Raw genomic sequence first — 72089 nt, forward strand, 5'->3', positions numbered from 1 at the left:
TTTCTATGAATTCATGAAAAATCGACTAAGTCCGAGATGCCTTTAAGTAGGGATGCTGAATTAAGATGGGAGATGAAGAAGATCAAGATTCATCTCCATGCAGCATCCCATTCATCTCGCAGCATCCTAATATATGAATTTCTTAGAATTTATGAAAAATCGACTAAGTCCGAGATGCCTTTAAGTAGGGATGCTGTATTGAGATGGAAGATGTAGGAGATCAAGATTCATCTCCATGCAGCATCCCATTCATCTCCCAGCATCCTAACATATGTTTTTCTTAGAATTTATGAAAAATCGACTAAGTCCGAGATGCCTTTAAGTAGGGATGCTGTATTAAGATGGGAGATGTAGGAGATCAAGATTCATCTCCATGCAGCATCCTATTCATCTCCCAGCATCCTAACATATGAATTTCTATGAATTTATGAAAAATCGACTAAGTCCGAGATGCCTTTAAGTAGGGATGCTGTATAAAGATGGGAGATGTAGGAGATCAAGATTCATCTCCATGCAGCATCTCATTCATCTCGCAGCATCCTAACATATGTTTTTCTTAGAATTTATGAAAAATCGACTAAGTCCGAGATGCCTTTAAGAAGGGATGCTGTATTAAGACGGGAGATGAAGAAGATCAAGATTCATCTCCATGCAGCATCCCATTCATCTCCCAGCATCCTAACATATGTTTTTCTTAGAATTTATGAAAAATCGACTAAGTCCGAGATGCCTTTAAGTAGGGATGCTGTATTAAGATGGGAGATGTAGGAGATCAAGATTCATCTCCATGCAGCATCCTATTCATCTCCCAGCATCCTAACATATGAATTTCTATGAATTTATGAAAAATCGACTAAGTCCGAGATGCCTTTAAGTAGGGATGCTGTATTAAGATGGGAGATGAAAAAGATCAAGATACATCTCCATGCAGCATCCCATTCATCTCGCAGCATCCTAACATATGAATTTCTTAGAATTTATGAAAAATCGACTAAGTCCGAGATGCCTTTAAGAAGGGATGCTGTATTAAGATGGGAGATGTAGAAGATCAAGATTCATCTCCATGCAGCATCCCATTCATCTCGCAGCATCCTAACATATGTTTTTCTTAGAATTTATGAAAAATCGACTAAGTCCGAGATGCCCTTAAGTAGGAATGCTGTATTAAGATGGGAGATGAAGAAGATCAAGATACATCTCCATGCAGCATCCCATTCATCTCGCAGCATCCTAACATATGAATTTCTATGAATTTATGAAAAATCGACTAAGTCCGAGATGCCTTTAAGTAGGGATGCTGTATTGAGATGGGAGATGTAGGAGATCAAGATTCATCTCCATGCAGCATCCCATTTATCTCCCAGCATCCTAACATATGAATTTCTTAGAATTTATGAAAAATCGACTAAGTCCGAGATGCCTTTAAGTAGGGATGCTGTATTAAGATGGGAGATGAAGAAGATCAAGATTCATCTCCATGCAGCATCCCATTCATCTCCCAGCATCCTAACATATGAATTTCTTAGAATTTATGAAAAATCGACTAAGTCCGAGATGGCTTTAAGTAGGGATGCTGTATTGAGATGAGAGATGTAGGAGATCAAGATTCATCTCCATGCAGCATCCCATTCATCTCGCAGCATCCTAACATATGAATTTCTATGCATTTATGAAAAATCGACTAAGTCCGAGATGCCTTTAAGTAGGGATGCTGTATTGAGACGGGAGATGTAGGAGATCAATATTCATCTGCATGCAGCATCCCATTCATCTCGCAGCATCCTAACATATGAATTTCTATGAATTTATGAAAAATCGACTAAGTCCGAGATGCCTTCAAGTAGGGATGCTGTATTGAGATGGGAGATGTAGGAGATCAAGATTCATCTCCATGCAGCATCCCATTCATCTCCCAGCATCCTAACATATGAATTTCTTAGAATTTATGAAAAATCGACTAAGTCCGAGATGGCTTTAAGTAGGGATGCTGTATTAAGATGGGAGATGTAGGAGATCAAGATTCATCTCTATGCAGCATCCCATTCATCTCCCAGCATCCTAACATATGAATTTCTTAGAATTTATGAAAAATCGACTAAGTCCGAGATGGCTTTAAGTAGGGATGCTGTATTAAGATGGGAGATGTAGGAGATCAAGATTCATCTCCATGCAGCATCCCATTCATCTCCCAGCATCCTAACATATGAATTCCTATGAATTTATGAAAAATTGACTTAGTCCGAGATGCATTTAAGTAGGGATGCTGTATTAAGATGGGAGATGAAGAAGATCAAGATTCATCTCCATGCAGCATCCCATTCATCTCGCAGCATCCTAACATATGTTTTTCTTAGAATTTATGAAAAATCGACTAAGTCCGAGATGCATTTAAGTAGGGATGCTGTATTAAGATGGGAGATGTAGTAGATCAAGATTCATCTCCATGCAGCATCCCATTCATCTCGCAGCATCCTAACATATGAATTTCGATGAATTTATGAAAAATCGACTTAGTCCGAGATGGCTTTAAGTAGGGATGCTGTATTGAGATGGGAGATGTAGGAGATCAAGATTCATCTCCATGCAGCATCCCATTTATCTCCCAGCATCCTTACATATGAATTTCTTAGAATTTATGAAAAATCGACTAAGTCCGAGATGCCTTTAAGTAGGGATGCTGTATTAAGATGGGAGATGAAGAAGATCAAGATTCATCTCCATGCAGCATCCCATTCATCTCGCAGCATCCTAACATATTAATTTCTTAGAATTTATGAAAAATCGACTAAGTCCGAGATGCCTTTAAGTAGGGATGCTGTATTAAGATGGGAGATGTAGGAGATCAAGATTCATCTCCATGCAGCATCCCATTCATCTCGCAGCATCCTAACATATGAATTTCGATGAATTTATGAAAAATCGACTTAGTCCGAGATGGCTTTAAGTAGGGATGCTGTATTGAGATGGGAGATGTAGGAGATCAAGATTCATCTCCATGCAGCATCCCATTCATCTCCCAGCATCCTAACATATGAATTTCTATGAATTTATGAAAAATCGACTAAGTCCGAGATGCCTTTAAGTAGGGATGCTGTATAGAGATGGGAGATGTAGGAGATCCAGATTCATCTCCAGGCAGCATCCCATTCATCTCCCAGCATCCTTACATATGAATTTCTTAGAATTTATGAAAAATCGACTAAGTCCGAGATGCCTTCAAGTAGGGATGCTGTATTAAGATGGGAGATGAAGAAGATCAAGATTCATCTCCATGCAGAATCCCATTCATCTCGCAGCATCCTAACATATGTTTTTCTTAAAAATTATGAAAAATCGACTAAGTCCGAGATGCCTTTAAGTAGGGATGCTGTATTAAGATGGGAGATGAAGAAGATCAAGATTCATCCCTATGCAGCATCCCATTCATCTCCCAGCATCCTAACATATGAATTTCTTAGAATTTATGAAAAATCGACTAAGTCCGAGATGGCTTTAAGTAGGGATGCTGTATTAAGATGGGAGATGTAGGAGATCAAGATTCATCTCCATGCAGCATCCCATTCATCTCCCAGCATCCTAACATATGAATTCCTATGAATTTATGAAAAATTGACTAAGTCCGAGATGCATTTAAGTAGGGATGCTGTATTAAGATGGGAGATGAAGAAGATCAAGATTCATCTCCATGCAGCATCCCATTCATCTCGCAGCATCCTAACATATGTTTTTCTTAGAATTTATGAAAAATCGACTAAGTCCGAGATGCATTTAAGTAGGGATGCTGTATTAAGATGGGAGATGAAGTAGATCAAGATTCATCTCCATGCAGCATCCCATTCATCTCGCAGCATCCTAACATATGAATTTCTATGAATTTATGAAAAATCGACTAAGTCCGAGATGGCTTTAAGTAGGGATGCTGTATTGAGATGAGAGATGTAGGAGATCAAGATTCATCTCCATGCAGCATCCCATTCATCTCGCAGCATCCTAACATATGAATTTCTATGAATTTATGAAAAATCGACTAAGTCCGAGATGCCTTTAAGAAGGGATGCTGTATTGAGATGGGAGATGTAGGAGATCAAGATTCATCTCCATGCAGCATCCCATTTATCTCCCAGCATCCTTACATATGAATTTCTTAGAATTTATGAAAAATCGACTAAGTCCGAGATGCCTTTAAGTAGGGATGCTGTATTAAGATGGGAGATGAAGAAGATCAAGATTCATCTCCATGCAGCATCCCATTCATCTCCCAGCATCCTAACATATGAATTTCTATGAATTTATGAAAAATCGACTAAGTCCGAGATGCCTTTAAGTAGGGATGCTGTATAGAGATGGGAGATGTAGGAGATCCAGATTCATCTCCAGGCAGCATCCCATTCATCTCCCAGCATCCTTACATATGAATTTCTTAGAATTTATGAAAAATCGACTAAGTCCGAGATGCCTTCAAGTAGGGATGCTGTATTAAGATGGGAGATGAAGAAGATCAAGATTCATCTCCATGCAGCATCCCATTCATCTCCCAGCATCCTAACATATGAATTTCTTAGAATTTATGAAAAATCGACTAAGTCCGAGATGCCTTCAAGTAGGGATGCTGTATTGAGATGGGAGATGTAGGAGATCAAGATTCATCTCCATGCAGCATCCCATTCATCTCCCAGCATCCTAACATATGAATTTCTTAGAATTTATGAAAAATCGACTAAGTCCGAGATGGCTTTAAGTAGGGATGCTGTATTAAGATGGGAGATGTAGGAGATCAAGATTCATCTCTATGCAGCATCCCATTCATCTCCCAGCATCCTAACATATGAATTTCTTAGAATTTATGAAAAATCGACTAAGTCCGAGATGGCATTAAGTAGGGATGCTGTATTAAGATGGGAGATGTAGGAGATCAAGATTCATCTCCATGCAGCATCCCATTCATCTCCCAGCATCCTAACATATGAATTCCTATGAATTTATGAAAAATTGACTTAGTCCGAGATGCATTTAAGTAGGGATGCTGTATTAAGATGGGAGATGAAGAAGATCAAGATTCATCTCCATGCAGCATCCCATTCATCTCGCAGCATCCTAACATATGTTTTTCTTAGAATTTATGAAAAATCGACTAAGTCCGAGATGCATTTAAGTAGGGATGCTGTATTAAGATGGGAGATGAAGTAGATCAAGATTCATCTCCATGCAGCATCCCATTCATCTCGCAGCATCCTAACATATGAATTTCTATGAATTTATGAAAAATCGACTAAGTCCGAGATGGCTTTAAGTAGGGATGCTGTATTGAGATGAGAGATGTAGGAGATCAAGATTCATCTCCATGCAGCATCCCATTCATCTCGCAGCATCCTAACATATGAATTTCTATGAATTTATGAAAAATCGACTAAGTCCGAGATGCCTTTAAGTAGGGATGCTGTATTGAGATGGGAGATGTAGGAGATCAAGATTCATCTCCATGCAGCATCCCATTTATCTCCCAGCATCCTTACATATGAATTTCTTAGAATTTATGAAAAATCGACTAAGTCCGAGATGCCTTTAAGTAGTGATGCTGTATTAAGATGGGAGATGAAGAAGATCAAGATTCATCTCCATGCAGCATCCCATTCATCTCCCAGCATCCTAACATATGAATTTCTATGAATTTATGAAAAATCGACTAAGTCCGAGATGCCTTTAAGTAGGGATGCTGTATAGAGATGGGAGATGTAGGAGATCCAGATTCATCTCCAGGCAGCATCCCATTCATCTCCCAGCATCCTTACATATGAATTTCTTAGAATTTATGAAAAATCGACTAAGTCCGAGATGCCTTCAAGTAGGGATGCTGTATTAAGATGGGAGATGAAGAAGATCAAGATTCATCTCCATGCAGCATCCCATTCATCTCCCGGCATCCTAACATATGAATTTCTTAGAATTTATGAAAAATCGACTAAGTCCGAGATGGCTTTAAGTAGGGATGCTGTATTAAGATGGGAGATGAAGAAGATCAAGATTCATCTCCATGCAGCATCCCATTCATCTCGCAGCATCCTAACATATGAATTTCTATGAATTTATGAAAAATCGACTAAGTCCGAGATGCCCTTAAGTAGGGATGCTGTATTAAGATGGGAGATGTAGGAGATCAAGATGCATCTCCATGCAGCATCCCATTCATCTCGCAGCATCCTAACATATGAATTTCTTAGAATTTATGAAAAAACGACTTAGTCCGAGATGCCTTCAAGTAGGGATGCTGTATTGAGATGGGAGATGAAGAAGATCAAGATTCATCTCCATGTAGCATCCCATTCATCTCGCAGCATCCTAACATATGTTTTTCTTAGAATTTATGAAAAATCGACTAAGTCCGAGATGCCTTTAAGTAGGGATGCTGTTTTAAGATGGGAGATGTAGAAGATCAAGATTCATCTCCATGCAGCATCCCATTCATCTCCCAGCATCCTAACATATGTTTTACTTAGAATTTATGAAAAATCGACTAAGTCCGAGATGCCTTTAAGAAGGGGTGCTGTATTAAGATGGGAGATGAAGAAGATCAAGATTCATCTCCATGCAGCATCCCATTTATCTCGCTGCATCCTAACATATGTTTTTCTTAGAATTTACGAAAAATCGACTAAGTCCGAGATGCCTTTAAGTAGGGATGCTGTATTAAGATGGGAGATGAAGAAGATCAAGATTCATCTCCATGCAGCATCCCATTCATCTCGCAGCATCCTAACATATGTTTTTCTTAGAATTTATGAAAAATCGACTAAGTCCCAGATGCCTTTAAGTAGGGATGCTGTATTAAGACGGGAGATGAAAAAGATCAAGATTCATCTCCATGCAGCATCCCATTCATCTCGCAGCATCCTAACATATGTTTTTCTAAGAATTTATTAAAAATCGACTAGGCCCGAGATGCCTTTAAGTAGGGATGCTGTATTAAGATGGGAGATGAAGAAGATCAAGATTCATTTCCATGCAGCATCCCATTTATCTCGCAGCATCCTAACATATGTTTTTCTTAGAATTTATGCAAAATCGACTAAGTCCGAGATGCATTTAAGTAGGGATGCTGTATTAAGATGGGAGATGAAGAAGATCAAGAGTCATCTCCATGCAGCATCCCATTCATCTCTAAGCATCCTAACATATGTTTTTCTTAGAATTTATGATAAATCGACTAAGTCCGAGATGCCTTTAAGAAGGGATGCTGTATTAAGATGGAAGATGTAGAAGATCAAGATATATCTCCATGCAGCATCCCATTCATCTCGCAGCATCCCAACATATGTTTTACTTAGAATTTATGAAAAATCGACTAAGTCCGAGATGCCTTTAAGTAGGGATGCTGTATTAAGATGGGAGATGAAGAAGATCAAGATTCATCTCCATGCAGCATCCCATTCATCTCGCAGCATCCTAACATATGTTTTTCTTAGAATTTATGAAAAATCGACTTAGTCCGAGATGCCTTTAAGTAAGGATGCTGTATTAAGACGGGAGATGAAGAAGATCAAGATTCATCTCCATGCAGCATCCCATTCATCTCGCAGCATCCTAACATATGTTTTTCTTAGAATTTATGAAAAATCGACTAAGTCCGAGATGCCATCAAGTAGGGATGCTGTATTAAGATGGGAGATGAAGAAGATCAAGATTCATCTCCATGCAGCATCCCATTCATCTCGCAGCATCCTAACATATGAATTTCTAAGAATTTATGAAAAATCGACTAAGTCCGAGATGCCTTTAAGTAGGGATGCTGTATTAAGATGGGAGATGAAGAAGATCAAGATTCATCTCCATGCAGCATCCCATTCATCTCGCAGCATCCTAACATATGTTTTTCTTAGAATTTATGAAAAATCGACTAAGTCCGAGATGCCTTTAAGTAGGGATGCTGTTTTAAGATGGGAGATGTAGAAGATCAAGATTCATCTCCATGCAGCATCCCATTCATCTCGCAGCATCCTAACATATGTTTTTCTTAGAATTTATGAAAAATCGACTAAGTCCGAGATGCCTTCAAGTAGGGATGCTGTATTAAGATGGGAGATGAAGAAGATCAAGATTCATCTCCATGCAGCATCCCATTCATCTCGCAGCATCCTAACATATGTTTTTCTTAGAATTTATTAAAAATCGACTAAGTCCGAGATGCCTTTAAGTAGGGATGCTGTATTAAGATGGGAGATGAAGAAGATCAAGATTCATCTCCATGCAGCATCCCATTCATCTCGCAGCATCCTAACGTATGTTTTTCTAAGAATTTATGAAAAATCGACTAAGTCCGAGATGCATTTAAGTAGGGATGCTGTATTAAGATGGGAGATGAAGTAGATCAAGATTCATCTCCATGCAGCATCCCATTCATCTCGCAGCATCCTAACATATGAATTTCTATGAATTTATGAAAAATCGACTAAGTCCGAGATGCCTTTAAGTAGGGATGCTGTATTGAGATGGGAGATGTAGGAGATTAAGATGCATCTCCATGCAGCATCCCATTCATCTCGCAGCATCCTAACATATGAATTTCTTAGAACTTATGAAAAATCGACTAAGTCCGAGATGCCTTTAAGTAGGGATGCTGTATTAAGATGGGAGATGTAGAAGATCAAGATTCATCTCCATGCAGCATCCCATTCATCTCGCACCATCCTAACATATGTTTTTCTTAGAATTTATGAAAAATCGACTAAGTCCGAGATGCCTTTAAGTAGGGATGCTGTATTAAGATGGGAGATGAAAAAGATCAAGATTCATCTCCATGCAGCATCCCATTCATCTCGCACCATCCTAACATATGTTTTTCTTAGAATTTATGAAAAATCGACTAAGTCCGAGATGCCTTTAAGTAGGGATGCTGTATTAAGATGGGAGATGAAAAAGATCAAGATTCATCTCCATGCAGCATCCCATTCATCTCGCAGCATCCTAACATATGTTTTTCTTAGAATTTATGAAAAATCGACTAAGTCCGAGATGCCTTTAAGTAGGGATGCTGTATTAAGATGGGAGATGAAGAAGATCAAGATTCATCTCCATGCAGCATCCCATTCATCTCGCAGCATCCTAACATATGTTTTTCTTAGAATTTATGAAAAATCGACTAAGTCCGAGATGCCTTTAAGTAGGGATGCTGTATTAAGATGGGAGATGAAGAAGATCAAGATTCATCTCCATGCAGCATCCCATTCATCTCGCAGCATCCTAACATATGTTTTTCTTAGAATTTATGAAAAATCGACTAAGTCCGAGATGCCTTTAAGTAGGGATGCTGTTTTAAGATGGGAGATGTAGAAGATCAAGATTCATCTCCATGCAGCATCCCATTCATCTCGCAGCATCCTAACATATGTTTTTCTTAGAATTTATGAAAAATCGACTAAGTCCGAGATGCCTTCAAGTAGGGATGCTGTATTAAGATGGGAGATGAAGAAGATCAAGATTCATCTCCATGCAGCATCCCATTCATCTCGCAGCATCCTAACATATGTTTTTCTTAGAATTTATTAAAAATCGACTAAGTCCGAGATGCCTTTAAGTAGGGATGCTGTATTAAGATGGGAGATGAAGAAGATCAAGATTCATCTCCATGCAGCATCCCATTCATCTCGCAGCATCATAACTTATGTTTTTCTTCGAATTTATGAATTATCGACTAAGTCTGAGATGCCTTTAAGTAGGGATGCTGTATTGAGATGGGAGATGTAGGAGATCCAGATTCATCTCCATGCAGCATCCCATTCATCTCGCAGCATCCTAACATATGAATTTCTTAGAACTTATGAAAAATCGACTAAGTCCGAGATGCCTTTAAGTAGGGATGCTGTATTAAGATGGGAGATGTAGGAGATTAAGATGCATCTCCATGCAGCATCCCATTCATCTCGCAGCATCCTAACATATGAATTTCTATGAATTTATGAAAAATCGACTAAGTCCGAGATGCCTTTAAGTAGGGATGCTGTATTAAGATGGGAGATGTAGAAGATCAAGATTCATCTCCATGCAGCATCCCATTCATCTCGCACCATCCTAACATATGTTTTTCTTAGAATTTATGAAAAATCGACTAAGTCCGAGATGGCTTTAAGTAGGGATGCTGTATTAAGATGGGAGATGTAGAAGATCAAGATTCATCTCCATGCAGCATCCCATTCATCTCGCACCATCCTAACATATGTTTTTCTTAGAATTTATGAAAAATCGACTAAGTCCGAGATGCCTTTAAGTAGGGATGCTGTATTAAGATGGGAGATGAAAAAGATCAAGATTCATCTCCATGCAGCATCCCATTCATCTCGCAGCATCCTAACATATGTTTTTCTTAGAATTTATGAAAAATCGACTAAGTCCGAGATGCCTTTAAGTAGGGATGCTGTATTAAGATGGGAGATGAAGAAGATCAAGATTCATCTCCATGCAGCATCCCATTCATCTCGCAGCATCCTAACATATGTTTTTCTTAGAATTTATGAAAAATCGACTAAGTCCGAGATGCCTTTAAGTAGGGATGCTGTATAAAGATGGGAGATGAAGAAGATCAAGATTCATCTCCATGCAGCATCTTATTCATCTCGCAGCATCCTAACATATGTTTTTCTTAGAATTTATGAAAAATCGACTAAGTCCGAGATGCCTTTAAGTAGGGATGCTGTATTAAGATGGGAGATGAAGAAGATCAAGATTCATCTCCATGCAGCATCCCAGTCATCTCCCAGCATCCTAACATATGAATTTCTTAGAATTTATGAAAAATCGACTAAGTCCGAGATGCCTTTAAGTAGGGATGCTGTATTAAGATGGGAGATGAAGAAGATCACGATTCATCTCCATGCAGCATCCCATTCATCTCGCTGCATCCTAACATATGTTTTTCTTCGAATTTATGAAAAAACGACTAAGTCCGAGATGCCTTTAAGTAGGGATGCTGTATTAAGATGGGAGATGAAGAAGATCAAGATTCATCTCCATGCAGCATCCCATTCATCTCGCAGCATCATAACTTATGTTTTTCTTCGAATTTATGAATTATCGACTAAGTCTGAGATGCCTTTAAGTAGGGATGCTGTATTGAGATGGGAGATGAAGAAGATCAAGATTCATCTCCATGCAGCATCCCATTCATCTCGCAGCTTCCTAACATATGTTTTTCTTAGAATTTATGAAAAATCGACTAAGTCCGAGATGCCTTTAAGTAGGGATGCTGTATTGAGATGGGAGATGAAGAAGATCAAGATTCATCTCCATGCAGCATCCCATTCATCTCGCAGCATCCTAACATATGTTTTTCTTAGAATTTATGAAAAATCGACTAAGTCCGAGATGCCTTTAAGTAGGGATGCTGTATTAAGATGGGAGATGAAGAAGATCAAGATTCATCTCCATGCAGCATCCCAGTCATCTCCCAGCATCCTAACATATGAATTTCTTAGAATTTATGAAAAATCGACTAAGTCCGAGATGCCTTTAAGTAGGGATGCTGTATTAAGATGGGAGATGAAGAAGATCACGATTCATCTCCATGCAGCATCCCATTCATCTCGCTGCATCCTAACATATGTTTTTCTTAGAATTTATGAAAAATCGACTAAGTCCGAGATGCCTTTAAGTAGGGATGCTGTATTAAGATGGGAGATGTAGGAGATCAAGATTCATCTCCATGCAGCATCCCAGTCATCTCGCAGCATCATAACTTATGTTTTTCTTAGAATTTATGAAAAATCGACTAAGTCCGAGATGCCTTTAAGTAGGGATGCTGTTTTAATATGGGAGATGTAGAAGATCAAGATTCATCTCCATGCAGCATCCCATTCATCTCGCAGCATCCTAACATATGTTTTTCATAGAATTTATGAAAAATCGACTAAGTACGAGATGCCTTTAAGTAGGGATGCTGTATTAAGATGGGAGATGAAGAAGATCAAGATTCATCTCCATGCAGCATCCCATTCATCTCGCAGCATCCTAACATATGTTTTTCTTAGAATTTATGAAAAATCGACTAAGTCCGAGATGCCTTTAAGTAGGGATGCTGTATTAAGATGGGAGATGAAGAAGATCAAGATTCATCTCCATGCAGCATCCCATTCATCTCGCAGCATCCTAACATATGTTTTTCTTAGAATTTATGAAAAATCTACTAAGTCCGAGATTCCTTAAAGTAGTCCGAGATTCCTTAACATCCTAACATATGTTTTCTAAGAATTTATGAAAAATCGACTAAGTCCGAGATGCCTTTAAGTAGGGATGCTGTATTGAGATGGGAGATGTAAGAGATCAAGATTCATCTCCATGCAGCATCCCATTCATCTCCCAGCATCCTAACATATGTTTTTCATAGAATTTATGAAAAATCGACTAAGTCCGAGATGCCTTTAAGTAGGGATGCTGTAATAAGATGGGAGATGAAGAAGATCAAGATTCATCTCCATGCAGCATCCCATTCATCTCGCAGCATCCTTACATATGTTTTTCTTAGAATTTATGAAAAATCGACTAAGTCCGAGATGCCTTTAAGTAGGGATGCTGTATTAAGATGGGAGATGTAGAAGATCAAGATTCATCTCCATGCAGCATCCCATTCATCTCGCACCATCCTAACATATGTTTTTCTTAGAATTTATGAAAAATCGACTAAGTCCGAGATGCCTTTAAGTAGGGATGCTGTATTAAGATGGGAGATGAAAAAATCAAGATTCATCTCCATGCAGCATCCCATTCATCTCGCAGCATCCTAACATATGTTTTTCCTAGAATTTATGAAAAATCGACTAAGTCCGAGATGCCTTTAAGTAGGGATGCTGTATTAAGATGGGAGATGAAGAAGATCAAGATTCATCTCCATGCAGCATCCCATTCATCTCGCAGCATCCTAACATATGTTTTTCTTAGAATTTATGAAAAATCGACTAAGTCCGAGATGCCTTTAAGTAGGGATGCTGTATAAAGATGGGAGATGAAGAAGATCAAGATTCATCTCCATGCAGCATCTTATTCATCTCGCAGCATCCTAACATATGTTTTTCTTAGAATTTATGAAAAATCGACTAAGTCCGAGATGCCTTTAAGTAGGGATGCTGTATTAAGATGGGAGATGAAGAAGATCAAGATTCATCTCCATGCAGCATCCCAGTCATCTCCCAGCATCCTAACATATGAATTTCTTAGAATTTATGAAAAATCGACTAAGTCCGAGATGCCTTTAAGTAGGGATGCTGTATTAAGATGGGAGATGAAGAAGATCAAGATTCATCTCCATGCAGCATCCCATTCATCTCGCAGCATCCTAACATATGTTTTTCTTAGAATTTATGAATTATCGACTAAGTCCGAGATGCCTTTAAGTAGGGATGCTGTATTAAGATGGGAGATGAAGAAGATCACGATTCATCTTCATGCAGCATCCCATTCATCTCGCTGCATCCTAACATATGTTTTTCTTCGAATTTATGAAAAAACGACTAAGTCCGAGATGCCTTTAAGTAGGGATGCTGTATTAAGATGGGAGATGAAGAAGATCAAGATTCATCTCCATGCAGCATCCCATTCATCTCGCAGCATCATAACTTATGTTTTTCTTCGAATTTATGAATTATCGACTAAGTCTGAGATGCCTTTAAGTAGGGATGCTGTATTGAGATGGGAGATGAAGAAGATCAAGATTCATCTCCATGCAGCATCCCATTCATCTCGCAGCTTCCTAACATATGTTTTTCTTAGAATTTATGAAAAATCGACTAAGTCCGAGATGCCTTTAAGTAGGGATGCTGTATTGAGATGGGAGATGAAGAAGATCAAGATTCATCTCCATGCAGCATCCCATTCATCTCGCAGCATCCTAACATATGTTTTTCTTAGAATTTATGAAAAATCGACTAAGTCCGAGATGCCTTTAAGTAGGGATGCTGTATTAAGATGGGAGATGAAGAAGATCAAGATTCATCTCCATGCAGCATCCCATACATCTCCCAGCATCCTTACATATGTTTTTCTATGAATTTATGAAAAATCGACCAAGTCCGAGATGCCTTTAAGTAGGGATGCTGTATTGAAATGGGAGATGTAGAAGATCAAGATTCATCTTCATGCAGCATCCCATTCATCTCCCAGCATCCTAACATATGTTTTTCTTAGAATTTATGAAAAATCTACTAAGTCCGAGATTCCTTAAAGTAGGGATGCTGTATTAAGATGGGAGATAAAGAAGATCAAGATACATCTCCATGCAGCATCCCATTCATCGCGCAGCATCCTAACATATGAATTTCTTAGAATTTATGAAAAATCGACTAAGTCCGAGATGCTTTTAAGTAGGGATGCTGTATTGAGTTGGGAGATAAAGAAGATCAAGATTTATCTCCATGCAGCATCCCATTCATCTCGCAGCATCCTAACATATGATTTTCTTAGAATTTATGAAAAATCGACTAAGTCCGAGATGCCTTTAAGTAGGGATGCTGCATTAAGATGGGAGATGAAGAAGATCAATATTCATCTCCATGCAGCATCCCATGCATCTCGCAGCATCCTAACATATGTTTTTCTTAGAATTTATGAAAAATCGACTAAGTCCGAGATGCCTTTAAGTAGGGATGCTGTATTAAGATGGGAGATGAAGAAGATCAAGATTCATTTCCATGCAGCATCCCATTTATCTCGCAGCATCCTAACATATGTTTTTCTTAGAATTTATGAAAAATCGACTAAGTCCGAGATGCCTTTAAGTAGGGATGCTGTATTGAGATTGGAGATGAAGAAGATCAAGATTCATCTCCATGCAGCATCCCATTCATCTCGCAGCATCCTAACATATGAAATTCTTAGAATATATGAAAAATCGACTAAGTCCGAGATGCCTTTAAGTAGGGATGCTGTATTAAGATGGGAGATAAAGAAGATCAAGATTCATCTCCATGCAGCATCCCATTCATCTCGAAGCATCCTAACATATGTTTTTCTTAGAATTTATGAAAAATCGACTAAGTCCGAGATGCCTTTAACTAGGGATGCTGTATTAAGATGGGAGATGAAGAAGATCAAGATTCATCTCCATGCAGCATCCCATTCATCTCCCAGCATCCTAACATATGTTTTTCTTAGAATTTATGAAAAATCGACTAAGTCCGAGATGCCTTTAACTAGGGATGCTGTATTAAGATGGGAGATGAAGAAGATCAAGATTCATCTCCATGCAGCATCCCATTCATCTCCCAGCATCCTAACATATGTTTTTCTTAGAATTTATGAAAAATCGACTAAGTCCCAGATGCCTATAAGTAGGGATGCTGTATTAAGATGGGAGATGAAGAAGATCAAGATTCATCTCCATGCAGCATCCCATTCATCTCCCAGCATCCAAACATATGTTTTTCTTAGAATTTATGAAAAATCGACTAAGTCCTAGATGCCTTTAAGTAGTAATTTTGTATCAAGATGGGAGATGAAGAAGATCAAGATTCATCTCAATGCAGCATCCCATTCATCTCCCAGCATCCAAACATATGTTTTTCTTAGAATTAATGAAAAATCGACTAAGTCCCAGATGCCTTCAAGTAGGGATGCTGTATTAAGATGGGAGATGAAGAAGATCAAGATTCATCTCCATGCAGCATCCCATTCATCTCCCAGCATCCAAACATATGTTTTTCTTAGAATTTATGAAAAATCGACTAAGTCACAGATGCCTTTAATTAGGGATGCTGTATTAAGATGGGAGATGAAGAAGATCAAGATTCATCTGCATGCAGCATCCCATTCATCTCCCAGCATCCAAACATATGTTTTTCTTAGAATTTATGAAAAATCGACTAAGTCCTAGATGCCTTTAAGTAGGGATGCTGTATTAAGATGGGAGATGTAGAAGATCAAGATTCATCTCCATGCATCATCCCATTCATCTCGCAGCATCCTAACATATGTTTTTCTTAGAATGTATGAAAAATCGACTAAGTCCGAGATGCCTTTAAGTAGGGCTGCTGTTTTAAGATGGAAGATGAAGAAGATCAAGATTCATCTCCATGCAGCATCCCATTCATCTCCCAGCATCCTAACATATGTTTTTCTTAGAATTTATGAAAAATCGACTAAGTCCGAGATGCCTTTAAGTAGGGCTGCTGTTTTAAGATGGAAGATGAAGAAGATCAAGATTCATCTCCATGCAGCATCCCATTCATCTCGCAGCATCCTAACATATGTTTTTCTTAGAATTTATGAAAAATCGACTAAGTCCGAGATGCCTTTAAGTAGGGCTGCTGTTTTAAGATGGAAGATGAAGAAGATCAAGATTCATCTCCATGCAGCATCCCATTAATCTCGCAGCATCCTAACATATGTTTTTCTTAGAATTTATGAAAAATCGACTAAGTCCGAGATGCCTTTAACTAGGGATGCTGTATTAAGATGGGAGATGAAGAAGATCAAGATTCATCTCCATGCAGCATCCCATTCATCTCCCAGCATCCTAACATATGTTTTTCTTAGAATTTATGAAAAATCGACTAAGTCCGAGATGCCTTTAAGTAGGGATGCTGTATTAAGATGGGAGATGAAGAAGATCAAGATTCATCTCCATGCAGCATCCCAGTCATCTCCCAGCATCCTAACATATGAATTTCTTAGAATTTATGAAAAATCGACTAAGTCCGAGATGCCTTTAAGTAGGGATGCTGTATTGAGATTGAAGATGTAGGAGATCAAGATTCATCTCCATGCAGCATCCCATTCATCTCCCAGCATCCTAACATATGAATTTCTTAGATTTTATGAAAAATCGACTAAGTCCGAGATGCCTTTAAGTAGGGATGCTGTATTGAGATGGGAGATGTAGGAGATCAAGATTCATCTCCATGCAGCATCCCATTCATCTCGCAGCATCCTTACATATGAATTTCTTAGAATTTATGAAAAATCGACTAAGCCCGAGATGCCTTTAAGTAGGGATGCTGTATTGAGATTGGAGATGTAGGAGATCAAGATTCATCTCCTTGCAGCATCCCATTCATCTCGCAGCATCCTAACATATGAATTTCTATGAATTTATGAAAAATCGACTAAGTCCGAGATGCCTTTAAGTAGGGATGCTGTATTGAGATGGGAGATGTAGGAGATCAAGATTCATCTCCATGCAGCATCCCATTCATCTCGCAGCATCCTTACATATGAATTTCAATGAATTTATGAAAAATCGACTAAGTCCGAGATGCCTTTAAAAAGGGATGCTGTATTAAGATGGGAGATGAAGAAGATCAAGATTCATCTCCAAGCAGCATCCCATTCATCTCGCAGCATCCTAACATATGTTTTTCTTAGAATTTAAGAAAAATCGACTAAGTCCGAGATTCCTTTAAGTGGGGATGCTGTATTAAGATGGGAGATGAAGAAGATCAAGATTCATCTCCATGCAGCATCCTATTCATCTCGCAGCATCCTAACATATGTTTTTCTTAGAATTTATGAAAAATCGACTAAGTCCGAGATGCCTTTAAGTAGGGATGCTGTATTAAGATGGGAGATGTAAAAAATCAAGATTCATCTCCATGCAGCATCCCATTCATCTCGCAGCATCCAAACATATGTTTTTCTTAGAATTTATGAAAAATCGACTAAGTCCGAGATGCTTTTAAGTAGGGATGCTGTATTAAGATGGGAGATGAAGTAGATCAAGATTCATCTCCATGCAGCATCCCATTCATCTCGCAGCATCCTAACATATGAATTTCTATGAATTTATGAAAAATCGACTAAGTCCGAGATGCCTTTAAGTAGGGATGCTGTATTGAGATGGGAGATGTAGGAGATCAAGATTCATATCCATGCAGCATCCCATTCATCTCGCAGCATCCTAACATATGAATTTCTATGAATTTATGAAAAATCGACTAAGTCCGAGATGGCTTTAAGTAGGGATGCTGTATTGAGATGGGAGATGAAGGAGATCAAGATTCATCTCCATGCAGCATCCCATTCATCTCGCAGCATCCTAACATATGAATTTCTATGAATTTATGAAAAATCGACTAAGTCCGAGATGCCTTTAAGTAGGGATGCTGTATTGAGATGGGAGATGTAGGAGATCAATACTCATCTCCATGCAGCATCCCATTCATCTCGCAGCATCCTAACATATGAATTTCTATGAATTTATGAAAAATCGACTTAGTCCGAGATGCCTTTAAGCAGAGATGCTGTATTGAGATGGGAGATGAAGAAGGTCAAGATTCATCTCCATGCAGCATCCCATTCATCTCGCAGCATCCTAACATATGAATTTCTTAGAATTTATGAAAAATCGACTAAGTCCGAGATGCCTTTAAGTAGGGATGCTGTATTGAGATGGGAGATGTAGGAGATCAAGATTCATCTCCATGCAGCATCCCATTCATCTCGCAGCATCCTAACATATGAATTTCTATGAATTTATGAAAAATCGACTAAGTCCGAGATGCCTTTAAGTAGGGATGCTGTATTGAGATGGGAGATGTAGGAGATCAAGATTCATATCCATGCAGCATCCCATTCATCTAGCAGCATCCTAACATATGAATTTCTATGAATTTATGAAAAATCGACTAAGTCCGAGATGGCTTTAAGTAGGGATGCTGTATTGAGATGGGAGATGTAGGAGATCAAGATTCATCTCCATGCAGCATCCCATTCATCTCGCAGCATCCTAACATATGAATTTCTATGAATTTATGAAAAATCGACTAAGTCCGAGATGGCTTTAAGTAGGGATGCTGTATTGAGATGGGAGATGTAGGAGATCAAGATTCATCTCCATGCAGCATCCCATTCATCTCGCAGCATCCTAACATATGAATTTCTATGAATTTATGAAAAATCGACTAAGTCCGAGATGGCTTTAAGTAGGGATGCTGTATTAAGATGGGAGATGTAGGAGATCAAGATTCATCTCCATGCAGCATCCCATTCATCTCCCAGCATCCTAACATATGAATTTCTATGAATTTATGAAAAATCGACTAAGTCCGAGATGCCTTTAAGTAGGGATGCTGTATTGAGACGGGAGATGTAGGAGATCAATATTCATCTGCATGCAGCATCCCATTCATCTCGCAGCATCCTAACATATGTTTTTCTTAGAATTTATGAAAAATCGACTAAGTCCGAGATGCATTTAAGTAGGGATGCTGTATTAAGATGGGAGATGAAGAAGATCAAGATTCATCTCCATGCAGCATCCCATTCATCTCGCAGCATCCTAACATATGTTTTTCTTAGAATTTATGAAAAATCGACTAAGTCCGAGATGCATTTAAGTAGGGATGCTGTATTAAGATGGGAGATGAAGTAGATCAAGATTCATCTCCATGCAGCATCCCATTCATCTCGCAGCATCCTAACATATGAATTTCTATGAATTTATGAAAAATCGACTAAGTCCGAGATGGCTTTAAGTAGGGATGCTGTATTGAGATGAGAGATGTAGGAGATCAAGATTCATCTCCAAGCAGCATCCCATTCATCTCGCAGCATCCTAACATATGAATTTCTATGAATTTATGAAAAATCGACTAAGTCCGAGATGCCTTTAAGTAGGGATGCTGTATTAAGATGGGAGATGAAGAAGATCAAGATTCATCTCCATGCAGCATCCCATTCATCTCCCAGCATCCTAACATATGTTTTTCTCAGAATTTATGAAAAATCGACTAAGTCCGAGATGCCTTTAAGTAGGGATGCTGTATTGAGACGGGAGATGGAGAAGATCAAGATTCATCTCCATGCAGCATCCCATTCATCTCCCAGCATCCTTACATATGTTTTTCTTAGAATTTACGAAAAATCGACTAAGTCCGAGGTGCCTTTAAGTAGGGATGCTGTATTGAGATGGGAGATGAAGAAGATCAAGATTCATCTCCATGCAGCATCCCATTCATCTCGCAGCATCCTAACATATGTTTTTCTTAGAATTTATGAAAAATCGACTAAGTCCGAGATGCCTTTAAGTAGGGATGCTGTATTGAGATGGGAGATGAAGAAGATCAAGATTCATCTCCATGCAGCATCCCATTTATCTCGCAGCATCCTAACATATGTTTTTCTTAGAATTAATGAAAAATCGACTAAGTCCGAGATGCCTTTAAGTAGGGATGCTGTATTAAGATGGGAGATGTAGGAGATCAAGATTCATCTCCATGCAGCATCCTATTCATCTCCCAGAATCCTAACATATGAATTTCTCAGAATTTATGAAAAATCGACTAAGTCCGAGATGCCTTTAAGTAGGGATGCTGTATTGAGATGGGAGATGTAGAAGATCAAGATACATCTCCATGTAGCATCCTATTCATCTCCTAGCATCCTAACATATAAATTTCTTAGAATTTTCGGAAAATCGACTAAGTCCGAGATGCCTTTAAGTAGGGATGCTGTATTGAGATGGGAGATGAAGAAGATCAAGATTCATCTCCATGCAGCATCCCATGCATCTCCCAGCATCCTAACATATGAATTTCTTAGAATTTATGAAAAATCGACTAAGTCCGAGATGGCTTTAAGTAGGGATGCTGTATTGAGATGGGAGATGTAGGAGATCAAGATTCATCTCCATGCAGCATCCCATTCATCTCCCAGAATCCTAACATATGAATTTCTTAGAATTTATGAAAAATCGACTAAGTCCGAGATGCCTTTAAGTAGGGATGCTGTATTGAGATGGGAGATGTAGGAGATCAAGATTCATCTCCATGCAGCATCCCATTCATCTCCCAAATCCTAACATATGAATTTCTCAGAATTTATGAAAAATCGACTAAGTCCGAGATGCCTTTAAGTAGGGATGCTGTATTGAGATGGGAGATGTAGAAGATCAAGATACATCTCCATGTAGAATCCTATTCATCTCCTAGCATCCTAACATATAAATTTCTTAGAATTTTCGGAAAATCGACTAAGTCCGAGATGCCTTTAAGTAGGGATGCTGTATTTAGATGGGAGATGAAGAAGATCAAGATTCATCTCCATGCAGCATCCAATTCATCTCGCAGCATTCGCCCACGTCGTAGCTCAGGCTGTATCAAACCAATCTCGCAAAACAAATAAGTTTTGGAAACGTTATGCGGAGTCCAACAACATCCCGTCGAGAGCGAGAAGATGCGATGGTTTTTTAGTAAAATCAGGTATGAGGGGAGACATCACTGATTTTGGCCCCGTTGAGCCGGTTTTCGGTACCGTAAAAAACACAAAATCAAGCGTAGCTCAGGCTTAATCAAACCAATCTCGCAAAACAAATAAGTTTTGGAAACGTTATGCGGAGTCCAACAACATCCCGTTGAGAGCGAGAAGATCCGATGGTTTTTTAGTAAAATCAGGTATGAGGGGAGACATCACTGATTTTGGCCCCGTTGAGCCGGTTTTCGGTACCGTAAAAAACACAAAATCAAGCGTAGCTCAGGCTGTATCAAACCAATCTCGCAAAACAAATAAGTTTTGGAAACGTTATGCGGAGTCCAACCACATCCCGTCGAGAGCGAGAAGATCCGATGGTTTTTTAGTCAAATCAGGTATGAGGGGAGACATCACTGATTTTGGCCCCGTTGAGCCGGTTTTCGGTACCGTAAAAAACACAAAACCTTGCGTAGCTCAGGCTTAATTAAACCAATCTCGCAAAACAAATAAGTTTTGGAAACGTTATGCGGAGTCCAACCACATCCCGTTGAGAGCGAGAAGATGCGATGGTTTTTTAGTAAAATCAGGTATGAGGGGAGACATCACTGATTTTGGCCCCGTTGAGCCGGTTTTCGGTACCGTAAAAAACACAAAATCAAGCGTAGCTCAGGCTTAATCAAACCAATCTCGCAAAACAAATAAGTTTTGGAAACGTTATGCGGAGTCCAACAACATCCCGTTGAGAGCGAGAAGATCCGATGGTTTTTTAGTAAAATCAGGTATGAGGGGAGACATCACTGATTTTGGCCCCGTTGAGCCGGTTTTCGGTACCGTAAAAAACACAAAATCAAGCGTAGCTCAGGCTGTATCAAACCAATCTCGCAAAACAAATAAGTTTTGGAAACGTTATGCGGAGTCCAACAACATCCCGTCGAGAGCGAGAAGATGCGATGGTTTTTTTGTAAAATCAGGTATGAGGGGAGACATCACTGATTTGGACCCCGTTGAGCCGGTTTTCAGTACCGTAAAAAACACAAAATCAAGCGTAGCTCAGGCTGTATCAAACCAATCTCGCAAAACAAATAAGTTTTGGAAACGTTATGCGGAGTCCAACAACATCCCGTCGAGAGCGAGAAGATGCGATGGTTTTTTAGTAAAATCAGGTATGAGGGGAGACATCACTGATTTTGGCCCCGTTGAGCCGGTTTTCGGTACCGTAAAAAACACAAAATCAAGCGTAGCTCAGGCTGTATCAAACCAATCTCGCCAAACAAATAAGTTTTGGAAACGTTATGCGGAGTCCAACAACATCCCGTCGAGAGCGAGAAGATGCGATGGTTTTTTTGTAAAATCAGGTATGAGGGGAGACATCACTGATTTGGACCCCGTTGAGCCGGTTTTCAGTACCGTAAAAAACACAAAATCAAGCGTAGCTCAGGCTTAATCAAACCAATCTCGCAAAACAAATAAGTTTTGGAAACGTTATGCGGAGTCCAACAACATCCCGTCGAGAGCGAGAAGATGCGATGGTTTTTTAGTAAAATCAGGTATGAGGGGAGACATCACTGATGTGGACCCCGTTGAGCCGGTTTTCGGTACCGTAAAAAACACAAAACCAAGCGTAGCTCAGGCTGTATCAAACCAATCTCGCAAAACAAATAAGTTTTGGAAACGTTATGCGGAGTCCAACAACATCCCGTCGAGAGCGAGAAGATGCGATGGTTTTTTAGTAAAATCAGGTATGAGGGGAGACATCACTGATTTTGGCCCCGTTGAGCCGGTTTTCGGTACCGTAAAAAACACAAAACCTTGCGTAGCTCAGGCTGTATCAAACCAATCTCGCAAAACAAATAAGTTTTGGAAACGTTATGCGGAGTCCAACAACATCCCGTCGAGAGCGAGAAGATGCGATGGTTTTTTAGTAAAATCAGGTATGAGGGGAGACATCACTGATTTTGGCCCCGTTGAGCCGGTTTTCGGTACCGTAAAAAACACAAAACCTTGCGTAGCTCAGGCTGTATCAAACCAATCTCGCAAAACAAATAAGTTTTGGAAACGTTATGCGGAGTCCAACCACATCCCGTCGAGAGCGAGAAGATCCGATGGTTTTTTAGTCAAATCAGGTATGAGGGGAGACATCACTGATTTTGGCCCCGTTGAGCCGGTTTTCGGTACCGTAAAAAACACAAAACCTTGCGTAGCTCAGGCTGTATCAAACCAATCTCGCAAAACAAATAAGTTTTGGAAACGTTATGCGGAGTCCAACAACATCCCGTCGAGAGCGAGAAGATGCGATGGTTTTTTAGTAAAATCAGGTATGAGGGGAGACATCACTGATTTGGACCCCGTTGAGCCGGTTTTCGGTACCGTAAAAAACACAAAACCAAGCGTAGCTCAGGCTGTATCAAACCAATCTCGCAAAACAAATAAGTTTTGGAAACGTTATGCGGAGTCCAACAACATCCCGTCGAGAGCGAGAAGATGCGATGGTTTTTTAGTAAAATCAGGTATGAGGGGAGACATCACTGATTTTGGCCCCGTTGAGCCGGTTTTCGGTACCGTAAAAAACACAAAACCTTGCGTAGCTCAGGCTGTATCAAACCAATCTCGCAAAACAAATAAGTTTTGGAAACGTTATGCGGAGTCCAACAACATCCCGTCGAGAGCGAGAAGATGCGATGGTTTTTTAGTAAAATCAGGTATGAGGGGAGACATCACTGATTTTGGCCCCGTTGAGCCGGTTTTCGGTACCGTAAAAAACACAAAACCTTGCGTAGCTCAGGCTGTATCAAACCAATCTCGCAAAACAAATAAGTTTTGGAAACGTTATGCGGAGTCCAACAACATCCCGTCGAGAGCGAGAAGATGCGATGGTTTTTTAGTAAAATCAGGTATGAGGGGAGACATCACTGATTTTGGCCCCGTTGAGCCGGTTTTCGGTACCGTAAAAAACACAAAACCTTGCGTAGCTCAGGCTGTATCAAACCAATCTCGCAAAACAAATAAGTTTTGGAAACGTTATGCGGAGTCCAACAACATCCCGTCGAGAGCGAGAAGATGCGATGGTTTTTTAGTAAAATCAGGTATGAGGGGAGATATCACTGATTTTGGCCCCGTTGAGCCGGTTTTCGGTACCGTAAAAAACACAAAACCTTGCGTAGCTCAGGCTGTATCAAACCAATCTCGCAAAACAAATAAGTTTTGGAAACGTTATGCGGAGTCCAACAACATCCCGTCGAGAGCGAGAAGATGCGATGGTTTTTTTAGTAAAATCAGGTATGAGGGGAGACATCACTGATTTTGGCCCCGTTGAGCCGGTTTTCGGTACCGTAAAAAACACAAAACCTTGCGTAGCTCAGGCTGTATCAAACCAATCTCGCAAAACAAATAAGTTTTGGAAACGTTATGCGGAGTCCAACAACATCCCGTCGAGAGCGAGAAGATGCGATGGTTTTTTAGTAAAATCAGGTATGAGGGGAGACATCACTGATTTTGGCCCCGTTGAGCCGGTTTTCAGTATCGTAAAAAACACAAAATCAAGCGTAGCTCAGGCTGTATCAAACCAATCTCGCAAAACAAATAAGTTTTGGAAACGTTATGCGGAGTCCAACAACATCCCGTCGAGAGCGAGAAGATGCGATGGTTTTTTAGTAAAATCAGGTATGAGGGGAGACATCACTGATTTTGGCCCCGTTGAGCCGGTTTTCGGTACCGTAAAAAACACAAAACCTTGCGTAGCTCAGGCTGTATCAAACCAATCTCGCAAAACAAATAAGTTTTGGAAACGTTATGCGGAGTCCAACAACATCCCGTCGAGAGCGAGAAGATGCGATGGTTTTTAAGTAAAATCAGGTATGAGGGGAGACATCACTGATTTTGGCCCCGTTGAGCCGGTTTTCGGTACCGTAAAAAACACAAAACCTTGCGTAGCTCAGGCTGTATCAAACCAATCTCGCAAAACAAATAAGTTTTGGAAACGTTATGCGGAGTCCAACAACATCCCGTCGAGAGCGAGAAGATGCGATGGTTTTTTAGTAAAATCAGGTATGAGGGGAGACATCACTGATTTTGGCCCCGTTGAGCCGGTTTTCGGTACCGTAAAAAACACAAAACCTTGCGTAGCTCAGGCTGTATCAAACCAATCTCGCAAAACAAATAAGTTTTGGAAACGTTATGCGGAGTCCAACAACATCCCGTCGAGAGCGAGAAGATGCGATGGTTTTTTAGTAAAATCAGGTATGAGGGGAGACATCACTGATTTTGGCCCCGTTGAGCCGGTTTTCAGTATCGTAAAAAACACAAAATCAAGCGTAGCTCAGGCTGTATCAAACCAATCTCGCAAAACAAATAAGTTTTGGAAACGTTATGCGGAGTCCAACAACATCCCGTCGAGAGCGAGAAGATGCGATGGTTTTTTAGTAAAATCAGGTATGAGGGGAGACATCACTGATTTTGGCCCCGTTGAGCCGTTTTACGGTACCGTAAAAAACACAAAACCTTGCGTAGCTCAGGCTGTATCAAACCAATCTCGCAAAACAAATAAGTTTTGGAAACGTTATGCGGAGTCCAACAACATCCCGTCGAGAGCGAGAAGATGCGATGGTTTTTTAGTAAAATCAGGTATGAGGGGAGACATCACTGATTTTGGCCCCGTTGAGCCGGTTTACGGTACCGTAAAAAACACAAAACCTTGCGTAGCTCAGGCTGTATCAAACCAATCTCGCAAAACAAATAAGTTTTGGAAACGTTATGCGGAGTCCAACAACATCCCGTCGAGAGCGAGAAGATGCGATGGTTTTTAAGTAAAATCAGGTATGAGGGGAGACATCACTGATTTTGGCCCCGTTGAGCCGGTTTTCGGTACCGTAAAAAACACAAAACCTTGCGTAGCTCAGGCTGTATCAAACCAATCTCGCAAAACAAATAAGTTTTGGAAACGTTATGCGGAGTCCAACAACATCCCGTCGAGAGCGAGAAGATGCGATGGTTTTTTAGTAAAATCAGGTATGAGGGGAGACATCACTGATTTTGGCCCCGTTGAGCCGGTTTTCGGTACCGTAAAAAACACAAAACCTTGCGTAGCTCAGGCTGTATCAAACCAATCTCGCAAAACAAATAAGTTTTGGAAACGTTATGCGGAGTCCAACAACATCCCGTCGAGAGCGAGAAGATGCGATGGTTTTTTAGTAAAATCAGGTATGAGGGGAGACATCACTGATTTTGGCCCCGTTGAGCCGGTTTACGGTACCGTAAAAAACACAAAACCTTGCGTAGCTCAGGCTGTATCAAACCAATCTCGCAAAACAAATAAGTTTTGGAAACGTTATGCGGAGTCCAACAACATCCCGTCGAGAGCGAGAAGATGCGATAGTTTTTAAGTAAAATCAGGTATGAGGGGAGACATCACTGATTTTGGCCCCGTTGAGCCGGTTTTCGGTACCGTAAAAAACACAAAACCTTGCGTAGCTCAGGCTGTATCAAACCAATCTCGCAAAACAAATAAGTTTTGGAAACGTTATGCGGAGTCCAACAACATCCCGTCGAGAGCGAGAAGATGCGATGGTTTTTTAGTAAAATCAGGTATGAGGGGAGACATCACTGATTTTGGCCCCGTTGAGCCGGTTTTCGGTACCGTAAAAAACACAAAACCTTGCGTAGCTCAGGCTGTATCAAACCAATCTCGCAAAACAAATAAGTTTTGGAAACGTTATGCGGAGTCCAACAACATCCCGTCGAGAGCGAGAAGATGCGATGGTTTTTTAGTAAAATCAGGTATGAGGGGAGACATCACTGATTTTGGCCCCGTTGAGCCGGTTTTCGGTACCGTAAAAAACACAAAACCTTGCGTAGCTCAGGCTGTATCAAACCAATCTCGCAAAACAAATAAGTTTTGGAAACGTTATGCGGAGTCCAACAACATCCCGTCGAGAGCGAGAAGATGCGATGGTTTTTTAGTAAAATCAGGTATGAGGGGAGACATCACTGATTTTGGCCCCGTTGAGCCGGTTTTCGGTACCGTAAAAAACACAAAACCAAGCGTAGCTCAGGCTGTATCAAACCAATCTCGCAAAACAAATAAGTTTTGGAAACGTTATGCGGAGTTCAACAACATCCCGTCGAGAGCGAGAAGATGCGATGGTTTTTTAGTAAAATCAGGTATGAGGGGAGACATCACTGATTTTGGCCCCGTTGAGCCGGTTTTCGGTACCGTAAAAAACACAAAACCTTGCGTAGCTCAGGCTGTATCAAACCAATCTCGCAAAACAAATAAGTTTTGGAAACGTTATGCGGAGTCCAACAACATCCCGTCGAGAGCGAGAAGATGCGATGGTTTTTTAGTAAAATCAGGTATGAGGGGAGACATCACTGATTTTGGCCCCGTTGAGCCGGTTTTCGGTACCGTAAAAAACACAAAACCTTGCGTAGCTCAGGCTGTATCAAACCAATCTCGCAAAACAAATAAGTTTTGGAAACGTTATGCGGAGTCCAACAACATCCCGTCGAGAGCGAGAAGATGCGATGGTTTTTTAGTAAAATCAGGTATGAGGGGAGACATCACTGATTTGGACCCCGTTGAGCCGGTTTTCGGTACCGTAAAAAACACAAAACCAAGCGTAGCTCAGGCTGTATCAAACCAATCTCGCAAAACAAATAAGTTTTGGAAACGTTATGCGGAGTCCAACAACATCCCGTCGAGAGCGAGAAGATCCGATGGTTTTTTAGTCAAATCAGGTATGAGGGGAGACATCACTGATTTTGGCCCCGTTGAGCCGGTTTTCGGTACCGTAAAAAACACAAAACCTTGCGTAGCTCAGGCTGTATCAAACCAATCTCGCAAAACAAATAAGTTTTGGAAACGTTATGCGGAGTCCAACAACATCCCGTCGAGAGCGAGAAGATCCGATGGTTTTTTAGTCAAATCAGGTATGAGGGGAGACATCACTGATTTTGGCCCCGTTGAGCCGGTTTTCGGTACCGTAAAAAACACAAAACCAAGCGAAGCTCAGGCTGTATCAAACCAATCTCGCAAAACAAATAAGTTTTGGAAACGTTATGCGGAGGCCAACAACATCTCGTCGAGAGCGAGAAGATCCGATGGTTTTTTAGTCAAATCAGGTATGAGGGGAGACATCACTGATTTGGACCCCGTTGAGCCGGTTTTCGGTACCGTAAAAAACACAAAACCTTGCGTAGCTCAGGCTGTATCAAACCAATCTCGCAAAACAAATAAGTTTTGGAAACGTTATGCGGAGTCCAACAACATCCCGTCGAGAGCGAGAAGATGCGATGGTTTTTTAGAAAAATCATGAGTTAGGGGAGACATCACTGATTTGGACCCCGTTGAGCCGGTTTTCGGTACCGTAAAAAACACAAAACCAAGCGTAGCTCAGGCTGTATCAAACTAATCTCGCAAAACAAATAAGTTTTGGAAACGTTATGCGGAGTCCAACAACATCCCATCGACAGAGAGAAAAAAGTGGACGGAATACGTGTTTATTAATAAACCATACAAAATAGCCTCTTCGTCGGTGTTCTACAGTACCGAAATAGTTTTCAAGGGCGATTTTTACCATCAATGTGAGTAACCGATGAAGTTAAAGAATGTGATTTGGCCGTGACCTAGACTAACAAACGGTTTATTTTTCTCCAAATCCGAGTAGTCACAGGTATGTGCCCAATACCGAACTTTTTTCATCTGGAAGGTCAATGCAACCAATGTGTTAACGGCGACGCGCGAGCCATACGAACGGTTGTTTTTCCTCAGAATTCCAGCAACAAAATGTGTGCACCGATTGAACCTGACTCTCAAACCATAATTGCATTTCAAGGGCAGTCATTTTTAAAGCTTAGGCTAACCGGAGCGTAGAACTAGCGGAATGCAGTTAAATAACCAGCGGAGTGGAGTTTTATTTTCATTAAAAATAATGAATCCTGGTTTTTCTGTTTTTGTTTTTAGTCCTTCCTTCCTTCCTAATGTGGTGCTCTTCGTCATTCGACTGGGAATAGGACGGGTTGATTGCAACCGATCTCGCATTATTATATATCGATGGAAAAGTAATTTGAAGGCAACAAAGATTAATTTTATTTCAATATCCGCAGATGGATATTAAAATAAAGTCTATTGAAACAGAAAAACATGTATTCCGTATGAAGTTTTCTTTTTGACAATATTCTTCAATGTCATCGTGTTTACAAGATGCGGGTTCAGTTCTTCAAAAAGCAGAAAGAAAACCAATGAACCAATTTTTTTATTATTCTAGTTTTAAAAAGAATTGTTCTCTCTAGTCGTTATTCAAAATTTAGTCATGTTTCTTTCACATAATCGAAATATTATTGGCACATTCACGCAGAAAGAAACAACGTGTTCTAAATATTGTTTGTGAACTATTGTCAAATAATTAATTCCTTTTTCGTTCAACTGACATTTTGGGAAGCAGGACAGAAGATGTCCATCTTGTCCGATGTACCTGCCGCAAAAAACGACGCCATTTTGCAGACTCATTTCTACGGTCAAAAAAAGCAGACGCAACAAGTTACTCTCCAGAAAAAATAAAAAGTTTGGTGAAGAAAATGGCTTCCAATCTGATGAACGCAAGTGAGGATCTGTTCGGATCGGCGGACTCCGAACAAGGAGCGAATTTCGGAAACGTAGCTGCCGAACAGTGGACGGAATCAGAGTACAATGATTTGGTCCACGGGCTTCGAGCAATTTTGCCAGCAGAGGACGTGCTAAATGCAGATGCCCGGCTGCAGGAAATAGACTGGGCTCGCGTCGCTGTCGGCAACCGTACGGCCGAAGAAGCAAAGAGCGCTACTAAAATGTTGTTGCAGAACATAAACATGCATCGGACGCTGGACGAAATGCTCTGCATCGTGCAGAAGAAAGGAGTCCGGGAGTGTTTGGGCGACACGCCGAAAACTACACAACAAGAAATGCAACAATATTCGTAAGTCTTAAATAATCAACCAATAGGTTCCTTTGTTTTCATTGACTGTATTGTTTGTTTTGTTTTGATTATTTCTAGCTACCAGAACCAAACCAAAACAACATACAACAAGAAAGCAAACCGCACCATAACACCTTACAATATTTTTACAAAACAACACACCACCTTAAATCTGACTTGCGCCGACCGGAAAAAGCTGTGGAAGCATGCTGATCCTGCCACGAAACTGCCTTATATCATCGAAGCATCGCGTTCGGAAAACCACCGGCTTACAAAGGAAGAAAAGCGGCAGTTTGACGAGGCAAACGGAAAGCCCCAATCCGTTCCGCTCACTACAATTGATTACTTCGTAGCAAAGTACGGCCAACAAAAACCACCATATACCGCAGCGAGGTGTCACCGGGCTGCAAGGAAGCGATTCCACCGACTGCCAACAGTCCGCAAAGCAGCATTCGAGAAAGAACACCAGGACGCCCTGATAAGATACATCACCCAACTTATGGCGTATATTGATACATCTTCATCTTTTCAGATGCAGGCGGAGTGGGACGAGCTGGATCGGTACATGCAGGCTGTGCTAACGAAAACTCAAGTGGTGGACGAAGACCAGGAAAGTTGCAGCACCGGTGATTTCGACGGCTTGCCGATTGCGGAGTCGACGGCGCTGGACGATGCAACCCTTTTTGGCTGTTTGGATCAACGCAACAGGGGTGCTAAACGAAGGAAACCGGACAATTCATCGTCGTCGTCAAGCGTCCACTCGCTCAATCTATTTTAATAGGAAAAATTAATTTAACTTTATTAGTGCATGCCTTTAATTAATTTAATGCATGCAATAAAATAAATGAATGCATGCAAATGTAGACATAGCTTATTTTTAATGCATGCAAATAAACAAACATCACATATTAAACATTCGTGTTCAAGTTATTTATGCAATGGCTTCATTTTCGCTGGATTCGTTACTCGCATTATTTATTTCGCTATCGCTGGCTCTCGATGTTTATGATGACTTTTATTACATGCACGATTTAACTCACATATTGGGTTTCGTTTGAGTATGATGTTAGCCCGAAACTTTTGCAGGAAAAATTTGATCATCATAGTCGTGAACATCACCCGGCAGTTAGCAAATCTGCCGTTGAGTAAAATTCGTGTAGATGTTCTATCAGCCATAATAAAAAAACGGCTGACATAGTCAAGCTGCAATAAACATACTTGTGTTTTGTTGAAAACTATCCTCGAACGAAAGAATTTACTAAAAACACAAAATGCGTTTCCTGAGCGAGTATCTATAAAGAGCAAGTATGTACGAAAATAAAACTCAATTAAAATTAATGCAAGGAAAGAAAAGACTTTCAACGATAAGACGCTCGTATTCAAGCAATTTGAGCTTTGGCTTCATTTTTCCTTGCTTCGATACTCGCACTCGTTGAATTCACTCTCGCTGGCTCTCGTAATTTATTTTGCTGTTTTATTTCACGTTTCACACGCGCTTCATGCACGATTTCACTCATTTTTCACGCCAAAAATGTTACAAAGTTCGCCCTCGTTTAATATTTTTAAACGGAATAGTTAACAGCTATGCGAGATATGTCTTACTTGATGGGCTGTGACCGTTAACGCTTAGATCTTGTTCACCATCGGTCCATTTTGTTACATGAGCTACAAGTTTTGCTTTAACTTGAAAGCGAACAGATGATGTCTCGGTTTGCTGTTCCAGCAGAAGTTTTATCATTTAAAACGCCTGTGAAACACGAGCTAGTATTGTACCCATCGTGTCAGCAAGTACAAAATGTTGCACACAGGTAGAGTTTTAGCGCACTTTTCATGGAAACAGGTAACGAAAGATTAATTTTTGATTGGAATATTGGCAGGCAGGTATATAGTTAAACGAAAAGTACAACTCATTTTTACTCCCGTCCCGAACGAAACAGTTTTGGAAACATATGATGTATGCAGCCGATCATCACGCGCGAGGTTGGTTTTTATTTGTACTCGCATAAAATGCGCCTTATGGCAACTCCAGAAAACATGATTATATTTTGTTTTTGTAATTTATGCCGTAAAAGATAATAACAACCTTTCTGAAACTGTGCCTAGCAAGGCGCTCGGTTGTATACAGCCATAACGATAATTCATCATTCAGGTACCTTATTCTGCCATGCCAAGAGTACACCGCGATCGGTCAACGACCCAAACGACCGATTAGCCGTCAAGGGAAAAAAAAAATTTGTTGCGAAAAATTCTGGTGCAAAAGCTCCAAATGAACCTTGGTAACTATAACCATTGTCATGACGGCGACGCCGTGAAAGAACAGGTGATGTAATAACCAAGTCATTCTAACGGTTTCTTTTTCTCCGAATTCAAGCAACGAAAGTAGGGCACGCACGGTCATTGACCCAGATTTAGCAAATACGATAGTTGAAGGACGGACTCCAGAGGCATTAAACGAGCGAAAGAGAGAGCATGCTACGGCATCGCGCCAGCACAACCGAGAAGGAGAGTGCAGCAGAGTAACGTTCGCTCTCACACTGTGTTGGGTTTTGCCACAAGAACTGGCGTGCGTGAGCGAGACAACGCATGAGCCAGACGAGCGTGCGAACAGAAACGTTGGAAACTCCGCACATTTGCAAACACAGTAGAACCGTATGAGGTTTATAGTTTGTGAGAAAACTTTGTATTCTTTTAAAAATAAATGTAATGTTCTATTTTAATTGGACTATGAAACAAATACATCCGTCTAGAATGTTACACATAATTTCTTGGCGTACGATCAAGTTTGTTCAGGGCAAGCTTTATACGTATTTAATTCCATTTCGGCGGATTTCCTCCAACTGCCTCATAGTGCATCTGTTACAGCATGTGCGAGCTTCGACTTCATAGCAGACACACTCTGGCGCACCTGGCTTTCTGCTCCGTGTGCCAGAAAGAGAACGTAAACGCAAAGTCGAAATCTGCGAGTAAACTATACGGGTTGCTGTATGGTTACCGGCTGCGGTGAACTCGGCGCAAACGTTTGACGGCTAATATTTTGAGAAAAAATAAACATTTTTTAACTTAGTCATCGCCATATTCGCCTCTTTCACTGCCTCATTTTCTTTCACTTATGGTATAGATAAAAAAGAATCCAATGTACCGGATTATTTCTGCTTATAAAAACAAATACAAGCTTTCTAAATCTTTGCCCAGCTAACCGCTCGGTTACATACTGCCCGTGCGATAATTCATGAAAAGTACCATGCACTGGATAGCCAAGTGTGCGCCACTGTTGAAGACATGCATGAGCCGTTAGCAAGAATTAAACAACAGCCCGATCGTTTTTCACTTCGCTTAGTTACACCTTTTAAAGAGACTGCCCTTGAAATATAAAGTTGGTTTCAGGGTCAGGGTCAATCGATGTACACCATTCGTTTCTGGAATTCGAAGGAAAAAGAACCGCTACTATGACTGGCGCGTCACCGTTATCTCATTGGTGGCATTGAAATTGCAGGAGAAACCAGTTCGGAACTGTTGCATACCGGTTGTGGCGCACTTGGCGCATACGTATGGCTACTCGTATTCGGGGGAAAATTACCCGTTGGTTAAACTTGGTCATGGTCATATTCCCCTCTGTTACTTTTTCCTTTTCCCACATTAATGATAAAGATCGCCCTTGAAAACCATTTCGTTACTGTAGAACACCGACGATAAGGCAATTATGCATGGTAAATTGATAAACACGTATCTCGTTCACTATTTTTGTCACTCATGTGCTTCGGCCATATCGCCCTTTTCGGTAGCTGAGATCAAAATTCTATACACGGACAAAATATACGCCTTGTGGCGAACAACATTTAAGCCAAACAATAATCCTCTAGCTCGTATGCAAAAGTTTGTGCTGTTTCATCAGACGTTTTTAAATTTGAGACGCCAGTGAAACACGAGCTAAAGTTGTACCTAATTTGTACATAAGGTTTAAGGGTACGTTTCATACAAACGGGTAGAGGCCTTCAATTAATTATCGGCATGTTGGTACGCAGGTAAATAATTAAATAGAAAGTACGATCGTTCTAGAGATTCAGGTACGATGCTGCTAGAGATTCAGGTAGATGCTTCTATTGATTCAGGTACGTTTAAGACACAACAGTTCGCGTGGCGCGTGATCGATAGCATTCTTAGCGCTATCTTGCCCGCCCTTTTTTTCAAAAAATCATAGATGAGGGCAGACACCACCGATTTTGGCTTCGTTGAGCCGGTTTTCGGTACCGTAAAAAACACAACACCAAGCGTAGCTCTGGCTGCATCAAACCAATCCCGCAAAACACAACAGTTTTGGTAAGACGCGTAGAATATGCGAGATAGCGCTTTGGTGTCTTCGGCAATAATGTAGAAATCGGGTTTTTAAACACATTTTACTTTTGGGTTTTTTTCGATCCGACGCATAGTTCGCGCGCAATCGAGAGAAAACGGAAAAACACGTTTACAAAATTCCGGACGAATTTTGTGATCGCCGTCCATACATTTTCGATCGATTTTTAAAATTTCGAGATAGCGCTTTGGTGTCTTCGGCAATAATGTAGAAATCGGGTTTTTAAACACATTTTACTTTTGGGTTTTTTTCGATCCGTCGCTTGGTTCGCCCGCAATCGCGAGAAAACGAAAAAACACGTTTACAAAATTCCGGACGAATTTTGTGAACGCCGTCCATACATTTTCGATCGATTTTTAAAATTTCGAGATAGCGCTTTGGTGTCTTCGGCAATAATGTAGAAATCGGGTTTTTAAACACATTTTACTTTTGGGTTTTTTTCGATCCGTCGCTTGGTTCGCCCGCAATCGCGAGAAAACGAAAAAACACGTTTACAAAATTCCGGACGAATTTTGTGAACGCCGTCCATACATTTTCGATCGATTTTTAAAATTTCGAGATAGCGCTTTGGTGTCTTCGGCAATAATGTAGAAATCGGGTTTTTAAACACATTTTACTTTTGGGTTTTTTTCGATCCGACGCTTAGTTCGCCCGCAATTGAGAGAAAACGGAAAAACACGTTTACAAAATTCGTCCGGAATTTTGTGAACGCTCTCCATACATTTTCACCTTTGGGTCGTGAATACCGGCTGACCGATAGGAGATAGCGACTTGTCGTAGAATATTTATATGTTGGACGTTGGAAGACGCAACTTTCATTATATAGGAGCAACCCGGTCAGGGTGCTCCAAGTCGGTCGTTTGGTCGGTTTACGGTTTGGGCCGACCATGTGCTGTACCAGGTTGAGGTACTTTTCATGAATTATAGCTCGGTCAGTTTGCCTCCGAGCGACAATCTACGGTGTGATTTTAAATGGTCCTGAGTGGGACTATCAAGGAAAAATACGCAAAGAAATTCAGCATGTTGGTGGGCGAAGCTATTAGCGAAACATGGAGCAACAAGGGTCCAAAAACGAATGAAATGGGACTTGGACCAAGAATAACGGCAAGTTGGAGACGAGTTAGCAAGTTGGCGTGGAACAATTATATTTGGTGCATGGTATGACCAACAAAAAAGTATATGAGGCCAAGGTGCTGGCTGGCCTCCAAAGTGGAGATATGGGCGATCCAAAGTTTGTACCCAAGTACGAACAAGTATGGAAAAAACAGGGTAAGGTACCAAGTACCATTAATAACTTCGGCTGTAGATGGCCGAACAAGACAAACGGCATACCGTTGGAAAGGTATTGGGGAGACCTATCTACCCTGCAAGTTTCATGAGGCTGAGTTGAAAGACCACGGAGATATTAGGTGATGATGGTCGTATTCGGGGACCAAGTCGCAGGAAATGGCACTTGACCAAAACCACCCTTGAAAGGTGAATACCGGCTGACCGGTAAGAGATAGCGACTTGGCGTAGAATATTCATACGTTGGGCGGGTATAGACGCAAATTTCATTATATGGGAGCAACCCGGTCAGGGTGCTCCAAGTCGGTCGTTTGGTCGGTTTATGGTTTGGGCCGTCAATGTTCTGTACCAGGTTGAGGTACTTTTCATGAATTATAACTCAGTCAGTTTGCCTCCGAGCGACAATCTACGTTGTGATTTGGAATGGTCCTGAGTGGAACTATCAAGGAAAAATACGAACAGAAAATCAGCATGTTGGTGGGCGAAGCTATTAGTGAAACATAGAGCAACAAGGGTCCAAAAACGAATGAAATGGGACTTAGACCAAGAATAACGGCAAGTTGGAGACGAGTTAGCAAGTTGGCTTAGAATATTTATAAACTGTGCATGGAATGACCAACAAAAAAGTATATTGGGCCAAGGCGCTGGCTGGCCTCCAAAGCGGTGATATGGGCGATACAAAGTGTGTACCAGAGTGCGAACAAGTATGGTGAAAACAGGGTAAGGTACCAAGTACCATGAATAACTTCGGCTGTAGATGACCCAGCGAAACAATTGGCATATCGTTGGAAAGGTCTTGGGGAGACCTATCTACCCTGAAAGTTTCATGAGGCTGAGTGGAAAGACCACAGAGATTTTAGGTGATGATGGTCCAATTCGGGGACCAAGTCGCAGGAAATGGCACTTGACCAAAATCACCCTTGAAAGATGAATACCGGCTGACCGGTAAGAGATAGCGACTTGTCGTAGAATATTTATATGTTGGACGTTGGAAGACGCAACTTTCATTATATGGGAGCAACCCGGTCTGGGTGCTCCAAGTCGGTCGTTTGGTCGGTTTATGATTTGGGCCGACCATGTGCTGTACCAGGTAGAGGTACCTTTCATGAATTATAACTCGGTCAGTTTGCCACCGAGCGACAAGTCACGGTATGATTTGGAATGGTCTTGAAAGGAACTATTACGGAAAAATACGAACAGAAAATCAGCATGTTGGTGGGCGAAGCTATTAGTGAAACATAGAGCAACAAGGGTTCAAAAACGAATGAAATGGGACTTGAACCAAGAATAACGGCAAGTTGGAGACGAGGTAGCAAGTTGGCGTAGAATATTTATAAACTGTGCATAATATGACCAACAAAAAAGTATCTGGGGACAAGGCGGTAGCTGGCCCCCAAAGTGGAGATATGGGTGATTCATGTTTTGCACCCAAGTACGAACAAGTATGGTGAAAACAGGGTAAGGTACCAAGTACCATGAATAACTTCGGCTGTCGATGGCCGAGCGAGGCAAAGCGCATATCGTTGGAAAGGTCTTGGGGAGACCTATCTACCCTGAAAGTTTCATGACGCTGAATTGAAAGACCACGGAGATATTAGGTGATGATGGTCCAATTCGGGGACCAAGTCGCAGGAAATGGCACTTGACCAAAACCACCCTTGAAAGGTGATTACCGGCTGACCGGTAAGAGATAGCGACTTGGCGTAGAATATTCATACGTTGGGCGGGTAGAGACGCAACTTTCATTATACAAAAGCAACCCGGTCAGGGTGCTCCAAGTCGGTCGTTTGGTCGGTTTATGATTTGGGCCGACCATGTGCTGTACCAGGTAGACGTACCTTTCATGAATTATAACTCGGTCAGTTTGCCACCGAGCGACAAGTTACGTTGTGTTTTGGAATGATCTTAAGTGGGACTATCAAGGAAAAATACCAATCGAAAATCAGCCTGTCAATGGCCGAAGCTATTAGTGAAACATATAGCAAAATGGGTCCGAAATCGAATGAAATGGGACTTGGACCAAGAATAACTGCAAGTTGGAGAAGAGATAGCAAGTTGGCGTAGAACAATTATATTTGGTGCATGGTATGACCAACAAAAAAGTATATGAGGCCAAGGTGCTGGCTGGCCTCCAAAGTGGAGATATGGGCGATCCAAAGTTTGTACCCAAGTACGAACAAGTATGGAAAAACAGGGTAAGGTACCAAGTACCATTAATAACTTCGGCTGTAGATGGCCGAGCAAGACAAACGGTATACCGTTGGAAAGGTCTTGGGGAGACCTATCTACGCTGAAAGTTTCATGGGGCTGAGTTGAAAGACCACGGAGATATTAGGTGATGATGGTCCAATTCGGGGACCAAGTCGCAGGAAATGGCACTTGACCAAAATCACCCTTGGAAGGTGAATACCGGCTTACCGGTGAGAGATAGCGACTTGGCGTAGAATATTCATACGTTGGGCGGGTAAAGTCGCAACTTTCATTATATGGGAGCAACCCGATCAGGGTGCACCAAGTCGGTCGTTTGGTCGGTTTATGGTTTGGGCCGATCACGTTATGCATCAGGTAGAGGTACCTTTCATGAATTATAACTCGGTCAGTTTGCCACCGAGCGACAAGTTACGCTGTGATTTGGAATGGTCTTGAGTGGAACTATTACGGAAAAATACAAAAAGAAAATCAGCATGTTGGTGGGCGAAGCTATTAGTGAAACATAGAGCAACAAGGGTCCAAAAACGAATGAAATGAGACTTGGACCAAGAATAACGGCAAGTTGGAGACGAGTTAGCAAGTTGGCGTTGAATATTTATAAACTGTGCATAATATGACCAACAAAAAAGTATACGAGGCCAAGGTGCTGGCTGGCCTCCAAAGTGGAGATATGGGCGATCCAAAGTTTGTACCCAAGTGCGAACAAGTATGGTGAAAACAGGGTAAGGTACCAAGTACCATGAATAACTTCGGCTGTAGATGGCCTAGCGAGACAATTGGCATATCGTTGGAAAGGTCTTGGGGAGACCTATCTACGCTGAAAGTTTCATGGGGCTGATTTGAAAGACCACGGAGATATTAGGTGATGATGATCCAATTCGGGGACCAAGTCGCAGGAAATGGCACTTGACCAAAACCACCCTTGAAAGGTGAATACCGGCTGACCGGTAAGAGATAGCGACTTGGCGTAGAATATTCATACGTTGGGCGGGTATAGACGCAAATTTCATTATATGGGAGCAACCCGATCAGGGTGCTCCAAGTCGGTCGTTTGGTCGGTTTATGATTTGGGCCGACCATGTGCTGTACCAGGTAGAGGTACCTTTCATGAATTATAACTCGGTCAGTTTGCCACCGAGCGACAAGCTGCGGTGTGTTTTGGAATGGTCTTGAGTGGGACTATCAAGGAAAAATACCAATCGAAAATCAGCCTGTCAATGGCCGAAGCTATTAGTGAAACATATAGCAAAATGGGTCCGAAATCGAATGAAATGGGACTTGGACCAAGAATAACTGCAAGTTGGAGAAGAGATAGCAAGTTGGCGTAGAACAATTATATTTGGTGCATGGTATGACCAACAAAAAAGTATATGAGGCCAAGGTGCTGGCTGGCCTCCAAAGTGGAGATATGGGCGATCCAAAGTTTGTACCCAAGTGCGAACAAGTATGGTGAAAACAGGGTAAGGTACCAAGTACCATGAATAACTTCGGCTGTAGATGGCCTATTGAGACAATTGGGATATCGTTGGAAAGGTCTTGGGGAGACCTATCTACCCTGAAAGTTTCATGAGGCTGAGTTGAAAGACCACGGAGATATTAGGTGATGATTTTCCCATTCGGGGACAAAGTCGCAGGAAATGGCACTTGACCAAAACCACCATTGAAAGGTGAATACCGGCTTACCGGTAAGAGAAAGCGACTTGGCGTAGAATATTCATACGTTTGGCAGGTATAGACGCATCTTTCATTATATGGGGGCAACCCGGTCAGGGTGCTTCAAGTCGGTCGTTTGGTCGGTTTATGTTTTGGGCCGACCACGTGGTGTACCAAATTGAGGTACCTTTCATGAATTATAACTCGGTCAGTTTGCCACCGAGCGACGAGTTGCGGGGTGTTTTGGAATGATTTTGAGTGGAACTATCAAGGAAAAATAAAAATAGAAAATCAGCTTGTCCATGGCCGAAGCTATTAGTGAATCATATAGCAAAATGGGTCCAAAAACGAACGAAATGGGACTTGTACCAAGAATAACGGCAAGTTGGAGAAGAGATAGCAAGTTGGCGTAGAAAAATTATAAACTGTGCATGGTATGACCAACAAAAAAGTATATGTGGCCCAGGCGGTAGCTGGCCTCCAAAGTGGAGATATGGGTGATTCATGGTTTGCACCCAAGTATGGCAAAAACTGGTAGAGGTACCTTTCATGAATTATAACTCAGGCTGTATGGCACTTAGCGGGACGCTAGACTCTGGTATGGAATAGTCCTGAGTGGGACTATCAAGGAAAAATACGAACAAAAAATAACCATGTCCACGGACGAAGGTATTAGCGAAACTTAGAGCGAAATTGCGACCAAGTCGCTGGAAATGGCCCTTGAACCAAGTATACCGTCAAGGCGGTACGAGATAGCGAGTTGACGTAGAACATTTATAAGTTTGCCTTTTCGAGACGAAAGTTTAGTTAAATGGGGCCAACCCGCCCAGGGTTGTCCAAGTCGGTCATATGGCTGATCGAAATTTTCGACCAAGTACTGAGAAAACAGGGTAAGGTACCGTGTACCTCGAATAACTTCGGCTGTAGATGTCCGAGCGAAGCAAACGGCATAGCGTTGGTAAGGTCTTGAAGTGCTCTAAACACCCTGAAAGTATGAGAACGCTATCTGGAAAACTCGTGGAGATATTAGCGAAACATAGGGCCCAAAAGATACCAAGTCGCAGGAAATGGGCCCTCCAAGAACACCCTAAAATCCCAATTACGGCTAAGTTGCAGGCCAGCTAGCGAAGTGAAATGTTCTAGACATAACTAGAACACGTTGATGCGCAACTTTTTGAATCAGAACTTTTTTCGATATCTGGCCCCCAAAGGGGGGATATGGGCGATCCAACGATTTTTCCAAGTTTCGGTACTTTTTACGGTATCGCTCATAGCTCCGGCTGTATGCAAGCAAATGGCAATCTAAGACATGATTTGGAAAGGTATTGAGTAGTACTAACTTACGTTAGAACACAGCGAAGCGCTATCGGTTCATGGCAAGGCCGATATAAGCAGTCAAAAATGAAAAATGTTGACAAAATGAACAAAAATTACCTTGGTACGCGAATAGTGGCCAGGGATGAAGAGGTACGAAGGTGGTGGGGAATAATTATAATTAGGAATTGGTACGATCTATAAGTTTGCCGAAGACCGCAAAGCGCTCAGACCCATAGAAAGTGGCCATTTGGGCCGAACAGTGCGTGCAAAGAGGTGAAAAAGCAAAAATTGCACTTTGTGGGGCGATTTGCGGGGGGAAGGAGGGGTCGGAGGGGTAAATGTCTCATGGCCAAAAAGTCTTATCTCATCAAGATCTAAAACATTGCCGAAGACCGCAAAGCGCTAGCTCGCAATCGGAAAATCGCGATTTTGAAAATTTTCTAAGTGTTGGGCCCCCTAAGGAAAGGTAACAAAAATCACCTTTGGCCCCAATTTTGAGCATGAAGGAGTCGTTTCCGAGGCATGGTGTCTTCGGCAAAAAGTTTCATCTACTCGAGTACTTACGACTAGTCAAATAAAAAATTGAGAAACACAAACGGTATGGCTATGCCGAAGCTCGATACACCCGAAAAAATCCCAAAAAAGTCGAAAATGTCGAAAAATGAGAAAACCCTATATTCGTACTCTACTCGAGCCCTAAATATTGAAAAGTGAAACCCGCGATCGATTTGGAACAAAAAATTGACCTAGGCAAAGTTGTATGACGGTCCGCACCTTTGAAAAATCTGGTAAGTGTATTTTAGACAGACTCGAAAAAAGTCGCCCCGAGTCCCCTTACGTTGAAAATCCGAAAAAGTCGAAATTGTTGAAAATGTTAAAAAGCCTCTTTTGGTGGTCCATGGCACCACTAGATATTGAAAAGTGAGGTCCGCGGCCAATCCGGAAGAAAAAGTTAGCTAGGCAAACTTGTTTGTCGGTCGATACAAAAAACGGCTCGGTGAGTGTATTTTCGACAGGCTTCAAAAAACAATCCTTTCTCCATACAATTTCAATCGATTTTTAAAATTTCGAGATAGCGCTTTGGTTTCTTCGGCAATAATGTAGAAATCGGGTTTTTAAACACATTTTACTTTTGGGTTTTTTTCGATCCGTCGCTTGGTTCGCCCGCAATCGCGAGAAAACGAAAAAACACGTTTACAAAATTCGTCCGGAATTTTGTGATCGCCGTCCATACATTTTCGATCGATTTTTAAAATTTCGAGATAGCGCTTTGGTGTCTTCGGCAATAATGTAGAAATCGGGTTTTTAAACACATTTTACTTTTGGGTTTTTTTCGATCCGTCGCTTGGTTCGCCCGCAATCGCGAGAAAACGAAAAAACACGTTTACAAAATTCGTCCGGAATTTTGTGATCGCCGTCCATACATTTTCGATCGATTTTTAAAATTTCGAGATAGCGCTTTGGTGTCTTCGGCAATAATGTAGAAATCGGGTTTTTAAACACATTTTACTTTTGGGTTTTTTTCGATCCGACGCTTAGTTCGCCCGCAATTGAGAGAAAACGGAAAAACACGTTTACAAAATTCCGGACGAATTTTGTGAACGCCGTCCATACATTTTCGATCGATTTTTAAAATTTCGAGATAGCGCTTTGGTGTCTTCGGCAATAATGTAGAAATCGGGTTTTTAAACACATTTTACTTTTGGGTCGACCATGTGCTGTACCAGGTTGATATACCTTCCATGAATTATAACTCGGTCAGTTTTTCACCGAGCGACAAGTTACGCTGTGATTTGGAATGGTCTTGAGTAAAACTATTACGGAAAAATACGAACAGAAAATCAGCATGTTGGTGGGCGAAGCTATTAGTGAAACATAGAGCAACAAAGGTCCAAAAACGAATGAAATGGGACTTGGACCAAGAATAGCGGCAAGTTGGAGACGAGGTAGCAAGTTGGCGTAGAATATTTATAAACTGTGCATGATATGACCAACAAAAAAGTATAAAGAGACAAGGCGGTAGCTGGCCCCCAAAGTGGAGATATGGGTGATTCATGTTTTGCACCCAAGTACGAACAAGTATGGTGAAAACAGGGTAAGGTACCAAGTACCATGAATAACTTCGGCTGTCGATGGCCGAGCGAGGCAAAGCGCATATCGTTGGAAAGGTCTTGGGGAGACCTATCTACCCTGAAAGTTTCATGAGGCTGAGTTGAAAGACCACGGAGATATTAGGTGATGATGGTCCAATTCGGGGACCAAGTCGCAGGAAATGGCACTTGACCAAAACCACCCTTGAAAGGTGATTACCGGCTGACCGGTAAGAGATAGCGACTTGGCGTAGAATATTCATACGTTGGGCGGGTCGATACGCAACTTTCCTTATATGGAAGCAACCCGGTCAGGGTGCTCCAAGTCGGTCGTTTGGTCGGTTTATGGTTTGGGCCGACCACGTGGTGTACCAGGTTGAGGTACCTTTCATGAATTATAACTCGGTCAGTTTACCACCGAGCGACAAGTTGCGGTGTGTTTTGGAATGGTCCTGAGTGGAACTATTAGGGAAAAATACGAACAGAAAATCAGCGTGTTGGTGGGCGAAGCTATTAGTGAAACATAGAGCAACAAGGGTCCAAAAACGAATGAAATGGGACTTGAACCAAGTATAACGGCAAGTTGGAGACGAGGTAGCAAGTTGGCGTAGAATATTTATAAACTGTGCATTATATGGCTAACAAAAAAGTATATGGGGACAAGGCGGTAGCTGGCCCCCAAAGTGGAGATATGGGTGATTCATGTTTTGCACCCAAGTACGAACAAGTATGGTGAAAACAGGGTAAGGTACCAAGTACCATGAATAACTTCGGCTGTCGATGGCCGAGCGAGGCAAAGCGCATATCGTTGGAAAGGTCTTGGGGAGACCTATCTACCCTGAAAGTTTCATGAGGCTGAGTTGAAAGACCACGGAGATATTAGGTGATGATGGTCCAATTCGGGGACCAAGTCGCAGGAAATGGCACTTGACCAAAACCACCCTTGAAAGGTGAATACCGGCTGACCGGTAAGAGATAGCGACTTGGCGTAGAATATTCATACGTTTGGCAGGTATAGACGCATCTTTCATTATATGGGGGCAACCCGGTCAGGGTGCTTCAAGTCGGTCGTTTGGTCGGTTTATGTTTTGGGCCGACCACGTGGTGTACCAAATTGAGGTACCTTTCATGAATTATAACTCGGTCAGTTTGCCACCGAGCGACAAGTTGCGGGGTGTTTTGGAATGATTTTGAGTGGAACTATCAAGGAAAAATAAAAATAGAAAATCAGCTTGTCCATGGCCGAAGCTATTAGTGAATCATATAGCAAAATGGGTCCAAAAACGAACGAAATGGGACTTGTACCAAGAATAACGGCAAGTTGGAGAAGAGATAGCAAGTTGGCGTAGAACAATTATAAACTGTGCATGGTATGACCAACAAAAAAGTATATGTGGCCCAGGCGGTAGCTGGCCTCCAAAGTGGAGATATGGGTGATTCATGGTTTGCACCCAAGTATGGCAAAAACTGGTAGAGGTACCTTTCATGAATTATAACTCAGGCTGTATGGCACTTAGCGGGACGCTTGACTCTGTTATGGAATAGTCCTGAGTGGGACTATCAAGGAAAAATACGAACAAAAAATAACCATGTCCACGGACGAAGGTATTAGCGAAACTTAGAGCGAAATTGCGACCAAGTCGCTGGAAATGGCCCTTGAACCAAGTATACCGTCAAGGCGGTACGAGATAGCGAGTTGACGTAGAACATTTATAAGTTTGCCTTTACGAGACAAAAGTTTAGTTATATGGGGTCAACCCGCCCAGGGTTGTCCAAGTCGGTCATATGGCTGATCGAAATTTTCGACCAAGTACTGAGAAAACAGGGTAAGGTACCAAGTACCTCGAATAACTTCGGCTGTAGATGTTCGAGCGAAGCAAACGGCATAGCGTTGGAAAGGTCTTGAAGTGCTCTAAACACCCTGAAAGTATGAGAACGCTATCTGGAAAACTCGTGGAGATATTAGAGAAACATAGGGCCCAAAAGATACCAAGTCGCAGGAAATGGGCCCTCCAAGAACACCCTAAAATCCCAATTACGGCTAAGTTGCAGGCCAGCTAGCGAAGTGAAATGTTCTAGACATAACTAGAACACGTTGATGCGCAACTTTTTGAATCAGATTTTTTTTCGATATCTGGCCCCCAAAGGGGGGATATGGGCGATCCAACGATTTTTCCAAGTTTCGGTACTTTTTACGGTATCGCTCATAGCTCCGGCTGTACGCAAGCAAATGGCAACCTAAGATATCATTTGGAAAGGTAAAGAGTAGTACTAACTTACGTTAGAACACAGCGAAGCGCTATCGGTTCATGGCAAGGCCGATATAAGCAGTCAAAAATGAAAAATGTTGACAAAATGAACAAAAATTACCTTGGTACGCGAATAGTGGCCAGGGATGAAGAGGTACGAAGGTGGTGGGGAATAATTATAATTAGGAATTGGTACGATCTATAAGTTTGCCGAAGACCGCAAAGCGCTCAGACCCATAGAAAGTGGCCATTTGGGCCGAACAGTGCGTGCAAAGAGGTGAAAAAGCAAAAATTGCACTTTGTGGGGCGATTTGCGGGGGGAAGGAGGGGTCGGAGGGGTAAATGTCTCATGGCCAAAAAGTCTTATCTCATCAAGATCTAAAACATTGCCGAAGACCGCAAAGCGCTAGCTCGCAATCGGAAAATCGCGATTTTGAAAATTTTCTAAGTGTTGGGCCCCCTAAGGAAAAGTAACAAAAATCACCTTTGGCCCCAATTTTGAGCATGAAGGAGTCGTTTCCGAGGCATGGTGTCTTCGGCAAAAAGTTTCATCTACTCGAGTACTTACGACTAGTCAAATAAAAAATTGAGAAACACAAACGGTATGGCTATGCCGAAGCTCGATACACCCGAAAAAATCCCAAAAAAGTCGAAAATGTCGAAAAATGAGAAAACCCTATATTCGTACTCTACTCGAGCCCTAAATATTGAAAAGTGAAACCCGCGATCGATTTGGAACAAAAAATTGACCTAGGCAAAGTTGTATGACGGTCCGCACCTTTGAAAAATCTGGTAAGTGTATTTTAGACAGACTCGGAAAAAGTCGCCCCGAGTCCCCTTACATTAAAAATCCGAAAAAGTCAAAATTGTTGAAAATGTTAAAAAGCCTCTTTTGGTGGTCTATGGCACCCCTAGATAATGAAAAGTGAGGTCCGCGGCCAATCCGGAAGAAAAAGTTAGCTAGGCAAACTTGTATGTCGGTCGATACAAAAAACGGCTCGGTGAGTGTATTTTCGACAGGCTTCAAAAAACAATCCTTTCTCCATACAATTTCAATCGATTTTTAAAATTTCGAGATAGCGCTTTGGTGTCTTCGGCAATAATGTAGAAATCGGGTTTTTAAACACATTTTACTTTTGGGTTTTTTTCGATCCGTCGCTTGGTTCGCCCGCAATCGCGAGAAAACGAAAAAACACGTTTACAAAATTCCGGACGAATTTTGTGATCGCCGTCCATACATTTTCGATCGATTTTTAAAATTTCGAGATAGCGCTTTGGTGTCTTCGGCAATAATGTAGAAATCGGGTTTTTAAACACATTTTACTTTTGGGTTTTTTTCGATCCGTCGCTTGGTTCGCCCGCAATCGCGAGAAAACGAAAAAACACGTTTACAAAATTCGTCCGGAATTTTGTGATCGCCGTCCATACATTTTCGATCGATTTTTAAAATTTCGAGATAGCGCTTTGGTGTCTTCGGCAATAATGTAGAAATCGGGTTTTTAAACACATTTTACTTTTGGGTTTTTTTCGATCCGTCGCTTGGTTCGCCCGCAATCGCGAGAAAACGGAAAAATACGTTTACAAAATTCCGGACGAATTTTGTGATCGCCGTCCATACATTTTCGATCGATTTTTAAAATTTCGAGATAGCGCTTTGGTGTCTTCGGCAATAATGTAGAAATCGGGTTTTTAAACACATTTTACTTTTGGGTTTTTTTCGATCCGACGCTTAGTTCGCCCGCAATTGAGAGAAAACGGAAAAACACGTTTACAAAATTCCGGACGAATTTTGTGAACGCTCTCCATACATTTTCACCTTTGGGTCGTGAATACCGGCTGACCGATAAGAGATAGCGACTTGTCGTAGAATATTTATATGTTGGACGTTGGAAGACGCAACTTTCATTATATGGGGGCAACCCAGTCAGGGTGCTCCAAGTCGGTCGTTTGGTCGGTTTATGTTTTGGGCCGACCATGTGCTGTACCAGGTAGAGGTACCTTTCATGAATTATAACTCGGTCAGTTTGCCACCGAGCGACTAGTTGCGTTGTGTTTTGGAATGATCTTAAGTGGGACTATCAAGGAAAAATACAAATAAAAAATCAGCTTGTCAATGGCCGAAGCTATTAGTGAGACATATAGCAAAATGGGTCCGAAAACGAATGAAATGGGACTTGGACCAAGAATAACTGCAAGTTGGAGAAGAGATAGCAAGTTGGCGTAGAACAATTATATTTGGTGCATGGTATGACCAACAAGAAAGTATATGAGGCCAAGGTGCTGGCTGGCCTCCAAAGTGGAGATATGGGCGATCCAAAGTTTGTACCCAAGTACGAACAAGTATGGAAAAAACAGGGTAAGGTACCAAGTACCATTAATAACTTCGGCTGTAGATGGCCGAGCGAGGCAAACGGCTCACCGTTGGAAAGGTCTTGGGGAGACCTATCTACCCTGAAAGTTTCATGAGGCTGAGTTGAAAGACCACGGAGATATTAGGTGATGATGGTCCAATTCGGGGACCAAGTCGCAGGAAATGGCACTTGACCAAAACCACCCTTGAAAGGTGAATACCGGCTGACCGGTAAGAGAAAGCGACTTGGCGTAGAATATTCATACGTTTGGCAGGTATAGACGCATCTTTCATTATATGGGGGCAACCCGGTCAGGGTGCTTCAAGTCGGTCGTTTGGTCGGTTTATGTTTTGGGCCGACCACGTGGTGTACCAAATTGAGGTACCTTTCATGAATTATAACTCGGTCAGTTTGCCACCGAGCGACGAGTTGCGGGGTGTTTTGGAATGATTTTGAGTGGAACTATCAAGGAAAAATAAAAATAGAAAATCAGCTTGTCCATGGCCGAAGCTATTAGTGAATCATATAGCAAAATGGGTCCAAAAACGAACGAAATGGGACTTGTACCAAGAATAACGGCAAGTTGGAGAAGAGATAGCAAGTTGGCGTAGAAAAATTATAAACTGTGCATGGTATGACCAACAAAAAAGTATATGTGGCCCAGGCGGTAGCTGGCCTCCAAAGTGGAGATATGGGTGATTCATGGTTTGCACCCAAGTATGGCAAAAACTGGTAGAGGTACCTTTCATGAATTATAACTCAGGCTGTATGCCACTTAGCGGGACGCTTGACTCTGGAATGGAATAGTCTTGAGTGGGACTATCAAGGAAAAATACGAACAAAAAATAACCATGTCCACGGACGAAGGTATTAGCGAAACTTAGAGCGAAATTGCGACCAAGTCGCTGGAAATGGCCCTTGAACCAAGTATACCGTCAAGGCGGTACGAGATAGCGAGTTTACGTAGAACATTTATAAGTTTGCCTTTACGAGACAAAAGTTTAGTTATATGGGGCCAACCCGCCCAGGGTTGTCCAAGTCGGTCATATGGCTGATCGAAATTTTCGACCAAGTACTGAGAAAACAGGGTAAGGTACCAAGTACCTCGAATAACTTCGGCTGTAGATGTCCGAGCGAAGCAAACGGCATAGCGTTGGAAAGGTCTTGAAGTGCTCTAAACACCCTGAAAGTATGAGAACGCTATCTGGAAAACTCGTGGAGATATTAGCGAAACATAAGGCCCAAAAGATACCAAGTCGCAGGAAATGGGCCCTCCAAGAACACCCTAAAATCCCAATTACGGCTAAGTTGCAGGCCAGCTAGCGAAGTAAAATGTTAGAGGCATAACTAGAACACGTTGATGCGCAACTTTTTGAATCAGATTTTTTTTCGATATCTGGCCCCCAAAGGGGGGATATGGGCGATCCAAAGATTTTTACAAGTTTCGGTACTTTTTACGGTATCGCTCATAGCTCCGGCTGTATGCAAGCAAATGGCAACCTAAGACATGATTTGGAAAGGTAGTGAGTAGTACTAACTCACGTTAGAACACAGCGAAGCGCTATCGGTTCATGGCAAGGCCGATATAAGCAGTCAAAAATGAAAAATGTTGACAAAATGATTAAAAATTACCTTGGTACGCGAATAGCGGCCAGGGATGAAGAGGTACGAAGGTGGGGTGGAATAATTATAATTAGGAATTGGTACGATCTATAAGTTTGCCGAAGACCGCAAAGCGCTCAGACCCATAGAAAGTGGCCATTTGGGCCGAACAGTGCGTGCAAAGAGGTGAAAAAGCATAAATTGCACTTTGTGGGGCGATTTGCGGGGGGAAGGAGGGGTCGGAGGGGTAAATGTCTAATGGCCAAAAAGTCTTATCTCATCAAGATCTAAAACATTGCCGAAGACCGCAAAGCGCTAGCTCGCAATCGGAAAATCGCGATTTTGAAAATTTTCTAAGTGTTGGGCCCCCTAAGGAAAGGTAACAAAAATCACCTTTGGCCCCAATTTTGAGCATGAAGGAGTCGTTTCCGAGGCATGGTGTCTTCGGCAAAAAGTTTCATCTACTCGAGTACTTACGACTAGTCAAATAAAAAATTGAGAAACACAAACGGTATGGCTATGCCGAAGCTCGATACACCCGAAAAAATCCCAAAAAAGTCGAAAATGTCGAAAAATGAGAAAACCCTATATTCGTACTCTACTCGAGCCCTAAATATTGAAAAGTGAAACCCGCGATCGATTTGGAACAAAAAATTGACCTAGGCAAAGTTGTATGACGGTCCGCACCTTTGAAAAATCTGGTAAGTGTATTTTAGACAGACTCGAAAAAAGTCGCCCCGAGTCCCCTTACGTTGAAAATCCGAAAAAGTCGAAATTGTTGAAAATGTTAAAAAGCCTCTTTTGGTGGTCCATGGCACCACTAGATATTGAAAAGTGAGGACCGCGGCCAATCCGGAAGAAAAAGTTAGCTAGGCAAACTTGTATGTCGGTCGATACAAAAAACGGCTCGGTGAGTGTATTTTCGACAGGCTTCAAAAAACAATCCTTTCTCCATACAATTTCAATCGATTTTAAAAATTTCGAGATAGTGCTTTGAAGTCTTCGGCAATAATGTAGAAATCGGGTTTTTAAACACATTTTACTTTTGGGTTTTTTTCGATCCGTCGCTTGGTTCGCCCGCAATCGCGAGAAAACGAAAAAACACGTTTACAAAATTCGTCCGGAATTTTGTGATCGCCGTCCATACATTTTCGATCGATTTTTAAAATTTCGAGATAGCGCTTTGGTGTCTTCGGCAATAATGTAGAAATCGGGTTTTTAAACATATTTTACTTTTGGGTTTTTTTCGATCCGACGCTTAGTTCGCGCGCAATCGAGAGAAAACGGAAAAACACGTTTACAAAATTCTGGACGAATTTTGTGAACGCCGTCCATACATTTTCGATCGATTTTTAAAATTTCGAGATAGCGCTTTGGTGTCTTCGGCAATAATGTAGAAATCGGGTTTTTAAACACATTTTACTTTTGGGTTTTTTTCGATCCGTCGCTTGGTTCGCCCGCAATCGCGAGAAAACGAAAAAACACGTTTACAAAATTCCGGACGAATTTTGTGAACGCCGTCCATACATTTTCGATCGATTTTTAAAATTTCGAGATAGCGCTTTGGTGTCTTCGGCAATAATGTAGAAATCGGGTTTTTAAACACATTTTACTTTTGGGTTTTTTTCGATCCGTCGCTTGGTTCGCCCGCAATCGCGAGAAAACGAAAAAACACGTTTACAAAATTCGTCCGGAATTTTGTGATCGCCGTCCATACATTTTCGATCGATTTTTAAAATTTCGAGATAGCGCTTTGGTGTCTTCGGCAATAATGTAGAAATCGGGTTTTTAAACACATTTTACTTTTGGGTTTTTTTCGATCCGTCGCTTGGTTCGCCCGCAATCGCGAGAAAACGAAAAAACACGTTTACAAAATTCGTCCGGAATTTTGTGATCGCCGTCCATACATTTTCGATCGATTTTTAAAATTTCGAGATAGCGCTTTGGTGTCTTCGGCAATAATGTAGAAATCGGGTTTTTAAACATATTTTACTTTTGGGTTTTTTTCGATCCGACGCTTAGTTCGCGCGCAATCGAGAGAAAACGGAAAAACACGTTTACAAAATTCTGGACGAATTTTGTGAACGCCGTCCATACATTTTCGATCGATTTTTAAAATTTCGAGATAGCGCTTTGGTGTCTTCGGCAATAATGTAGAAATCGGGTTTTTAAACACATTTTACTTTTGGGTTTTTTTCGATCCGACGCATAGTTCGCGCGCAATCGAGAGAAAACGGAAAAACACGTTTACAAAATTCCGGACGAATTTTGTGATCGCCGTCCATACATTTTCGATCGATTTTTAAAATTTCGAGATAGCGCTTTGGTGTCTTCGGCAATAATGTAGAAATCGGGTTTTTAAACACATTTTACTTTTGGGTTTTTTTCGATCCGTCGCTTGGTTCGCCCGCAATCGCGAGAAAACGAAAAAACACGTTTACAAAATTCGTCCGGAATTTTGTGATCGCCGTCCATACATTTTCGATCGATTTTTAAAATTTCGAGATAGCGCTTTGGTGTCTTCGGCAATAATGTAGAAATCGGGTTTTTAAACACATTTTACTTTTAGGTTTTTTTCGATCCGACGCTTAGTTCGCCCGCAATTGAGAGAAAACGGAAAAACACGTTTACAAAATTCTGGACGAATTTTGTGAACGCCGTCCATACATTTTCGATCGATTTTTAAAATTTCGAGATAGCGCTTTGGTGTCTTCGGCAATAATGTAGAAATCGGGTTTTTAAACACATTTTACTTTTGGGTTTTTTTCGATCCGTCGCTTGGTTCGCCCGCAATCGCGAGAAAACGAAAAAACACGTTTACAAAATTCCGGACGAATTTTGTGAACGCCGTCCATACATTTTCGATCGATTTTTAAAATTTCGAGATAGCGCTTTGGTGTCTTCGGCAATAATGTAGAAATCGGGTTTTTAAACACATTTTACTTTTGGGATTTTTTCGATCCGACGCTTAGTTCGCCCGCAATCGCGAGAAAACGAAAAAACACGTTTACAAAATTCCGGACGAATTTTGTGAACGCCGTCCATACATTTTCGATCGATTTTTAAAATTTCGAGATAGCGCTTTGGTGTCTTCGGCAATAATGTAGAAATCGGGTTTTTAAACACATTTTACTTTTGGGTTTTTTTCGATCCGTCGCTTGGTTCGCCCGCAATCACGAGAAAACGAAAAAACACGTTTACAAAATTCCGGACGAATTTTGTGAACGCCGTCCATACATTTTCGATCGATTTTTAAAATTTCGAGATAGCGCTTTGGTGTCTTCGGCAATAATGTAGAAATCGGGTTTTTAAACACATTTTACTTTTGGGTTTTTTTCGATCCGTCGCTTGGTTCGCCCGCAATCGCGAGAAAACGAAAAAACACGTTTACAAAATTCGTCCGGAATTTTGTGAACGCGGTCCATACATTTTCGATCGATTTTTAAAATTTCGAGATAGCGCTTTGGTGTCTTCGGCAATAATGTAGAAATCGGGTTTTTAAACACATTTTACTTTTGGGTTTTTTTCGATCCGACGCTTAGTTCGCCCGCAATTGAGAGAAAACGGAAAAACACGTTTACAAAATTCTTCCGGAATTTTGTGAACGCCGTCCATACATTTTCGATCGATTTTTAAAATTTCGAGATAGCGCTTTGGTGTCTTCGGCAATAATGTAGAAATCGGGTTTTTAAACACATTTTACTTTTGGGTTTTTTTCGATCCGACGCTTAGTTCGCCCGCAATCGCAAGAAAACGAAAAAACACGTTTACAAAATTCCGGACGAATTTTGTGAACGCCGTCCATACATTTTCGATCGATTTTTAAAATTTCGAGATAGCGCTTTGGTGTCTTCGGCAATAATGTAGAAATCGGGTTTTTAAACACATTTTACTTTTGGGTTTTTTTCGATCCGTCGCTTGGTTCGCCCGCAATCGCGAGAAAACGAAAAAACACGTTTACAAAATTCGTCCGGAATTTTGTGATCGCCGTCCATACATTTTCGATCGATTTTTAAAATTTCGAGATAGCGCTTTGGTGTCTTCGGCAATAATGTAGAAATCGGGTTTTTAAACACATTTTACTTTTAGGTTTTTTTCGATCCGACGCTTAGTTCGCCCGCAATTGAGAGAAAACGGAAAAACACGTTTACAAAATTCTGGACGAATTTTGTGAACGCCGTCCATACATTTTCGATCGATTTTTAAAATTTCGAGATAGCGCTTTGGTGTCTTCGGCAATAATGTAGAAATCGGGTTTTTAAACACATTTTACTTTTAGGTTTTTTTCGATCCGACGCTTAGTTCGCCCGCAATTGAGAGAAAACGGAAAAACACGTTTACAAAATTCTGGACGAATTTTGTGAACGCCGTCCATACATTTTCGATCGATTTTTAAAATTTCGAGATAGCGCTTTGGTGTCTTCGACAATAATGTAGAAATCGGGTTTTTAAACACATTTTACCTTTGGGATTTTTTCGATCCGTCGCTTGGTTCGCCCGCAATCGCGAGAAAACGGAAAAACACTTTTACAAAATTCGTCCGGAATTTTGTGAACGCTCTCCATACATTTTCACCTTTGGGTCGTGAATACCGGCTGACCGATAAGAGATAGCGACTTGTCGTAGAATATTAATATGTTGGACGTTGGAAGACGCAACTTTCATTATATGGGAGCAACCCGGTCAGGGTGCTCCAAGTCGGTCGTTTGGTCGGTTTATGGTTTGGGCCGACCATGTGCTGTAGCAGGTAGAGGTACCTTTCATGAATTATAACTCGATCAGTTTGCCTCCGAGCGACAATCTGCGGTGTGATTTGGAATGGTCCTGAGTGGGACTATCAAGGAAAAATACGCAAAGAAATTCAGCATGTTGGTGGGCGAAGCTATTAGTGAAACATAGAGCAACAAGGGTCCAAAAACGAATGAAATGGGATTTGGACCAAGAATAGCGGCAAGTTGGAGACGAGTTAGCAAGTTGGCGTAGAATATTTATAAACTGTGCATAATATGACCAACAAAAAAGTATATGAAGACAAGGCGGTAGCTGGCCCCCAAAGTGGAGATATGGGTGATTCATGTTTTGCACCCAAGTACGAACAAGTATGGTGAAAACAGGGTAAGGTACCAAGTACCATTAATAACTTCGGCTGTAGATGGCCGAGCAAGACAAACGGCATACCGTTGGAAAGGTCCTGGGGAGACCTATCTACCCTGAAAGTTTCATGAGGCTGAGTTGAAAGACTACGGAGATATTAGGTGATGATGGTTCAATTCGGGGACCAAGTCGCAGGAAATGGCACTTGACCAAAATCACCTTTGAAAGGTGAATACCGGCTGACCGGTGAGAGATAGCGACTTGGCGTAGAATATTCATACGTTTGGCAGGTAAATACAAAACTTTCATTATATGGGAGCAACCCGATCAGGGTGCTCCAAGTCGGTCGTTTGGTCGGTTTATGTTTTGTGCCGACCATGTGCTGTACCAGGTTGAGGTACCTTTCATGAATTATAACTCGGTCAGTTTTTCACCGAGCGACAAGTTACGCTGTGATTTGGAATGGTATTGAGTAAAACTATTACGGAAAAATACGAACAGAAAATCAGCATGTTGGTGGGCGAAGCTATTAGTGAAACATAGAGCAACAAAGGTCCAAAAACGAATGAAATGGGACTTGGACCAAGAATAGCGGCAAGTTGGAGACGAGGTAGCAAGTTGGCGTAGAATATTTATAAACTGTGCATAATATGACCAACAAAAAAGTATATGGGGACAAGGCGGTAGCTGGCCCCCAAAGTGGAGAGATGGGTGATTCATGTTTTGCACCCAAGTACGAACAAGTATGGTGAAAACAGGGTAAGGTACCAAGTACCATGAATAACTTCGGCTGTCGATGGCCTAGCGAGACAATTGGCATATCGTTGGAAAGGTCTTGGGGAGACCTATCTACCCTGAAAGTTTCATGACGCTGAATTGAAAGACCACGGAGATATTAGGTGATGATGGTCCAATTCGGGGACCAAGTCGCAGGAAATGGCACTTGACCAAAATCACCCTTGAAAGATGAATACCGGCTGACCGGTAAGAGATAGCGACTTGTCGTAGAATATTTATATGTTGGACGTTTGAAGACGCAACTTTCATTATATGGGAGCAACCCGGTCAGGGTGCTCCAAGTCGGTCGTTTGGTCGGTTTATGATTTGGGCCGACCATGTGCTGTACCAGGTAGAGGTACCTTTCATGAATTATAACTCGGTCAGTTTTTCACCGAGCGACAAGTTACGCTGTGATTTGGAATGGTCTTGAAAGGAACTATTACGGAAAAATACGAATAGGAAATCAGCATGTTGGTGGGCGAAGCTATTAGTGAAACATTGAGCAACAAGGGTCCAAAAACGAATGAAATGGGACTTGAACCAAGAATAACGGCAAGTTGGAGACGAGGTAGCAAGTTGGCGTAGAATATTTATAAATTGTGCATAACATAACCAACAAAAAAGTATATGGGGACAAGGCGGTAGCTGGCCCCCAAAGTGGAGATATGGGTGATTCATGTTTTGCACCCAAGTACGAACAAGTATGGTGAAAACAGGGTAAGGTACCAAGTACCATGAATAACTTCGGCTGTAGATGGCCTAGCGAGACAATTGGCATATCGTTGGAAAGGTCTTGGGGAGACCTATCTACCCTGAAAGTTTTATGAGGCTGAATTGAAAGACCACGGAGATATTAGGTGATGATGGTCCAATTCGGGGACCAAGTCGCAGGAAATGGCACTTGACCAAAATCACCCTTGAAAGGTGATTACCGGCTGACCGATAAGAGATAGCGACTTGTCGTAGAATATTTATATGTTGGACGTTGGAAGACGCAACTTTCATTATATGGGGGCAACCCAGTCAGGGTGCTCCAAGTCGGTCGTTTGGTCGGTTTATGTTTTGGGCCGACCATGTGCTGTACCAGGTAGAGGTACCTTTCATGAATTATAACTCGGTCAGTTTGCCACCGAGCGACTAGTTGCGTTGTGTTTTGGAATGATCTTAAGTGGGACTATCAAGGAAAAATACAAATAAAAAATCAGCTTGTCAATGGCCGAAGCTATTAGTGAGACATATAGCAAAATGGGTCCGAAAACGAATGAAATGGGACTTGGACCAAGAATAACTGCAAGTTGGAGAAGAGATAGCAAGTTGGCGTAGAACAATTATATTTGGTGCATGGTATGACCAACAAGAAAGTATATGAGGCCAAGGTGCTGGCTGGCCTCCAAAGTGGAGATATGGGCGATCCAAAGTTTGTACCCAAGTACGAACAAGTATGGAAAAAACAGGGTAAGGTACCAAGTACCATTAATAACTTCGGCTGTAGATGGCCGAGCGAGGCAAACGGCTCACCGTTGGAAAGGTCTTGGGGAGACCTATCTACCCTGAAAGTTTCATGAGGCTGAGTTGAAAGACCACGGAGATATTAGGTGATGATGGTCCAATTCGGGGACCAAGTCGCAGGAAATGGCACTTGACCAAAACCACCCTTGAAAGGTGAATACCGGCTGACCGGTAAGAGAAAGCGACTTGGCGTAGAATATTCATAAGTTGGGCGTGTAGAGACGCAACTTTCATTATATGGAAGCAACCCGGTCAGGGTGCTCCAAGTTGGTCGTTTGGTCGGTTTATGGGTTGGGCCGACCACGTGGTGTACCAAGTTGAGGTACTTTTCATGAATTATAACTCGGTCAGTTTGCCACCGAGCGACAAGTTGCGGTGTGTTTTGGAATGGTCTTGAGTGGGACTATCAAGGAAAAATACAAATAGAAAATCAGCTTGTCCATGGCCGAAGCTATTAGCGAAACATAGAGCAAATTGGTACCAAAAACTATGGAAATGGGACTTGTACCAAGAATAACGGCAAGTTGGAGAAGAGATAGCAAGTTGGCGTAGAACAATTATATTTGGTGCATGGTATGACCAACAAAAAAGTATATGAAGCTAAGGTGCTGGCTGGCCTCCAAAGTGGAGATATGGGCGATCCAATGTTTGTACCCATGTATGGCAAAAACTGGTAGAGGTACCTTTCATGAATTACTGCTCAGGCTGTATGGCACTTAGCGGGACGCTTTGCTCTGGTATGGAATAGTCTTGAGTGGGACTATCAAGAAAAAATACGAACAAAAAATCACCATGTCCACGGACGAAGGTATTAGCGAAACTTAGAGCGAAATTGCGACCAAGTCGCTGGAAATGGCCCTTGGACCAAGTATACCGTCAAGGCGGTACGAGATAGCGAGTTGACGTGGAATATTTATAAGTTTGCCTCCACGAGACGAAAGTTTAGTTATATGGGGCCAACCCGCTCAGGGTTGTCCAAGTCGGTCATATGGCTGATCGAAATTTTCGACCAAGTACTGAGAAAACAGGGTAAGGTACAGTGTACCTCGAATAACTTCGGCTGTAGATGTCCGAGCGAAGCAAACGGCATAGCGTTGGAAAGGTCTTGAGGTGCTCTAGGCACCCTGAAAGTATGAGAAAGCTATCTGGAAAACTCGTGGAGATATTAGAGAAACATAGGGCCCAAAAGATACCAAGTCGCAGGAAATGGGCCCTCCTTGAACACCCTAAAATCCCAATTACGGCTAAGTTGCAGGCCAGCTAGCGAAGTGAAATGTTCTAGGCATAACTAGAACACGTTAAGGCGCAACTTTATGAATCAGAACTTTTTTCGATATCTGGTCCCCAAAGGGGGGATATGGGCGATCCAAGGATTTTTCCAAGTTTCGGTACTTTTTACGGTATCGCTCATAGCTCCGGCTGTATGCAAGCAAATGACAATCTAAGACATGATTTGGAAAGGTAATGAGTAGTACTAACTTACGTTAGAACACAGCGAAGCGCTATCGGTTCATGGCAAGGCCGATAGAAGCAGTCAAAGATGAAAAATGTTGACAAAATGAACAAAAATTACCTTGGTACGCGAATAGCGGCCAGGGATGAAGAGGTACGAAGGTGGTGTAGAACAATTATAATTAGGGCTTGGTACGCTCTAAAAGTTTGCCGAAGACCGCAAAGCGCTCAGACCCATAGAAAGTGGCCATTTGGGCCGAACAGTGCGTGCAAAGAGGTGAAAATGCAAAAATTGCACTTTGGGGGGCGATTTGCGGGGGGAAGGAGGGGTCGGAGGGCAAAATGTCCCTTGACCAAAAAGTCTTATCTCGTCGAGATCTACAACATTGCCGAAGACCGCAAAACGCTAGCTCGCAATCGAAAAATCGAGAATTTGAAAATTTTCTAAGTCTTGGGCTCCCTAAGGAAAAGTTTCAAAAATCACGTTTGTCCCCAATTTTGAAGGGGAAGGAGTCGGTTCCGGGGCATGGTGTCTTCGGCAAAAAGTCTTATCTTTTTGCGTACTTTCGACTAGTTCAATAAAAATTTTTGACCCAAAAATTGTTCGGCGGACCCCTAGGTCGAAAAACCCGAAAAAAGTCGAAAAAAGTCGAAAATGTCGAAAAATGAGAAAACCTCATATTCGGACTCTACACGAGCCCCAGATATTGAAAAGTGAAATCCGAGGTCGATTTGGAACAAAAAATTGACCTAGGCAAAGTTGTATGGAGGTAGGGACCCCTGAGAAAAAAGTTTGGTCCCGAGGCTCCTTGGACCACCAAGTCCCTAGGTCGGACCAAAATCGGAAAAAATCCGACCAAAGTCGAAAGTGTCGAAAATTTTAAAAAACCCCTTTTGGGGCCCTATGGCCTCCCTAGATAATGAAAAGTGAGGTCCGCGGCCGATCCGGAAGAAAAACTTGACCTAGGCAAACTTGTATGACGGTGGGGACCCAAAAAAATTTCGATGAGTGTAGTTTAGACAGGCCGGAAAATGTATCGGTGGTCCGTATCAAGGGACGTCTTTTAGTTCCATGGGGTGGTGGTCGTCGAACAAAGTCGCCTAGGTCGACCACCAGAAAGACCAGTCGTGTTGTAATGGATGTTTTGGCCACTTTGCTAGGGAAACCTAGTAGGTCGAAGCAAATTTGGGGTTCGAGATGAGTTGGTGAAAGTTGGTCCAACCTAGGTGTGCTTAGTGGAGGTTGACCATGAAAGTAGAGCATGATGGGAATGACCATAACTTTGGTTCTAGATGTCGGATCGGTACACTTTTGGCAGTTTTGGAAAGGTGAAGGCCTGCTCTAGCTATGTTTCCTACCAAGCTGAGCGCCTACTAGTGACCCGGAGGAGGTATTAAGGGTCAAAGGCAAAAAGGGGTACCCTAAAGTGCATGTGACCAAGAAAATGGGAAAAACGGTATCGCCTATAGCTCAGGCTGTATGGCTCGGATCGGAAAGCTTGGATATGCGTTGGAAAGGTCTTGACGAGCGCTAGCTATGTGTCCTACCAAGCGAAGCGCTAGGTGTTGAGCAAGTCGGTCATATTAGAGGGCAAAGGTGAAAAATGGTGGTTTAGAGGCGAAAATTCACCTTATGATCGAAAATAGCGGGCGAACGATAAGAGCTACGAACACGGCGTAGAACAATCATAAGTACGTTACCACAAGACCTAACTTTGGCCAATATAGAGCGAGAAGATCGGAGGTACCCATCAGGGTGATATGGCTGGTTCAAAGTTGGACCAAAACGAGACTTGAGAAATGGGTTGAAACACGGTATCGCGAATAACTCAGGCTGTATGGAACGGATCGAAAAGCTAAGATCAGTGTTGGAAAGGTCGAACCGAGCGCTAACTATAATCCCAAACAACCGAAGCGCTAAGTGTTGAGCAAAACTGAGTTATTAAGCGACAAAGTGGAAAAATAATACCAAAATGGCCAAAAATCACACAAGACCAAGAATACCGAGCAGGCGGTAAGAGATAGCGGGTTGACGTAGAATACTTATAAGTTTGCCTCTACGAGACCTAAAAGTCGGCCATAGACAGCGAGAAGATCGGACCACTCTGGAAGGGTGATACGAGTGGTCAAAAATAGGCAAAAATGAAACATGGCTAAAATGGATTTGACTTGTGCACCATGTAGCTCCGGCTGTATGGCATGGATTGTTAAGCTAGGATATGTTTTGGAAAGGTAACACCCAGCGCTAGATACGACTAGAAGAAAGCAAAGCGCTAACTAGCATTATTTGGAAGTTATTAAGTGTCAAAGTCGAAAAATGTTACCAAAATTGAAACTCGAGTACATTGGGCCAAAAAGTACAAGTTGTGAAATTTGGACTTACGAGTAAAATACCGAGCAGGCGGTAAGAGATAGAGACTTGGTGTAGAACAATTATATGTTGGGCATGTTATAACCTATATTTGGCCCGAACATAGTGACGAGATCGGTGGTACCCAAAAGGGTGGTACAGGTGTTAGATGGTTTTCCCAGAGCATAAGCTCCACATGATATGGAAAACGGGAAACATCATAACTTCGGCTGTATGGCATGGAAAAGAACGAACAAGGTATCGATGGAAAGAGAAAAGGTAGCGCTAACTATAATTCCTACCAAGCAAAGCGCTAGCATGTGACCGTTCGGGTGTTATTGTGAGTCAAAGTCAGAAATTGTTACCACGAGAGGCGAAAATCCGACTAAGTCCATGAATACCGGGCTGGCGGTAAGAGATACGGCTTGGCCGTAGAACATTTATAAGTTGGCCAATACAAGACCTAAGTTTTGTCCATAGACGACAAGAAGATCGAAGATACGTGAAGGTGAGATATGGGCGTCCCAAAGTGGGCCTTTGAAAAAGTGACAAACTTCCCTTATAACAGCATACACCAAATATCTCTGGCTCTATGGCACCGAATAAGAAGTTGAGGTCAGCGATAGAAAGGTGATAGTCAGCGCTAAATATCATACGAACAGAGTGAAGCGCTAAAGGGAAAGGATCTTGGTGATATAAGGTGACAAAGTCGAGAAAAGTTGCCTCAAAATCATGAAAAATGTGAAAAAATGGCTAAGTCCCGGGTGCCTTAAGGGCAGGTTGATCGAATGTACCGAGCTGGCGGTAAGAGATAGAGACTTGGTGTAGAACAATTATATGTTTGGCATGGCAAGACCTACATTTGGTCAATACAAAGTGAGAAGATCAAAGAAACCCGTAAGGGTTATATTGGTGTCCAAAGGTAAAAAGCACTAAGTCTTGGGAAACTTATATGAAGAAAAAGGACCCTGATGGGTCATATAGGATGGATCGAAAAATCGGCTAAGTCCCAAAATGGGGATGTCAGAACTACACTAAAAAGTTACCACACCAAGCAAGGCAAACTTATATGAAGCAAAGGACCCATATGGGTCATATGGTATTTTACGAAAAATCGGCTAAGTCCCAAAATGATGATGTCAGAACTACACTAAAATGTTACCACACCAAGCAAGGCAAACTTATATGAAGGCAAGGACCCTGATGGGTCATATGGTATGGATCGAAAAATCGGCTAAGTCCCAAAATGGGGATGTCTGAACTACACTCAAATGTTACCACATGAAGCAAGGCAAACTTATATGAAGGAAAGGACCCTGATGGGTCATATGGTATTTTACGAAAAATCGGCTAAGTCCCAAAATGGGGATGTCAGAACTACACTCATGTGTTACCACACCAAGCAAGGCAAACTTATATGAAGGCAAGGACCCTGATGGGTCATATGGTAATTTACGAAAAATCGGCTAAGTCCCAAAATGATGATGTCAGAACTACACTCAAATGTTACCACACCAAGCAAGGCAAACTTATATGAAGCAAAGGACCCTGATGGGTCATATGGTATTGATCGAAAAATCGGCTAAGTCCCAAAATGGGGATGTCAGAACTACACTCAAATGTTACCACACCAAGCAAGGCAAACTTATATGAAGGCAAGGACCCTGATGGGTCATATGGTATATTACGAAAAATCGGCTAAGTCCCAAAATGGGGATGTCAGAACTACACTAAAAAGTTACCACACCAAGCAAGGCAAACTTATATGAAGCAAAGGACCCATATGGGTCATATGGTATTTTACGAAAAATCGGCTAAGTCCCAAAATGATGATGTCAGAACTACACTCAAATGTTACCATACCAAGCAAGGCAAACTTATATGAAGCAAAGGACCCTGATGGGTCATATGGTATTTTACGAAAAATCGGCTAAGTCCCAAAATGGGGATGTCAGAACTACACTAAAAAGTTACCACACCAAGCAAGGCAAACTTATATGAAGCAAAGGACCCATATGGGTCATATGGTATTTTACGAAAAATCGGCTAAGTCCCAAAATGATGATGTCAGAACTACACTAAAATGTTACCACACCAAGCAAGGCAAACTTATATGAAGGCAAGGACCCTGATGGGTCATATGGTATGGATCGAAAAATCGGCTAAGTCCCAAAATGGGGATGTCTGAACTACACTCAAATGTTACCACATCAAGCAAGGCAAACTTATATGAAGGAAAGGACCCTGATGGGTCATATGGTATTTTACGAAAAATCGGCTAAGTCCCAAAATGGGGATGTCAGAACTACACTCATGTGTTACCACACCAAGCAAGGCAAACTTATATGAAGGCAAGGACCCTGATGGGTCATATGGTATTTTACGAAAAATCGGCTAAGTCCCAAAATGATGATGTCAGAACTACACTCAAATGTTACCATACCAAGCAAGGCAAACTTATATGAAGCAAAGGACCCTGATGGGTCATATGGTATTTTACGAAAAATCGGCTAAGTCCCAAAATGGGGATGTCAGAACTACACTCAAATGTTACCACACCAAGCAAGGCAAACTTATATGAAGCAAAGGACCCTGATGGGTCATATGGTATTTTACGAAAAATCGGCTAAGTCCCAAAATGGGGATGTCAGAACTACACTCAAATGTTACCACACCAAGCAAGGCAAACTTATATGAAGCAAAGGACCCTGATGGGTCATATGGTATTTTACGAAAAATCGGCTAAGTCCCAAAATGGGGATGTCAGAACTACACTCAAATGTTACCACACCAAGCAAGGCAAACTTATATGAAGCAAAGGACCCTGATGGGTCATATGGTATTTTACGAAAAATCGGCTAAGTCCCAAAATGGGGATGTCAGAACTACACTCAAATGTTACCACACCAAGCAAGGCAAACTTATATGAAGCAAAGGACCCTGATGGGTCATATGGTATTTTACGAAAAATCGGCTAAGTCCCAAAATGGGGATGTCAGAACTACACTCAAATGTTACCACACCAAGCAAGGCAAACTACCTAGGTGAACCCTAGCAAGAAACACGGACCAAGTCAGATGGCCTAAGTCAAGAGTGCAAGTGACCTAGGCAAAGTTGTATGACGGTGAGGACCCTGAAAAATCTGGTTAGTGTAGTTTAGACAGGGGAGGTTTCTGGGTCGGCTGAACCTCCTTATTTTGGGTTTTGACCTCCTCAAGAAGCTACACCTAGGCAAACTGCCTAGGGTGAAAGTGCGAAGACCAATCGAATAGTAAGACAAGTTTTGACCGATCGCCCTAGGCAAGCTTGTATGAAGAAAGGGACCCTATGGGTCATATGGAAATACATGAAAAATCGGCTAAGTCCCAAAATTGGGATGTCTGAACTACACTAAATGTTACCACATCAAGCAAGGCAAAGTACCTAGGTGAACCCTAGCAAGAAACACGGACCAAGTCAGATGACCTAAGTCAAGAGAACAAGTGACCTAGGCAAAGTTGTATGACGGTGAGGACCCTGAAAAATCTGGTTAGTGTAGTTTAGACAGGGGAGGTTTTTGGGTCGGCTGAACCTCCTTATTTTGGGTTTTGACCTCCTCAAGAAGCTACACCTAGGCAAACTGCCTAGGGTGAAAGTGCGAAGACCAATCGAATAGTAAGACAAGTTTTGACCGATCGCCCTAGGCAAGCTTGTATGAAGAAAGGGACCCTATGGGTCATATGGAAATACATGAAAAATCGGCTAAGTCCCAAAATTGGGATGTCTGAACTACACTAAAAAGTTACCACATCAAGCAAGGCAAAGTACCTAGGTGAACCCTAGGAAGAAACACGGACCAAGTCAGATGGCCTAAGTCAAGAGTACAAGTGACCTAGGCAAAGTTGTATGGCGCTGAGGACCCTGAAAAATCGGGTTAGTGTAGTTCAGACAGGGGAGGTTTCTGGGTCGGCTGAACCTCCTTATTTCGGGTTTTGGCCTCCTCAAGAAGACAGACCTAGGCAAACTGCCTAGGGTGAAAGTGCGAAGACCAATCGAATAGTAAGACAAGTTTTGACCGATCGCCCTAGGCAAGCTTGTATGAAGAAAGGGACCCTATGGGTCATATGGAAATACATGAAAAATCGGCTAAGTCCCAAAATTGGGATGTCTGAACTACACTAAAAAGTTACCACATCAAGCAAGGCAAAGTACCTAGGTGAACCCTAGGAAGAAACACGGACCAAGTCAGATGGCCTAAGTCAAGAGTACAAGTGACCTAGGCAAAGTTGTATGGCGCTGAGGACCCTGAAAAATCGGGTTAGTGTAGTTCAGACAGGGGAGGTTTCTGGGTCGGCTGAACCTCCTTATTTCGGGTTTTGGCCTCCTCAAGAAGACAGACCTAGGCAAAGTGCCTAGGGTGAAAGTGCGAAGACCAATCGAATAGTAAGACAAGTTTTGACCGATCGCCCTAGGCAAGCTTGTATGAAGAAAGGGACCCTATGGGTCATATGGAAATATACGAAAAATCGGCTAAGTCCCGAAATTGGGATGTCTGAACTACACTAAAAAGTTACCACATCAAGCAAGGCAAAGTACCTAGGTGAACCCTAGGAAGAAACACGGACCAAGTCAGATGGCCTAAGTCAAGAGTACAAGTGACCTAGGCAAAGTTGTATGGCGCTAAGGACCATGAAAAATCGGGTTAGTGTAGTTAAGACAGGGGAGGTTTCAGGGTCGGCTTGACCTCCTTATTTCGGGTTTTGGCCTCCTCAAGAAGACAGACCTAGGCGAACTGCCTAGGGTGAAAGTGCGAAGACCAATCGAATAGTAAGACAAGTTTTGACCGATCGCCCTAGGCAAGCTTGTATGAAGAAAGGGACCCTATGGGTCATATGGAAATACATGACAAATCGGCTAAGTCCCAAAATAAGGATGTCTGAACTACACTAAAAAGTTACCACATCAAGCAAGGCAAAGTACCTAGGTGAACCCTAGGAAGAAACACGGACCAAGTCGGATGGCCTAAGTCAAGAGTACAAGTGACCTAGGCAAAGTTGTATGGCGCTGAGGACCCTGAAAAATCGGGTTAGTGTAGTTCAGACAGGGGAGGTTTCAGGGTCGGCCGAACCTCCTTATTTCGGGTTTTGGCCTCCTCAAGAAGACAGACCTAGGCGAACTGCCTAGGGTGAAAGTGCGAAGACCAATCGAATAGTAAGACAAGTTTTGACCGATCGCCCTAGGCAAGCTTGTATGAAGAAAGGGACCCTATGGGTCATATGGAAATATACGAAAAATCGGCTAAGTCCCAAAATTGGGATGTCAGAACTACACTATAAAGTTACCACATTAGCAAGGCAGACTTGTATGAAGAACGGGACCCTGGTGAAAGTAGCAAATATCCCAAACCGAACATGAATATTATACACACAAGAGTACGAACATAAAGGAACACGGACCAAGCGTACCGAGAGAATCGGTACTATAGAACCCTCGTGGTTCTACACAAAGACTTTATGTTAGGGGTTCAAGCCCCATAGTACTCAAACGGTGACAGTAGCAAATATCCCAAAACGAACGTGAATCTTATTCACAAGAGTACGAACATAAAGGAACACGGACCAAGCGTACCGAGAGAATCGGTACTATAGAGCCCTCGTGGTTCTACACAAAGACTTTATGTTCGGGGTTCACACCCCAAATCGAACGTGGAATTTACTTTCTGATGGTCATGCGGTCGTCCAAAGGGGTCTAGTATCCTGGGATGACAAGCATCACGGGCACAGCTCGCGTCAAAACAGTCGAAGAGGCCCGCGAAAGCTTGCTTTCCATGGCTATGCGATGCACAAATTGAGTTTACTCACCGTAGTATAAAACGAACGAACCGAACCTATCCGAGTAGGGATAATGGGCGCAGTAACATACTTCTGTGACCCAGCGAGAGTTGAACGAGGTGACATGAACTGTCAGTGGCTTATATCAGATGGGATACATACATGAGATTGCTTTCAAATCTACACTCGAAAACCTAACCAAGTAAAAGCGAACGTGGGGAGGATTCGAAACTGGTAACGAAATCTTAAGCTGGAAAGAGTCATCACTATGGATACATATTATGCGAAACCAATCAAGTGCTCAGTACTGATCCAAAACCTAAGAGCACTAGTGAACACCTTATTCTCACCCTAGTTCACATCCAAGTGATCGACCACGTGTGTGAAGCAAAGACCAATCGAATTCCTCAATGAACCGAACACTATGAACAAATGGCCAAAAACGTTATAACTATCCAAACATCCTACTATCTAGCGAAAGTCATCACGATGGAACCATACCATGATCTTTAACCTATAGCGCTCACCATATTCCTACCCAGAGTGCAAGTGAACAGATTGCCCACCCGTACCCAGTTCACAACCACGTGATCGACTAACATACCGAGGTTACCACAAGTCAAAGTTATACGTTTACAAGCGCAAGACCAATCGAAAACCCCGAAAGCAATCTCGACCCAAAATGTATTATCCGTGAGTGTAGTCGAGTCTCGTACTCGTCATCTGTAATCGTCGGATAGAATATCCAGTACACGGTTGTCTTTCCAAATGAAATCTACATACAGAACTCGCTCTTGGCAAATGGGTGGCAATGGCGCAATCAGGAGCGAGTTCCCGTCCGGGTGCCAAGTGATTGGCAAATGTCTGGGGGAAAGCAACCATATGTTGATTTGTCTGTTAGTGTACTGGGTGTTTGAGGTATGTAGTATCCACGCTTGGTTGGGTGTGTCAGAGGACCATGGATGCGTTCACAACCCCAATTGGGGTACATCGGGAATGATTTTGTGGAACCGATGTGCCCGGCACACACTAAGTTTTGTTGCAAGTTAATAGTGTGCCATGTCCGGGGGGGTTGTGATTAAACTCTGGTGAATTGCGTACTGTGGTGATTGGGGTATGAAAGCCCCGCAGTTGCAATGATCGGACGCGCCTAGCGTGTCCTTTAGTTGATGGTAGGGAAATGAAGGCCCTTGTCAGCTCACCTAAGTATTCATGGAAGTTTGGCATAAGGTCGCTGTGGTAGGGGTATGAAGGCCCCGTCAGCGCATGCACAATCGGGCGCACGTGCGCTTAGCGGAGTCGAATGCCGCTCAAGTGCCTGTCCGGTGCATCGGGTGTGTGTGATACGAGGGCAATGAGGTTCGCACGGGGGCTCGCCTCCCGTGTGCTACCGGACTTGACAACATATAGAACGTGGTGTTTGCTCCTCCGGGTGCAATGGGACAATGAACATTCGAACGCAAAGTCGGAATTCTGGTTGATCCTACCAGTAATATACGCTCGTCTCAAAGGTTAAGCCATGCATGTCTAAGTACAAACAGATTTAATGTGAAACCGCATAAGGCTCAGTATAACAGCTATAATTTACGAGATCATCAACCTAGTTACTTGGATAACTGTGGAAAATCTAGAGCTAATACATGCAACATGCCAGGACCCTCGCGGGAACTGGTGCACTTATTAGTCAAACCAATCGCGGGTTCTCCGTGTCATTGAGTTGAAGTCTGGATAATGATGCTGATCGTATGGTCTCGCACCGACGACAGATCTCGCAAATATCTGCCCTATCAACTATGGATGGTAGTATAGAGGACTACCATGGTTGCAACGGGTAACGGGGAATCAGGGTTCGATTCCGGAGAGGGAGCCTGAGAAATGGCTACCACATCCAAGGAAGGCAGCAGGCGCGTAAATTACCCAATCCCGGGACGGGGAGGTAGTGACGAGAAATAACAATATGAAACTCTTTAATGATGTTTCATAATTGGAATGAGTAGAGCATAAATCCTTCTACGAGGATCAAGTGGAGGGCAAGTCTGGTGCCAGCAGCCGCGGTAATTCCAGCTCCACTAGCGTATATTAAAATTGTTGCGGTTAAAACGTTCGAAGTTGATACTTGTCCAACACAGTCCGGCTCCGCCGACCCGGTCAACCCGTGGTCGGTGGGCCAAGTCGGAATCTGGTTGCGACTCAATGGTGTGGTAGGGCACCAAGTCTGTGTCATGGTGTGCCCTTCAACGGGTGCAAGTGTAACATAGAGCTCGACCGCTCACGTTTACCTTGAACAAATTAGAGTGCTTAAAGCAGGGTGCCCAAACGCCCTAGAATAATCTTGCATGGAATAATGGAATACGACCTTGGTCTAATCTTTCATTGGTTTGTACTCAGACCGGAGGTAATGATTAACAGAAGTAGTTGGGGACACTAGTATTACGGCGCGAGAGGTGAAATTCGTAGACCGTCGTAAGACTAACTAAAGCGAAGGCATTTGTCAAGGATGCTTTCTTTAATCAAGAACGAAAGTTAGAGGATCGAAGGCGATTAGATACCGCCCTAGTTCTAACCGTAAACGATGCCAACTAGCAATTGGGAGACGCTACAACCAGGTGCTCTCAGTAGCTTCCGGGAAACCAAAGTCAGGTTCCGGGGGAAGTATGGTTGCAAAGTTGAAACTTAAAGGAATTGACGGAAGGGCACCACAATGAAATGGAGCTTGCGGTTCAATTTGACTCAACACGGGAAAACTTACCAGGTCCGAACTTATGGAGGTGAGACAGATTAATAGCTCTTTCTCAAATTTAAGGGTAGTGGTGCATGGCCGTTCTTAGTTCGTGGATTGATTTGTCTGGTTAATTCCGATAACGAACGTGACTCACATATGCTAACTAGAACGCAGTCAGCGTTAATGCGTCGATGCCGATTGGAACGGGTTAGGACCTTTCGGTGGAGTATGACCTGACACCTTCGCTGTTCGTGTGCGCAAGTGCACTTACGGTACGCTGCTTAGCAGGACAATTTGTGTTTAGCAAAATGAGATCGAGCGATAACAGGTCCGTGATGCCCTTAGATGTTCTGGGCTACACGCGTGCTACAATGTGGGTAGCAGCGTGTCTCCTATTCCGAGAGGAACGGGAAATCACTCAAATACTCACTTAGTAGGGATTATGGATTGCAATGGTCCATATGAACTCGGAACTTCTAGTAAGTGCTGGTCATCAGCCAGCGTTGAATACGTCCCTGCCCTTTGTACACACCGCCCGTCGCTACTACCGATGGATTATTTAGTGAGGTCTTTGGAGATGATCGTTCGCTGGATCCTCGTGAACCGCGTCTGCTTTATCGAAGTTGACCGAACTTGATGATTTAGAGGAAGTAAAAGTCGTAACAAGGTTTCCGTAGGTGAACCTGCGGAAGGATCATTAGTGGCCAAGTGATCCTTCCAGAAGTCCGAACCTGCGGGTTGAGACTTCGGCACAAGTTGCCATATGATAATTGACGAAACACTATAGAAGTCCGAACCTGCGGGTTGAGACTCAGGCACAAGTTGCCATATGAAAGTTGACGAAACACTAACAAGTCCGAACCTGCGGGTTGAGACTTAGGCACACGTTGCCTTATACATGACTTCGAACAAATACACAAGTCCGAACCTGCGGGTTGAGACTTAGGCACAAGTTGCCTTATACATGACTTCGAACAAATACACAAGTCCGAACCTGCGGGTTGAGACTTAGGCACACGTTGCCATATGAAAGTTGACGAAACACTAACAAGTCCGAACCTGCGAGTTGAGACTTAGGCACACGTTGCCTTATACATGACTTCGAACAAATACACAAGTCCGAACTTGCGGGTTGAGACTTAGGCACAAGTTGCCTTATACATACATTGGCCAAATAAACAGAAGTCCGAACCTGCGGGTTGAGACTTAGGCACAAGTTGCCATATTATATTCGATCAAACACTAAGTAGTCCGAACCTGCGGGTTGAGACTCAAGACCGTAACAAGATGTCACTATACAAGTCCGAACCTAAGGGTTGAGACTTAATGCGATCTAGATACCAAGTTGACATCCAATACCTGTTGAGCAAAACCAAAGATTCCCTGTTCTCGAATGATTACACTATATAACAGGGAATCATGAAGAAATCAAGCAAGCGTGAAACAAAGTCATCACTTGGGCATGCTCGATAGCCAACCACATGACCTTAACCTAAGAGAGCATGCAAACCACATGATACCTATAAACGATTAACCCGCCCTAGTTCAATCGTTCACCAAGTGATGACTTCAGTATGGCTAAGAGAAAAACTTTTAAATGGGAAAAACTCTAAGTCCGAACCTCCGGGTTGAGACTTCCGCGTCGGAGGTGGGCGCACCTCCTATCCGAAAGATGATGAATCAGGGGTGTTCGGTCAGCAATGGTCGGATGCCCCGTCGTAGTCCAACTATGACAATCAAAGTCAAGACCTCCGGGTTGAGACTTTCCGCGAGTACAAGCATAAAGGAACACGGACCAAGCCGTACCGAGAGAATCGGTACTAGAGCCCTCGTGGTTCTACATTAAGAGAGCCCTCGTGGTTCTCATTAGGGGCTTTATGCAAGTCGTACTCAATACTGTGGTGTGAAGTATAAAGTATAGTCTTCGCCTGGTCCACGCTGCTTCGGCGGTCCTGGGTAAGATAGTTCATTCTAGCTTGCCCTATAGTGGAATGAGGACACTTAATGCTTCGTCTTTTAGCGGCGGCTAGACTCCTCCTCACGGGGAACGAGTTGACGCACACAGCGGCGGCTTACGCACTATGGCAATCATGGATGCCTGAAGATTCCGTGAAGTTCTCCCCTGGTCCACGCTGCCTCGGCAGTCCTGGGTAAAATGGAATATTTCCAGCTTGCCCTATAGTGGAAGAGGACTATCCAACAATACAAAGTCAAGACCTCCGGGTTGAGACTTTCCGCGTCGGTGGTGTCGCGCACCGCCTATCCGAAAGATGGTGTAACAGGGGTGTTCGATCAGCAATGGTCGGATGCCCCGTCATAGTCCAACTATGACAACCAAAGTCAAGACCTCCGGGTTCAGACTTTCCGCGTCCGGAGGTACGCGTACCGCCTACCCGAAAGATGGTGTGCTTCTGGGGTATTCGATGAGTCGGATACCCCGTCGTAGTCCAACTATGACAATACAAAGTCAAGACCTCCGGGTTGAGACTTCCGCGTCGGAGGTGCGCGCACCGCCTACCCGAAAGATGATGAATCAGGGGTGTTCGATCAGCAATGGTCGGATGCCCCGTCGTAGTCCAACTATGACAATCAAAGTCAAGACCTCCGGGTTGAGACTTCCGCGTCCGGAGGTACGCGTACCGCCTACCCGAAAGATGGTGAATCAGGGGTGTTCGATCAGCAATGGTCGGATGCCCCGTCGTAGTCCAACTATGACAATCAAAGTCAAGACCTCCGGGTTGAGACTTTCTAAGAGTACAAGCATAAAGGAACACGGACCAAGCCGTACCGAGAGAATCGGTACTAGAGCCCTCGTGGTTCTACATTGAGAGAGCCCTCGTGGTTCTCATTAGGGGCTTTATGCAAGTCGTACTCAATACTGTGGTGTGAAGTATAAAGTATAGAGTCCTCCACTGGTCCACGCTGCTCCGGCGGTCCTGGGTAAGATAGTTCATTCTAGCTTGCCCTATGTGGAAGAGGACTCAATACCCTACCTGTTGAGCTTGAAACAAAGTCATCACTTGGGCATGCTCATATTGCCATACACAATTACATTATATTCGAATGAGCATGCAAGCGACCCTATATAGACCGAACCAAAACGATAGATACCGCCGTAGTTCACCCCCACCAAGTGATGACTTCAGTATGGCTA

Source organism: Anopheles coustani, assembly GCF_943734705.1.
Source record: "Anopheles coustani chromosome X unlocalized genomic scaffold, idAnoCousDA_361_x.2 X_unloc_67, whole genome shotgun sequence".
NCBI lineage: Eukaryota > Metazoa > Arthropoda > Insecta > Diptera > Culicidae > Anopheles > Anopheles coustani.